General features: G+C 41.4%; 1 protein-coding gene across 5 annotated transcripts; it reads right to left on the bottom strand.

Moving 5' to 3' along the window:
• Window positions 1-18,165: 18,165 nt before the first annotated feature.
• Window positions 18,166-70,785, bottom strand: epb41l2 (erythrocyte membrane protein band 4.1 like 2). Of its 5 annotated transcripts, none has more exons than XM_083934692.1 (24): window positions 70,679-70,785; window positions 53,511-53,737; window positions 53,178-53,363; window positions 51,247-51,498; window positions 46,550-46,654; window positions 46,330-46,372; window positions 42,866-42,941; window positions 40,821-40,917; window positions 40,596-40,720; window positions 40,304-40,391; window positions 38,593-38,745; window positions 38,345-38,442; window positions 37,717-37,889; window positions 36,289-36,362; window positions 32,180-32,230; window positions 31,767-31,799; window positions 28,414-28,584; window positions 26,660-26,728; window positions 25,659-26,288; window positions 24,317-24,445; window positions 23,917-24,015; window positions 23,514-23,594; window positions 22,081-22,195; window positions 18,166-21,741 (listed from the first exon to the last, which is right to left on the bottom strand). In XM_083934692.1, the coding sequence occupies exons 2-23, from the start codon at window positions 53,721-53,723 to the stop codon at window positions 22,091-22,093; spliced, it is 3,051 nt and encodes a 1,016-aa protein (XP_083790818.1). In that variant the 5' UTR covers window positions 53,724-53,737; window positions 70,679-70,785; the 3' UTR covers window positions 18,166-21,741; window positions 22,081-22,090. The 5 variants fall into 5 exon arrangements, with proteins under 5 accessions (XP_083790818.1, XP_083790817.1, XP_083790820.1 ...); XM_083934691.1 differs by lacking the exon at window positions 31,767-31,799 and adding an exon at window positions 30,861-30,920; XM_083934694.1 differs by lacking the exons at window positions 26,660-26,728; window positions 31,767-31,799 and adding an exon at window positions 30,861-30,920.
• Window positions 70,786-72,089: the final 1,304 nt, after the last annotated feature.

The following is a 72,089-nucleotide window of genomic DNA, read 5'->3' as shown; positions in this document are numbered from 1 at the left end:
TTAATTCATAGTTTTGATGCCTTCAGTGTGAATCTACAATGTCAATAGTCATGAAAAGAATGAGAAGGTGTGTCCAAAGTTTTGGTCTGTACTGTAGATATATATATATTTACAGGTATATACTTTATATATCATTAAGAGTCATGAAATGACCGAAATATGTCAACTGCAAAAGATTTGTCATTACTTTTTCTACCCAGATAGCCATCTCTTTATGTCTTTATCACAATATGGGACTTACAGGATTGTTGCATCAGTGTGATGGGATATGTAATGCACTGGATTAGTGAGACATAATATTATGATATATTATCTGTAAATGGTTAAATAAAATCAAATGTCTGATCTTTCTTTCTATCATGATTACAAATGACGGACACTTCTTCACAGATAGATCTTTTCCTCCACAGAACTAATGTGGCACCCTCTTTATTCTCCTTCTACTAAATATTAAAATCCACTGAAAATGTGCAATTTAGCCAATAATTATATTTTATTTAGACTTTTCAGGAGCAACGTGAGTAATTCAATTCAATTCAATTCAATTCAATTCAATTTTATTTATAGTGTCAAATCATAACAAAAGTTATCTCAGGACACTTTACAGAGTAGGTAAAGACCACACTCAATGACTTATTTATGATTTACATAGACCCAACAATTCCTCTGTAGAGTACAGTGGCAACGAAAACCTTCCCTATAACAGGCAGGAACGTCAGACAGACCCAGCTCTGTGGAGGACGGCCATCTGTCTTGACCGGTTGGGGAGGAAGAAAAGGAGAGAGAAAGAAAGAGAGAAAAGACACACAGATGGACAGAGAGAGACAGACAGAGACACTTCCAGAGATGCAAGCAAAGCCTAACAGTAACTATAATATTTATAGTAATGCACCTGTTAACGATAAAGAAACATTAGACAGTAGGTAAACAGTGGAGATACAGTCTGGGATAAATGCCTTCTGTCCTGCTTCACGTCATCAACAGTCACTTTTAATCAATTTCCTGTTTCTCACATCAGCTCATTGTTGATCCATTTAAAACCCTGGCTTGTCTGTATTTCCACTCAGGGTAATATTGTTTCACATTTTCCATCTGGAATATTATTAATGTTTATCTCAACCACAACTGTAATTAATCAAAGGGATTACAGCAGCAGATCTGTGACCAGGAAGTGCGGATTAAAGGATGAAACCTGCATTATGAAATTTCTAACTTCATCACAGCTGCGGCTGGATGACGAGGACCCTCGCTGTGTGCATGTTTGTGTTTGTAACATGATAGAGGATGCTACTGGCCACTCTTATGTAACAGCCCCGCCGGCCCTGATGCTCAATCGTCTCCATGGCAACACAATTAGCTGTTGCAAAGCCCCCCCTCCGTGTCGGCCGCTCTCAATCTGCTTTATTATTCCCCGTCCTCATCTTTGTTTCTCCCTGTGTCGTCCGTCTCTCTTAATTTTAATATAATATAAATGGGAACTCTCTCCCTCTTTTGTTCAGTACAATTACTGTACTGGGGAAAATACAGGCCCGCTGTTTCCGGTCACATACAAAGCGGGGAACATACACAACCTGGGGGACATAGGTATGTTCGGTATGTACGTTTGAACATAGGTATGTTCTCTACACTACATTAGCCATATCAATGTAAAATCTGATAACATGCCAGTGTTGTGTTTCTGCTGCCCCAAAAGTCAGTTATTTCAGGTTTAATATTACTCGGTGTTAGGTTCATTGATGACTCTAAAATCACCCGTAGGTGTGAATGGTTGTCTGTCTCTGTTCGTCTCCATGTGCCCTGCGATAGACTGACGTCCTGTCCAGGGTGTACCCCGCCTCACGCCCAATGTCAGCTGGGATCAGCTCCAGCCCCCCTCGACCCCGACAGGGACAAGCGGTTGAAGATGTGTGAATGAATGAATGAATATTACTCATGCACGTTTGCTTTGTAGATGTAGTTATGTACATAGATTTTAGTTATGTACATATTTATAAAACAGTTCAACCCATCGTTCTCTATTGTGAAAAGCTGTAGCTCCTCCGACACTGTTAGTCGCTTTCACATAGAATAGAAAAGAATACAATAACAGTTAAACTTTCCAGAATAACACAATCAGAAGCACCTTATGTTTCACTTATAATCTGTCTGCTGCACCTTAGATTATCATATGTTTATATGCAGTGCAGTTAGTCCGCTTATTTATATATTTTATGTTTTAGGTATCTTTTATATTGTATTTCAGTATTACTGTTTTGATGTGTCTGTGTGTGACGCTGCAGTTACGCTGCAATTTCCCAGCTTGGGGTCAATGAAGTATTTCTGTTGTCTTCTATTCTCTTCTATTGTTCACCTCCAGTCTTATTTCCTGACTTCCAACTGCTGTCTCTCTCCTCCCCCCTCCTCCCCCATGTCTCTTTCCCTCAGGTCTCTTTCATCACATCACATCTCTCTCTCTCTCTCTCTCTCTCTCTCTCCCACCCACTCACCGGGTCTCTCTTCCTCTAAGGTTCCCCATCCTCTTAATCTCTTTTTGAACAACACTTTAGGTAAATTAGTTATTTTGCTGTTTCTGCCCCCTCTCTTCTCTCTCTCCCACCCATGTGTGTCTGTCAATCCCTTTCTCAAGCTCCCTGACTGACAATGTGATACATTTAATTAACGGGAGATAAAACGCCAAATATTTCTCGGCCTGTTTTCCATTCTCTCTTTCTTCACTTCCAGCACTTTTCCCTCTCCCTCTGTCTCACACTTCCACCCACCATCCTTTCCCGTTGTCTGTCTTGCTCTCAGCAGCTCTGATGTCTCTGAACACACTTCATCATTCTTCTTTTACATTTTCCTATCATGGACAGATTAATGTGTGAGAGATTTCCTCATTTTCTTCCTTCTCCTAATTTGCATTCCCCCTTTCCCTCAACCTTAGACCTGTCAATCTAATATCTTATAACTGAAAGCTAATAACCATTCAATTGAATTTGTCATTACCTCACTGTCTTTTGTCCCCAGCTTTACGCTCAAGCATCAGGACGTCTGTCAGAGAGAGAAAGCGCATCAGAGCAGTAAATAACACTATGTGCTCTAATGTACGTGGCTGGTAGGAAAAAACACTCAACGAGAATCCTCTGAACTTTCCTTAGTTATGCTTAACAGCAACCGCCAAGATGAGGGCAAACTGTTTATACAGTACAGTGTGAAAAGTGAGAGTTCAGGAAAGAGAGCCAATGAAGACTCAGTGCTCAACCCAGTCGTGAGGATAATGATGTGAATTCAAACAAAAACTGTTAACTTATGGTTTAGACATAAAAGCGACACGGTTGGTTTTTATAAAAAAAAGAGCGTAGTTTAGGTTCAAGTAAGTACAAATGTCATGTAATTAAGTTTAACTTTCACGTGAGATGGGACATGAATGAGGCGCAAACGGGTGAAAGTCCAGGGTGCGTTTCTTTCTCTGAACGTTTTATTTTAACGTCTATAATTTTACATTGAAGTCAATTGTTAGCCCTGTATTTCACATAAAAAGGGACCCAAAAACGTTAAATATCAACGTTTTGTGGTGTGCACAAACTACTTTCGGGAATGACTACACCCCCATCTGCTATGTCCCCGTGCTTAAAGTGAAATTGCAGGGTCTTTTTTGGCAAATATACAATTGTTTTCACCCAACAACGATTAACGGAGGTATTCCAGACAGTCGCTAGCAGTCGAATATGGCTAAAACACTGATTAGATCAGGGCAGCAAGGTGAACGCATTAAAACAGCTTTTTTTTAACCACTAATACTGCACAAAATAACACCAAACCTCTGCAGTAGCATGATAAGAGTCCTCTGGGTACTAAACTCCGGGTTCACTAACTATGTCGCTGGTACTTGGTTTTATGTGTAAGGACTCTTATCATGCTGCTGCAGAGGTTTGGTGTTATCTTGAGCCGTATTAGTGGTTAAAAAAAGTCTGTTTTAATGCCTTCACTGTACTTTCCCGAGTTAATCAGTGTTAGCCACATTCGGCTGTTAGCGTCTCTCCGGGATTTCTCCGTTAATAGTTAAAAACTGTCTCTACAGCTTATTTGATGAGTGTTTTTGCCGAAAAAGACCCTGGGATGATTTTACGCAGGAATTTGACTTTAAAAAGAGCCTGTGGTCAGTTTGCAGCACTTAAAACTCTTTCTGTCGAAATTTAACAAGTTTAGGGTGAAAGAGACTTTTGATCAATGCCAGAATACAAAAAGAGCAAAGCTACAGCAGTCTAATACAAACAAGTCAAATAATGAATGACGTTGGATGTCTTTAGATTACTTAAGTGAAGTGAAAAACTTCATTTTGAACACTTAGTGTAAACATGTATTTAGTTGTGAGAACACTGGCAAAAATGACACAATAATGTCTCTTTTTTCTCATTCATGGTAGAGACCAACAGATGGTATATATCATCATGTTGAAGTGCTGAAATGAACATGGCTTTCTTTCATGAAGTGTGATGATGCCAGAGGATAGACTTCCGCGTAAAGTACTATACGGAGAGCTCTCTGCCGGTCTGCAGGGGGTCAGCCTTATAAAGACCACCTGAAAACATCTCTCAAGAAATGCAGTCTCCAACCCCTGGCCCTTGAGACCCTCGCCACTGACCATCACAAATGGTGAACCTCTTGTGAAGAAGGCATCAGGATCTATACATCAGATCTAGAACGCAAAGCAGATGTAAAGCGCGCTCGACGCCATCAGCAACCAGCTCAAGCTGCAAACTTCCCCTGTGACATTTGCAACCGTCCTGCATCGGACTTCGTAGCCATCAAAGAACCCATCACCTTTTCTACGCATGAAGTGACGTCTTTGTCGGACTCGACGGACAACTTCAAGCAAGCAGTGATGGCTTGACAACAAGAAAACAAGACTCAATACCAGACATTAAGTAAAATCTCTGAGGCAGAAGCAATTCGAGGCTCTTTAGTTTTTACTTTTTACTAAAACTCTGTTCACTTCCTTAAAAAATGTAATCAGTCTGCACCGAGGTCCCACACGGAGACAACAGGAACTGTGACCAATCAGAGTGGAGACACTTGATAGTGAAGACGGCATGGAGTGATCAATATGGATAAAAATCCTCTAACACAGTATATTAAATTTCATATTACAATAGATACAGTACATATTCTGGTTTAGTATATTTTTGTAGGTCTTTGATCTGGATAAACCAGCATACTAAAAACCTAAGAAATCAAGGCACGTCGTTAAATTGATGCAAAAACCATCAAAATTGATTAGCAACGTTGCTAACTAAACATAAGTACATTATGGCAAAATCTCTGATTGGTTGACCCTTATATATCGTCATAGAATATATCGTCACCCTACAGAGCAAGCTAAAGTGTAATTTGCTATATTCCCTCTGATGTAAGAGAAAATGCATGAATACAATTACTTAGGATGTACTGTATAACGTCAGATTTGGCAATACGACAATCAATCACATGTTAAACCCTGAACTATGAATTCATTCCTAAGCTGAAGGCTTCTACAAACACACACACAGAGAGAGAGAGAGAGAGAGAGAGAGAGAGAGAGAGAGAGAGAGAGAGAGAGAGAGAGAGAGAGAGAGAGAGAGAGAGAGAGAGAGAGAGAGAGAGAGAGAGAGAGAGAGAGAGAGAGAGAGAATCTACTTTAAACCCCTGTCGCATTTACTGACAGCTGCTATAATGTAGGCATTTGGAGTCACTCAGATTGGTGACCTCCCCCCCCCTCCCGCTCTCCTTTGTGTGTGTGTGCATCAATACCCATCAATATCTCAGTGAATGCACAATCCCACAGAGTGTCTGCGAATGTAGGTAAATGTCACACGTCTTACATAATGCCGGAAGCACCAAATCTCATTAACACGGCACCGGTAACTATGGCAATGAGCATCATCGGCGACCTCCGATGCAACTTATGCTAAAAAGGCCAAGAGGTTGCTATGACAACTGGACGGAAAACAAGAGAGGGAGAAAGTTGGAGCTGGTTTCTTGAAAGACACGCACACACACACGCGCGCATGCACACGCACTAACACGGTAGACATTACTTATAATAAAAAATAACAATGAACGTGTAACATGACTAATATTACACTGAACAATGAGCGTGTAGGATGAATGTTGTCTCCTGACAGTATTTATACCAGATATATTTCTTCTAGTCCTGCTGTTATCAGTATGTCCCTTTGGCATGAGCAGTATGGCCAAAATCTTCTATCCCAATGTAGGTAATTTCACATCTACATAACGCTATATTCTGTATATCAAGATTTTTGGTGTTTAAATAAATAGTCTTTCTGAAATAACCACATGGTAAAGCCTATTTTTTTGTATGGGCTTCTCTTACGTGAATTAAACACTTGACAAAACGAAAAGTGCTGAGTGTTTTCTTCTACTTTAGTGCAAAATGAACATAGCAGTTTCAACTGCAATCATTGAGCTATACACTGACTGTTACACTGTTTACATGCATTAACACAAACAGTGTGATACAGAAACAAAACTGCAATCTTCAAATGATATTCCCTCAAAATATTTTACATCATATTTTCTGAAAAATTGAAGTTTGTGCTAAGACCATGTAATTGTGTGTCATGATATGGTCCCATTTAAAAGACCACCCAGCCCAAATACCCCTAACACTATTGATTTTTGTTGCTTATGCCACTAATGTTACATGTGAGGAGCTCTTTTCAGGAAATAGTAATAGTTTTCAGGAAAATTACATTTTTTACCTAGACCCACACATTTGGTTAATATTCAATGTATCTTGTCAAAATGGTTTTTATGGCTCAGTCTGAACATGTTGAACGGACGGACAAAACAAAAAACTCTCCCGCTTCAGAGCGCCGCCATGTTGGATCGCATAGAACGCTCACTGAATTCTGATTGGTCGAGAGGACGTATCGCATTTAGGCTAAAAATAGGTTTGGCGCTGGTCGCGGTTTGGAAAGGAACTGCATCTTGAGACCATTTTAAACAAGGAAATATAGAGATTTGGCGTTAAACACTGATAAAGCAGTGAAAAGGTTCTGGATACAGCAAAGTGGCACAAACTCATTTTTAAAAAAATTTGGCTTTTATCTCGTTTTGGAAAAGAGCTCTTCATGTATTTATGTATTTCCTCACAATAGGAAACAATGCATAATGTCTGATCTGTCAATAATGAAAGCAATACAAATTTGAAATATACGTATATATATTAACATCATTTTTCTACTTCCAGTCCCTTCCTATCATCAACACTCTCTGCTCCAGGTCCACCCCGAGCACGTACACGCACACACACACACACACACACACACACACACAGCTTGGTAGAGCATATTCACATGAATGTTGGAAAGGAGTAGCGTCTGCACATTTTGTTCTGCTGTGAAAGAGCCTGTTCCTTCCTGTCATCACTTCCTGGAAAAACCACTCTCTTTTGATTTGCCGTCTCTTTCTCCTTGGTACATCACTTCATCTTCGTGTTTTTTACTAAGTGTAAATGCACTGCAACGTGTGACTCGACCGGCGTTTTTGAACGGATGTATCACAGAGCATCCAGGAGCCTGTGTATTCCCCTGTGGCCGGTCTGTGCCTGAACATCTGACATCAGCCTCCTGACGACTGACAAGACAAAGTAGTGAGAGGAGTGTCTCCCCTCATCTTTCAAGAATGGACTGCGATACACTGTAGCAAGGTTATTATTTGGTATAACCGGACATATCATTAATTGCAATACCTACCCAATGAAACCAGCAACACTTAACTTGACCTGCGTGAATCCAAATACACATGATTCATACACACAACTGCAGAGAAATAAAACAAATCTACACCGCTGCAGAGGACATAAACACAAACGTGGCCCCGGAGAGGCTCCTCTTATGAAAAGAGATTAAATTAAGTTAGGAGATTTAAGTGAATTAGGATAAGTGAATTTAGAAAATGGATGGTTCAATGTTAATTAACTGATTGAGTCTCAAATTAAAATACTACATACTGTACATGGGGAGAAGAAGAGAGGTAATTTGAAGTGAATGATCATAAGAGTGTAATTAAAATGAGACTCCTTTGCCTTCTACTGCATGCATTATGTATTCATACAGGTACGGTATATATGAAGAATTACACTTCTGTTCTGACAGATATAATGGATCGATTAATAAAGGCCAGCAACTGGTGATTAGTCATTACTGATTAATCTGCATTTATTTCATCAAAAACAGTAAAAATGCCTATTTCCTCTTATGTTGTAGGTGACATTTTGAAATGGTTTGTTTTGTACGATCGACCGTCTAAAAAGAAAAATATTCTAACGATTAATCAGTTAACAAAATAGTTGCCGGTTTCTTTTCTGTTGGTGGACTAATCAACAACTCATTCATTCATTCATCTTCAACCGCTTGTCCCTGTCCGGGTCGCGGGGGGGCTAGAGCCGATCCCAGCTGTCATCTGGCGTGAGGCGGGGTCCACCCTGGACAGGACGCCAGTCTAGCACAGGGCACATAGAGACAAACAGAGACAGACAACCATTCACACGTACGGGCAATTTTAGAGTCATCAATTAACCGAACACCTGCACGTCTTTGGACTGTGGGAGGAAACCGGAGAACCCGGAGAAAACCCACGCAGACACGGGGAGAACATGCAAACTCCACACAGAAGGGCCCCAGCCGGGAGGCAACAGTGCTCACCCCCACACCACCGAACTTGTTTCAGCTAAAAAAAGTTAAATAGATGGAAACAGACACTAAGACAAAGACACAAACTGTTCCGCTACCGTCTTATGATAAATAAATATTTGACTCATAAAAGGAATAGTAAACTATTTATTGAAACAACAGCCAGGGGCATGAAAACATTACTAAAATGACTGGACATGGAACCTATTTGCACTTTAAAGATGAACAAAGCGTTCCCAGCAGGGTTTTGTTGCACTCTGCAAGTAAATACTGTAGTAATTAAAGGTGACTGGAGTCTGCGAGGGGGATAATGTAACATTTCTACACAAACAAACACATGCAAATTTTTCCTGTTCATATGCAGAGTCCAAAAAACGTGACTGTGATTTCCATCTCCCAAAGGACTTGCAAAACTTATTATCTGCTTTTATTTTTTCTCTTTATTAGATGAGGAAAAGTACAAAGTTTTGAGTCCAAATTGGCTCTTCGTCAAGTACAGATAGTGCAGAGGGAATCGATCAAAGTGGGAAGTCCTCTGTGCCGAATCAAAAGCAAGTTTGGCTTAAAAACTCTAACGTACTAAAGAACACATTTTGGAGAGAGGCGATAAGAGTGCTAAGTGTAAGTCCTGCGGCAGACAGAAATGCCATATTTCTCACACAATTAAACAGCATTCTTAAAACAGATTTTGTTTCATGTGATAATGTGCATTTGAGGTTTGGGAAGATTCATATCGCAAACAAAAATGTATCAAACACAAACGAACAAACATCTAAAGTAAGCCCGGGTCAGAAACGCCTATGAACCCCGTCTTGTGACAGATTTGTTATGTGCAACAATCTGCATCCACAGTAAACAAAGACAAAGGAAACGCCTGTTTACGCAAAACAAAGGAGATTTATTTCTGTTTCCTATCAATTAAACAGACTTGGTACCATGAGAAAGTGTTGAGGTGGTTTCATCTCGCTGTGCAATCAATGAAACGCAGGATCTGTTCCCACAGTACTTACGTACGTACACAGACAACCACCCACCCACGCATCAGACCTCACACACACACACACACACACACACACACACACACACACACACACACACACACACACACACACACACACACACACACACACACACACACACACACACACACACACACACACACACACACACACACACACACACACACACACACACACACACACACACACACACACACACACACACACACACACACACACACACACACACACACACACCTTTTCAAAGTGGATGCTGCTTTGTAACCATCTCAGCAGACGCATAGAAAGATGAGGGAGAATTTCAGATTCGGAGCGTTTTCAACAAAAAACACGAGCACCACCTGACAAAAAGAAAATACAGGAGGCTGACATCAAAGTATGATGGGATAAAAACCTGAGGGAACTCCCAAAGTGTTGAGAGGAAGGCTGCATAGAGATGTTACCCTTCTGTTGGCAGCCTGTTCATTCGTTCTCTCGTTCTTGGCTATGATCTCTTTTGCACGTAACACAGAAAATAAATTAACAGAATACATTGCAAAGCAAATCAACGTGGCAGAACGGTCAAAGCGGCGGCCATTTTTCTGTGTATTTTTGCCAAGCGTCAGATTACCTTCCACATAAACTTGCGGCAAGTCGCGGTGGTGAGGTTTTGCAGTAACAATGGTCAAATGAGCAGTGTACGGTATATGTTAGGGACGCCAGTCGCTACATGAGTCACATATAACAACTTATGCTTCAACCACACACTACTGTCACCGTGCAGGAGACACATCGCTATCACCAGATGAGTGACGACTTTCCTCCGCTCATTTCCTGTGACGAAAACTCCACGGGCTGTGTACTCGTTGCGGGATTCTAGCAGCAGAGCGCGTCCGTTATATCCAATTGAAGGAGCTATGTAGGCAACAGAATTTGGCGCGACCGCGTGGGCCCGTGCAGCTCGGCTCTAGTTTTACGTGGCTCATCTATTTATGTTTAAAAACGATTAAGATACACACCTTATTTTACCAGAGGGCAACTTGATGCAGCACAGCTTCCAAACCCTGCATAACCAACTTCATTAAAACTCAGTGGCATACAGTGAAGCTGGCATTAACCACGCGCTAATGACAGGGTCTGTGTAGCAGGTACGAAAAGACCCGCTGCGCCCGCCACGCCTGCGTAAGCTGCGCGTACATTCTCCGTGTATTTTGGCTGTAACACCAAGACAAGCTCTGCCCTGCCTCTCTTTCCCTATCCTAAAATATTTCTCCTCCACTGACACATGCCTGATGCAACATCTTTCTATCGATTCGTTTTGTTCTGCAAAAACATGTCCATTGGAAATAATTGATACAGGTCCTTTTTTACAGCTTTACATTTTCTGCAATTCTTACCAAAACGCATGAGTGCTTTGGCAGCAGCTAACGAGAGAGAGGGAGCAGACTGACTGAGGGGCTTGTTAGCCTGACAGAACAAAACACCGGTGTTGCACAGCCTCCCCAAAATAAGCCTATTTTTATATTTGGTTGCATGCAAGCATATCTAAAATTCATCCCGAGCACCAGGGAAACAGTCTAATCTGATGTGGAGGAAACCTTTAGCCAGAGTTACGGCAGCTCCGAGGAGATTTTCACTTCCTTTTTCCACACGAGCCACTTAAATGTTTCATCAGTCCCGTGTAATAAATCATTTGAATGAATTTGATGTTTAATACATTTGAGACAAAAAGAAGTTTGTCTCTTTGGCGTGTTTCTTATTCTTGTCTTCTTCTTTCTTTACTTGGTCACACACTATTGATCAAATGAAACGTGCCATTTTGGAAAATAAAGTCAAACTCAATAAATGAAACAAAAATAAAATCCTGTCAAACCAAAACATGAAAACACCAGCAAAACTTCAAAGGTGCCTTTCTGTTTTTCTCTCACAAGGCTCCACAAACTGATCAATAAGCAAGCGGACACATGCGCACGCACACACACACACACACACACACACACACACACACACACACACACACGAATACTGATTTGTAGCCAATTATTTCTTTGAACATAAAGCAGACAGACAGACAGACAGAGAGACAGAGAGACAGAGAGACAGACACACAGACACACAGACACACAGACACACAGACACAGACACAGACACACACACACACACACACACACACACACACACACACACACACACACACACACACACACACACACACACACACACACACACACACACACACACACACACACACACACACACACACACACACACACACACACACACACACACACACACAAATATGAGTGAATTCTCCAGAAATTGCTCAATCTTGGCCCAGTCAATCAGAAAACGAGCACTCAGGCACATAAACGCACAAAAAGACAGACACACACATACACTTCTTCTCCAAAAATAAGCCCATTATCTCCTGATCAATCAGAGGAACAACAACGCTGATCAATTCTATCGACGTCGATGGCAGCATCACTCATCAACCAGCACTTCTCACCAGGCGGAGTCAAATAATGCTTGTGATTGTATCACCTAAAGCCTGCTGCCTCCTCCCTACCGGTGTGTTTAAATGAGCCTCTCCATGACAAGAGTAGTGATGTGGAGATGTGAGTGAGCGGGTGTCAGGCTTCACCAAGGGCAGGGTGACTCGCTGCCTTTCCAGGTGACAACAAAGACGTGTTGGCTGTGAATATAAAACAACAGTCTCCTGATGTTCGGTTTAATGCCAGCTTGTTAAGATGTGGTCAAATAAAACTGCAGGTGAAAAACATCTGGTTAGGCTAGTAATGAGTCAGGACTCTTAACGTTTTGATCTTACGGTAGCATTTATGTGGTTTGCCTTTAAGCTTGACAGCTGGGTAAAAAAGTAACCTACATTTGGAAACGTATTCATCTTTTCAGATGTTCTTTGTTGTTTATTTATAACTACCTACACCCACAACTAAAGTATCTTTTTTTTCAGATACGCTCACGTCTGGGTTTAAGCTTTAATATCAAACTGACTGTTGTTTCTCCATTTTTGTTGTCACAGAAAATGTTGTGAAAAAATGTGTTTGTGTGCGTGTGTCTGTGTCAGTGGGTAGTGTGTGTTTTATGACACAGTGAGATCAAAGGTCTAAGGTTCACCGATCCAAACATTACTCAAGGCCCTAATGCACACACACACAGGGCAGATTTCCCATATTTTTAAATGATTTAGAACACACACACACACACAGGGGCAGACATTACTTATAAAAAATAAAAATGAATGTGTAACATGACTAATATCACACACACACACACACACACACACACACACACACACACACACACACACACACACACACACACACACACACACACACACACACACACACACACACACACACACACACACACACACACACACACACACACACACACACACACACACACACACACACACACACACACACACACACACACACACACACACACACACACACACACACACACACACACACACACACACAGTAAAGCTAATCTTCTTAGCAATCACAAGGTTTGACTGTTGGAACAGAACAAAGTTCACTTCATCAACAACAACAGAGGTGATATTTCTACCAATGAGGGAGGAAAGGGAGACAATCACAGCTTTTACCTTTTGGACTGAAACCACCAAGAATTGTTCTGTGGATTACCTCACTACCTTCAGCAGTGAAACCTGAAGTGACACATCAACTTCATTTTAAAATGTCTCTTTAAAGTTTTGTGATGTTACTATGTTACTATGCTTTAGCTCACTGATAATTCTTAATTTCCAGCTACTTCAATTCAAACTTGCCTTTGGGTGGAACCTGAAAACGGTAAGTAGATGTTTTTAAATTTACTATCTGACAAAAACTGTGCCTTTGATAAAAAAAAAAAAAGAGTGTGTCTCCGGTGAGTTTTGAAACCAAACTTGGGGCGTGCCAGGCACCATTTACTGTAGGTAAAACACGGGGTCATCCCTCTGTTCCCCGGTCGCATAAGCCTCTGCAGATTTAATTCAGCATCTTTTTAGGGCTAGAGGTTACGGGAAGGGTTAGGGTGAGGGGCAGAGTTAGGGGGTAGTGTTAGGGTCTACATAGGCCTATTTTCCTGGGATTTCAGCACTGACTGGGGGGAAAAAATAGCACATCAGGGGAACATAGGAACCTTTCTGTGAAAAGCGGGGAACATAGGACCTTTTTTTAAAATAAGGGTCCTATGTTCCCCGCTCTGAATGTTTCCCAGTCACATACAAAGCAGGGAACACAGGTACGCTTCTGTAAAACACTACCTATATATATACGTGCCCTATACAACACCATTACATATAATCTAAACTATCCCTTAAAAGGATTTACTCCCACCCCACTGACCTTTTTCAACTGCAATATCCGAAACAGGTTTATTTCACTTTGAATTACAGTCATTTGTATGCTATTACAAAAACTGTTAAGAAAAGTCTAAGAAACTTTGACTTTAAAAAAAATATTTGTAGCCAGGTATTACTCTTGTTGCCTCGATGTCTCCTGACCTTCACATCACTCAGTGAATGCTCACTGAAGGTATCATATCATCACGTTAACCCTGACTGCCTCTCTTCTCCATCCATGCAGAAGCAACATGGAGGTGCTGAGTGGCCCCTGGGCGGATTTGACTCTGCTCCTTCGACAGACCATCATGCACACGGATGGAGCGACAGGCAGCTTTCTACCTCTCTGGCTGTTTGGCCTGCTGCTGTTCCTGTCTGTCTGTCTGCTGCTGCTGCAACTGATCATGTACCTCAGCTGGAAACTCAGACAGGGTAGGCATGTCTTTAACTTTACTAGTGATAGGCCGATACATCAAATGGCCGATATTTGCGTTTTTCAGGTGTGCCAGCATCAGGCGATGCAGGCTTCTGCGTTTGCCGATTGTTTTTCCGCAGCATTATTTAAAGACTGGCGTCCACAGGCAGCTCCGTGTTGCTGGAGACGCCATTTTTAAGTTAATTCTGTCATTTTTACGATGTAAATTGAGGGAGAAAAAGTAGTATCGGCTCAAGAAAATCGGCAGTATCGGCTCAAGAAAATCGGCAGTCCGTATCGGCAGAAAAGAAAAGTAAGCATCGGCCCTAAAAAATCCATATCGGTCAATCCCTAAACTTTACACATCTAGCCCATGTCCAGTGTTTTAACATATCAGGCAGATAAACAGTTAACAAAAGTGTAGACGCCCTGACACTAAACTACATTATAAATAATGAAAAACATTCAAAGAAGGAGAAAAAAATGGTAGAAAATGACATTTTTAGGGTGAAACTAAATTTGACTTTGAAGAAACTGATCACTGAGATGATTCGTTATTCTGGCCTGGTCTTTGGTGTGTGTGTGTGTGTGTGTGTGTGAGTGTGTGAGTGATACAGTTTGGTTTAAAGGGGTTTACTGCAGGTTTCAGTGTCCTCAAAGCATGAAAACATCGCAGAAATGACTTTTCTTTTATCTGTGTGTGTGTGTGTGTGTGTGTGTGTGTGTGTGTGTGTGTGTGTGTGTCCATAAGCGTTGTTTTGATGGTGAACCCGGGCCCTTCGTGCTTCGCTCCTAACACAAACACACTCAGACACATCAAGCAAAGATTAGGGGTCCACTTTCATCATCTGAATGAATACTGGATATATGAAAGTGAAGATTATAGGCTTTTTTCTTTAGATTAGCCCACATTTGGGATTAAAAACAGACTGTAGCCATATAAATGCCAGTTCAACATTTGTCTAGATCAGCCAGATAATAGCCGAAAGGGTGTGTTAATGGTGACTATGATATATATATATATATTGTTTTGACGAGGTCATCATTTTAAAATCAAAATTTAACATTATTGTTTTGTGACCAGTTTTTAAAGATGAACTTCTTCTCAGTTTTTAACAGATTTGGGAGAAAACCTTTCTAAAGTTGCAACTTTAGAAAGGTTTCAGGTGGGTAACTACGACACTTTTAATATAAACTCACTCAGTAATGTGGTGGTCCTCATTTCTGCCTTTTCCCGGTTGATTTCCGTGAAGATGAACCCAACCTTAACCAAACCACAGCTAGCTAACGTTAGCTAATGTTAGCTAACTTCACTGACAGCTTGTTAAACATTAAAAGCCGTTCTTTCACGTTTTTAATATAAGAGGCCTTTTCCAATTGGGCTATAAACTAACAATTCATTGTTTTATATTTGTATTTTTTAAATAGGAACCATTTCTATTCAGTTTCTTTTAATTAACGTTACATACCTAATGCTACATTTAAAAGAAGCTATAGGGAATGTGTCATCAGTCGGATCTGGACGGATCTGTTCTGCCATAGTTTCCGGTCTTTTCGTGTTGCTTTTGCTTGCAAGTAGATTTAATTTACACACTACTAAGGATCTACAAGTGAAGTTTAATACGTGTACATTAACATTTACATGTCAAATTAGTAAAATAAAGTGACGTAGATGAGAGAAAGCAGGAAGAACGTTAGGACCACACTCAGTCTGAGCGGCTCAGATCGTGGTTTACATTCAAAATGGAAATTAAAAAGACTTTACAGTGTATTTTGGAGCTGTTAAAGCATGTCATTTTACTGTGAAGGACTGAAGTATAGTCCTGGATGTTTTGACAGCGTTGATGTTAATGTGGTCGACCAGCAGCTCCCAGTGTTTACGGTGAGGAGATCAGGGTGTCCGACCGGGGCCGAGAGGAGCAAACGGCTAATTCACCGGTGCTAGCATCCTTTTGACCACTTTTGTAAACACAAGGATAAATTAGGCCGTTAAAACGATATATAGTTACAAAGATAAGAAGTTAGACTTTAATTTAACACCATTAAATTAACTCCAAACAATACAACCTTATATATATTCGTAGATTAAACAGAAAGTTTGATAGAATTTAGCCAAAAATTGTCCGACTGCTGACAGTTCCACACTTCACAACCTGCCGTCACCCCGGTAACCGTGGGCCAATGCTTACTGCGCATGCGCAAACCATTACTCTCCTTACCATTAATAACTGCTTTCAGCTGCTATTAATACCTTATCATTTTAAGCTGCCCTGCAGACCTAAAAGGTCCCGGTTTATATGCTCTGGAGATGGCCACCTAATTCATTAGCTAATTAGTCATTTATTAAGACTTTGAATTAATCTGTAAACGTGTAATATCCCACAGAAATCAGCTGAGACATACTGAATTAGTCCATGTTGTTTGTGTGACCAAGTCTAGATTAGGGGTAAAAAGAAATGACTGGCAACAAGTGTATTTGTACAGACCAGAGATCTCCAACAGCCTATGTCTGAAAATATACATTAACATGAATGCAACATATTTTTTTAGCAAAGATGCATTTGTTATAAAATACAGAACTAAATGTACACCACTTTGATGATAGTTTGACTGGTTTATAGGCACTTAGGTAGCCACTAAGGTAGACCTGCACAGATACAGTTAAGCTGAAGGATTCAATGTGCCTTCAAAATGTATGGTTAACATTAACATATGATGTAGAAATATATGAATATGTTCATAATGATCATTGTAATATCTTAGCAGTGTATGCACCATAAAAAGCTGTGTGTAAGTAAGGGAGAATACCTCTTTGATAAACACTCTTTAAAGGTCACACCAGTACAGTGAAATAAGCTCCACGTTTTAAATAGATACATGGAGTCACACTGCATTCGTCTCCGTTAAGAAAACTCCCCTTTACTACTTTACGCCACCTTAGTTAAGCCCAATTTAATATGCAACTCAATTGAAAACATTTGTAGTAGGGGGTCCCTGCTTCGTCTCTTTCAGCTGAGGGGTCCTTGGTATAGACTATTATCCATGTACTTTGCATTGTGTGAGCCATTCCATGTTTCAAACATTGTTTTTGTTTTCTATCATCCACAGCTGAGGCTGATCTGTCGGGGTTTGAGCTTGACAGAAGCGCCATCCACAGGCAGAGGTACAGAAGCACACACCAGAGGAGGAGTGCTGGGTCGCAGTCTCACACCTGACAGGAAACGCTCTTTATCAGCGGACTGGACACTAAAACACCGGCTGAAATGAGCCCTTTATGAACATTTCACACAGTCCTGAGTCAACATGAGTATCTACGGAGCAACGTCACCACCAGCCGTGAAGGACTCAGGCATGATGAAGATAAATGTTGAAGCCTATACAGAAAATCGTCATAGAAGAAATAAAAAAAAAATACTTGTCTGGTGTCTTTAAAATCCTCAGGGAAATCTGGAAGTGATCAAGACAAGTCTAAAACCTTCTCTGATATCAATATGCTGCTGAAAGATATTTGAGAGCTGTATTTATGTATTTTACTCTTATCTAAGCTTGGGACAAAGTGTGACAAACTACTGTATCTGTCATCTGTACACTAGACGGCCTGAGCCGAGGTTTTAAGGTTTTTATCGATAAATGAATGGAGCTTGGACCAACAGATTTCAGAGTATAACAATCCTTTATTTAAACAGTGTTACACAGGGGAGGAGTAGCTGTGCGTGGGGAGACACAAGACAATTAAGCTGCTAGATAGAAAAACCCTACGGTGATCATTGGTTGGCTAAAGAGGCAGCGATGAGGCAGCTGTGGTTGGCTTTCCAAAATGTGTTTCTTTACAAAGTTTTTGTTTTGAGTTTCCACTAGTTAAAATACAAAAATGGTGCGGATATCTGTGGTACAAAGCCTGAGCTGTAACTGTAAAGACTGTGGTCCAATTATCAGCCGGAGATGTTATTAGTTAGATCTTATCTAATGGCAGTGTATTGTTGGTTCTCCTTAATGTTACCACGTTGAGATCAGTTTAGAGATCAGCTGGCGTTGAATCATCAGTTGCTTGGAGTTTACATCAGCAAGTTGCCATGGTAACCACTGAATATTTGTATGTCTGTGCTGTTTTTTTTTTATGTTAATAAAAGTTACTGACGGCAAAACATTCATTAGTGATAGTATTTTTTGATTTAATAACATTTTGGAAAACCTCACAGCCCCCCCAAAGCTCCTGTGATTGGTTAAAACAGAGCCCAGACCCCTGAAAAGAGGGGGCTAAAAGCACGAAAACAAAAACTGTGGCAGAGAATTTGATTTGTAGCGGTGTTCCTTCAATGTTGAAAACACTGACGATATCAAAAATGTCCAAGAGGGCGCACAATAGACCTAACCGTTCAAGAACTAGATGAGTTTCACAAAGAAAAGACAACAGACTGAGAACATCTACAGATATAGTTGTTGCGATGTAACCGATGCTTTTTAAAAGTTTGTTTTTTGGAAGAGCGAAAAAGCTTCCTAAGCTGCCTAGAGTTGCACGGTTTGTTTGTTTGTTTGACATGTTTTTCTGCTGCTTTGTCACTTTGCAAGAGGGTTAGAGGTTAAAGCTTCCCCCTCATCTGGAATGTGGTTTAACTGCATAGTAGAGGTCCGACCAGTGTTTCCCAACAGAAAGCCAAGACGGTCATTACCACTCCATCGCCTGGACCTCGGCCCAGAAAGAAAGCCTTAAACTGGGGTTTAATTAAGATACTATTTCAACAATGTGAGTTAATATTTCTTCATTATAAAAAAGGATTAAAAGACTCCAATTCAAAATGCCTCTATGTCCAGTCTGACTGGAGGGTGAAGACACATCTAGGCAGGTGCAGGTGGAATGTTTCCATATTAATCTGTGGCACTTCTTTGCTTACAATCAGTTCAATTTCAGGAGAATGGGATTTTGTTTTGTTTTTTAACGCAGCTTACACTGAAAATCTGTGGCGACTAAATGCGTCAGACCGCGCGCCGCGTTCTAACCCACCGGGTGTCGCCGATATTTACACAAAAGTCACATTTTTGTGGAACATTTGGGTAAAAGGACACTGACAAAAATGAATAAAACATCACAATATTCCATTTAGGGGTTTCAAGAGCACTTCAAACCCTCACAAACACTTCCCTTTAAGCTGCATTTTACCGCTATGTTGTAACCGTTTCCGTGTGTTCGCAGTGTACTTGCAGATTTAGAGTGTTGTGTTTTTGTGTGGTAGAATACAATTAAATGTGATTTTTAAAACAGGCCCAAAACACATTTAAAAAAGAAAAAAAATCACCTTAATGCTGGAGAATATTTGGTCGTGGTGAAACAGTTACAACACAGGCGGCATCGGGTCGAAGATAATCTTATCTAGACGTACTGTGGGAGCTGAGACCATCTGTTATCTACACACTCTCAAACCAATCAACACGGTAGCCTTCTATCTAGACTCGCTCAAGATACTCTGGCAAGATAAAAAATGTGTGAAGACATGCCGAGTCCCGGATCTCATTATATCTAGCAGGGTTTGTTTATCATCATCTAGTGTGGTGTGTGGAGAAGAAGCTGGGAGTGAAATTAAGTGCTGAGCTATGACAACAAACAGGCTCTGATGCAGAGTTAGCAAACGGGTAGAAATCCCATTATTCTTAATTTGGGACAGAAGAGTTTTTTCAAGTTGTTCCAACTGTTTGTCCTCATTTTGGTACCTGTTGTGTATTAAGCAGTATCCTAAGAATATCCTAACAGCTTTAACTAGCTTCAAGATGCAAAAATAACACGAGTGAAACTTTCCAGAGAGTAAGGCCGACACGCATCCGGTTCTTTTTCACTCCCAAGTTGTCAGTTGGCACCGCACAGCGCCAACTCTATCTCCCAATTATCCTTCGGTTTACTGGTCCTCTCTCCCAATCGAAAAGTCAGTTCACTGCTCCCGTCGCTTCCCTGTGGCCCGATAGGAATGGCTAGTGTCGTACAGTGGAGAGCGTTTAGCTAATGAAAGAGCTGCGTTCCTGCTCCCTGTCTCACAACTTTCATTTTTACTGTACAGAAAGTTGCTTACACCAGCTGTAAAGTGAGCTAATTTTCAGTCCATTTAGTAAAAATGAATTCTAAAAATACAGTAAAACCCACAAATGTGTCACAGTGAATGAATTGCCCCCGCATCATTTGGCTTTTTGAGCTTAATTAATGTCAAAACCCACAGACCCAATTAAGATTCCTCCCATTCCCGCCTACTGTAAATGTAAATATCCTCTCTTCTCAGAGTTCAGTGTAAAGTGAACTGAAAATGAACTCACTGAGCTGCTAGTCAACACACAAGGAATGTGGAAGAATATTAACTACACTTACAGAAAAAAAAAAGGACACAATCGTAAAAATTCAAAAACCGGGTCGATTGGTTTTTACTGCAATATGTTTAAGTTACAGCTCCCTGTTTTCTCTATATGTTAGAAGTCAAATGTGACAATGTGACACAGCTGATTCTACCCTTCAGCTGACTGTGAATGTGTTTTAATGAGCGGTTACACTTTTCTGTTTTCCTGCACTCCTACTTGCTACGTAACCATTTTAAATTACTGTGTTATAATAGTTTACTCTGCATTTACACCGTAATGAAGTGAGGGAGGGAGCTGTAATTTAACAAAGAACTTTCTTTCTGGGTTTTTTTCTAAAGGAATGCACCAATACCACTGATACGGTACAAAAAGTACAAACGTCAGCATCAAATGATTTAATTTTTGACAAAAATTAAGATAAAAAAGGATTTTTCTACTTGATTAGCCAGCATCTTTTTCATCTATGAAAAGAGCTACATTTGCTTTGACTTTTGAGTAAGTGAACTAGTTATAAAAGGTCACCGTTATTGGTGAAAATGCATGTCATCAGGATTGGTCATGGGTGCATCCCTGTAGCTTTAAGTTTTCAATACGTGACAGACACACTACCTCTCTTTTTGTAAAACAGTTAAAAGGAAAAAAAAAGCACTATTAAAAAATAAAAACACGCTACAAATGTTAGGCTAACATAGTGGTTCTTTTTCGTTCCCTCGGAAAGAGTGAGGATGTTATTTTTTTTTCTTTTTCTTGGTTTTGGAGTGAGGGACTCAGATGCACCGCAGACATGTAGTAATAAAGACCGAGTGGGAAGAGATTGGCGACTTCTCTCCATTTGTCTACCCTTTCTTCCTCTTCTCTCCGCTCAGTCAAGGTTGGTTGTCGTGGGGTGGTGGAGATGGTTCGACGTCAACAGAGAAAACAGTCACGCTGGGCTCTTCAGCTCTGGGAAAATAGAGGGGAAGGCGGTCAGCCTGGGCGGCGTGGTGACGGGCACTCAACATTAGTTTCCCTACTCAGAATATTTCCTTTGTACTCCCCACCGACCTCCATCAGTCACTGCCTACCTTCCTAAATTCAATATTGCTTTCTCTCTCTCTTTAACGTGTGACGATGGCTGATGGTTTTAGCAGATTCATGTGTGGGAGTTGTTGCTCCATCTCACTGCTTTTCAGTTCTTGTCTTTAACAAATACACCGCAACCCCACTGTTATATAAAGTCCTCCAATATCGCTTTCACAATGAATAATAATAATAATAATGGGTTACTATTATTATTATTACCTGAGTTCAGTCAATCCTCCTCCTCAGCCAGTTCAGTTTCTTTATGAACCACCACTCTGGTAACAGACATGTCAGGATGTTGCTCTTTGGCCTCCTTAATGGCCTGGGCCAGTGCCTGTAGTACCGAGGGGCAACCACACAGTGGCAGCACCGAGCACAGCGGGCAGTGGAGGAGGTGGAGGGAGGGAGGAGAGGAGAGGAGGGGGGGAAATGATGGAGTTAAATAAAAAATAAAATAAGAAGCATAAAGAAAATGACAAGAATGCTGGATTTACTGTCAATGCGACTTGTGCTTTTTTACTTCTGGATGTAAACTGGATGAAGTAAAATGGCTTCAGTCACATAGAGTGGAAAGAGAATTATTCAAAAATGAATCCCATTTCCAACTCTGAATAATGTAAATCCAGCAAATCAAACAAGACAGGCAACGTAAACAAACCAGTGCACCAGGGATCATGCATAAAAGGTCCAGACCTGAGCAAAATATTTCTTTGTCAAACATTTGAGATATTTTGAGGGAGCTGCATGCGTCTTGACACCAAATATCATCTTGGGTGAAATTGGGCGGTATTATCATTTTTCAAATATTGGAAATGATTTTACATTTATTTTAAAAGGTCTTCAAACAAACTTATTTAAACCTTTGAGTCTGTATGTATATGGACAATGAGACATACTGTTTAGAGAGTGTTCATACCCATATTGGGTGAACAGTGAAAGAATTGTAGCCTATTTTATATCTACTCTAAGTGATAATGGTTGTAAAACAGGCCTAACCCTAACCCAGAATGGTCTGATTACGTTTGGTTCCCTACAATTGGGGGACAAATGGACTAACAGTTGGCCCATATTTGGGGATCTCATCCTCAAACTAAAGCTGAAAGTCTGCACTTTAAGCTCACGGTTATTTGATCATTTCAAATCGAATATGCTTATGTTCAGAGCAAACGCTTTGAAAAAATGTCCGTGTCATTGCCCAAATACACTTTTACTGCAGTGCACTAACTCAGAGGTGATCTTCTCAGTGTAGCTTTAGCACGCAGTATTCATCACACCCGGGACGATACTAAAAAATAAAAAATGGTCTTTTGGAAATCTGGCAATCAAAGACAGAGACATGAAATTTAACCAACCAAGACGAGCAAATGAAATCAGACAAGGCGCAGCAAAAACAAAAAGGTTAAGACAACATTTTCTAGATGCATGGATGAATGAGTGAAGAGGCTGATGCACCAGGTCTCAGTGGAATCTGATTGGGACTAAAGCCATGGTAATGGGCAAACAAAAAGTAAAAGGTGCTTAAATGTTCTTCTGTAAAATGATACTTTGGAAAGCCTCAACACGAGTTTTGGTCAGAATAAAGCGACCCATCAACCAAGTTACTGAACTACCAAACAAGGCGTAGGGAAGTGCTGTGCGACTGGGGAACTGACCTGGTCGTGGTCGATGTCACAGTCCCCGGTTATGACGATGCGTTTCTCGATCCTCGTCTCTGATAGGCCGCCCTTTAACGTCTACAACGAAATATACAACTATGCTTTAATGCCTTGTTGTAACAACAAAACTATCAAGTCACCCCAGGGTGCTGGTGGGATACAGCTTAGTGGCTAGCATTGTCATGACAACATGTCAAAAATGATAAGACAGAAACATCATGAAACATGAAAAAAGTAAAAACACTATAGAAGGGCTGGGTACCATGATACCGCATGCACAGGTGCCTTGGTAACCTACTGTAATGTGTATGGTAGTTATATAAAATAACATTGTTAGGGGGTGATTTGTTGTCATAATGCATTGGGGCACAAGAAGGAATGTGTGTGTGTGTGTGTGTACCTTGGTAATGTGTGTGGTTGTAGTAGTACACAGAGATTCAGAGGTGATTGTCTGAGCAGTCATCAACACCCCAGGCTCGCCATCGCCATTACCATCCAACTGAGGAGACAAAGAGATATCAATAGCTGTACACGTTAGCATCAGAATATCCCCGTTGGATGTTTGATTTTTCAAAATTAAGATCCTCTAACGAATGATATCCTGAGAAAGAAGGAATGAAACAACGTCGACATGCACTGGTTCTAGAAAGGACTCTTTTTGGGACATGCTTTCAAACAAAACATCAATGAGACTTAAAATAATGATAAAATGTAAATGTTCAACACAAACACAATATAAATGCTCACACACACTAAAGGACAAAATCAACAAAAGCTCCCTGTGTTTCCCAAGTGTGCACCTGTGCGGCTTCGTATGTGATGGTCTTGGTTTCCGTATGTACGATGGGCACTTCTTTTGTAGCTATCTCAGTTTTCTGGGCCGCAAACGTGTCTGATATAGTCACCATTTCTGTCTTTACCACAGGTGGCTAGGGAGGGAGGAGAGAGAGAAGTGTGGGGGGGTGGGGGTGGGGAGGTTAATACAAAGAGGGTTAATACGTTAAACCTGAGACAGTTAAGGAAACATAAAGACACATATTGTATCTATGCACTAGCTTTGTAAATTCACTTCCAAGTAAATCAAATGATATCATTTTAAACTATCAGAACAAATGTGAGCGTAATAGTGTGCTTAATTATCATCCAAAGTGGTAAACATAGAAGTAGATAAACAAAACATAATATACTAATAAATACAGCAAAACACATGCAAATAAATAATGACAAGCTTCCAAACTCATGCAACACCACGAAACGCAGAACACCACAACGAATACTTATAGCAATGCACAAGCTACAACAGCAGAGCGTCTACAAAAACATCTTTGGTGTCAGCGTGCGGATGAAAAGTACGACACGGCACAAGCATGCATAAAACATGAACGCATAAATCAAACAATGCTCAAAATGACCGTCAAACAAGACGGCCATTGATATGTAAACGGCATGCAGAGAGGACGTTCAGATGAGCGGGTGGCATTTCCCAAGTGGTTGGCAATGATGATTTCCACAATACCGTTACCATGGTGACATGACATGCCAATTAAAACTCTTAAGACAAAGAGAAGCATCACTGCCAAACACGTGGAGGACATACAAACACACAAACACACACACAAGCACACACCCCAAAGGTGAAATACAGCACGCACCTAAAAGCATCATGCATTTCCCACTTAGGCTCAATTTAACATTAACATATGATGCAGTGCAGAGTGGGAGGCCGCAGCAACACACCACACTATGCGGGCCAGGAGTGAACTAGGCATGTTGATAACAGTATGATGATGATGGATAACACAGAAATTTAAATAGATGAATATGGTGAAAGTCAATATAAAGAGTGTATGTGTATTTTGCAGTGGAGGGTAACTTGACACCAACACCAACACATGATGAATGGATTATAAATGACTCCTTGCTCAATTTTTAACTGTACTTCTTTTATTTTTAGCCTTAAAGGAGTTTCCATGGGACACACATGAGTGTGAGGATGTACATGGGGCTTAAATATTCACGCAAGCGGGAAGGAAACCGGCACTTTGGTAAGCAGGAAGGAGAAAGAAATAGGCGTTTCTAAAGTTGGTAGGAAGGATCAAAGCCATGGGGGAAGCTCCGCAGTCGGCCCAGTGAAGACTTTACCTCAGAGCAACAAATAACCTGTGGCCGGGGTCCTGCTTCGACCAGAGAGGCTTCTCCGTTCATTTTAGGTTCTTCCTCTTCTTCTGCGTGGGTGATGGTTCCGTCCACGCTCTCCTCGGGCAGGGCGTGACCATTAGGAGCTTCGTCAGGTGTCGATAATGTATCATCGGTGCTTTCCTTCTCCCTCCCGGCTTCTTTCTCCTCCTCTGCATTCTTCTTCTCTTCCTCTGCGATCTCTTGCCTTGACTCCTCTGCTTCACGACTAGTGGACTCTACGTGTTGGCTGACTTCTGCAGGAAGGGAAGGAGTGTCTGGAGCCGCAACGCCCTGCTCCGCCATCTTCTCCTCCTGCTCTTCTTCCTCCTCTGGTATTTGTGTGTGGCAGATGGATACAGAGACATTTGGATGGTACTCCGCTTCTTCTTCGCTCTCGCTCTCAGATGAAATGCTCTCCTGCTTTGTTGCTTTTGCTTCCTCTACTACCACAACTACTTCCTCTTCCATTGTCACTTCCTGCTCTCTTGTTTCCTGCTCTGCAGGTGGGCTGATTGTAACTGCGACAAGTCCAGGTTTGGGCGCTATGGAAACCTCTTGGACGACAACTGTCTCTTCAATTTCAACTTCGGTTGTCTATACACACACGCACATACACATGCACACATGTACACGTAGTGCACAGACACACGCAATGAGGTGCACACACATACAAACGCATGGGGACAGAGAAAAGCATAACATGATCATTGAACAGAGATTAAAAAAAAAATCAATACACAACAAAACTCAGGAATAAAAAAAGATGTTCAACTGTGGACAAAGAAGCACAAAGATGTGAGCGGAACAATTAGGGAAGACAGAATGAATAGTCGAAGAATGAACGGCTTCAGTAGGAGCATGAAACTTCAAGCTCCCAGTGGAGAATGGAGGTGTGAAGGAAACGACGGATGAAAAGCGTCATGAATGGAAAGCTGGATTGATTAATCGAATAAAGTTAAGTCCACCTTTGCAGGCTCTTTGGTATCAGAGATCGTGTTATCAGCAGCAGCTGCTTCCGTTTGGGGCACACTCTCCTGCGTGACAGACAAGGCACCATGACAATCATCAATCACACTCCAGCAGTGACATCATCATTGTTAGCACTTACGTCATCTTATACGCCATATTATTGTGATGCTTGTTATGACAGCACAGGGAAAAGGGTTAAATATATAACTTGGATTCTCCATCTTTCATGCACAATCAAGTTAATTTCCAAACAGTATCAAGTTCATTGCAGCAGGCAGGAAAAGAGACGGGATGAAAGAGTTTAAAGAGAAAATTGAAAAGATCTATTGAGGATGGATTCAAAAGAGAATAAGCCATCAACGGACACATAAGCGTATGTTAAAAGATTAAGAAAAAAGAAACACGGCACTGAAGTCAGCAGGTTCTTTAAGATGTTTAAGACCACAGAATTATGGTAAACCATAATGTATTTAGTTCAGTCTTTAAAATGGCTCGTGTATCATTTTAATTGGTCCCATATCTTTCATACTTTTACAGTATTTATATAGCTACTTGACCTTTTTTATAATTAAAAAAAAGACATGGAAATCTTACTTTTTACAATTTGAGACCTTTAAAATTGTTAAAAACAAAACTCAAAAACACATTATGGCTTTCCTTGGTCTTTTTTTAAGCATAATGAAAAGTGCTGCTTCGATACCTGCCATCATTATTTCCGTTTTTTGGGTTTTTTTAAAACATATTTTTACATTTACCAACACAAAACAGACAAAGACGTCCTAACAGCAACATCATTAACAGCTGTTTTAGAGTAGATTTAACATGCTCATTATTCAGGATGAATGGCCCCCCGCACTGAACTACCACCATTCACCCAGCATCCACAGCAGGCATTATGGACAGCTCTCGTCTGGTAAGCGTCTCTAATAAACTGAGACATTACAGGATGTCTGACTTTACTTTCACTGACTGAACTGAAAGTAAACAGACTCCTAAAATGTTCAGTAGCAGCACCTCAGTGGCAGAGTGTGTAGCAGTTGGAGAAATAAGAAGCCCATGCAGAGCAGCGGTACTGCACACTGCAGTGGAAGTAGTAGATGTGGTTTTATCGGCATCTAGAGTTGGTTTGGGAACACTGCAGGCGGATGGGGCTGAACAAAAGCCAGAGTGTCTACTGAAAAGTACAGAGGCTATCTCCTCTTCGAGGCTCTACAGCAACACACAAAGACACAGGAAGAGAAAAAATGGGCAGACAGAGAGAAAAGAAATGCTGAAACACAGCATTAACACAAGCCATAAAAACACACAGAGGAAAATACAGTATAGCACAAGTTAATGACAGAGCAGCCATGCTTTACACCTCTTATACTGATTATTTGAACCAGAACAGAATGACACACATTTGTTTAGGAGATCAGAAACCAGCAGAATATCAAAAACTAAACCAAACAGAATAAAAACATTTTCACCGCGGGAAAATGTATGTGATGTTAAGTGTGATGCATGTCCAGTTGAAAACCCCATGAAGTCCATCAGGTGATGAGCGAGCTTTAAACAACAGGTCAGGGAAACATCACCATGGCAGAAGCAGCGAATGAAAATGCCCACTGTTGTTTCTTTGCAACAAATTGTGTGCAACAGTGTTGAAGCACTGCAATAATGTGCAAAGAGGGCATTTCACCTGAACAATTTTTAGAAGTAAAATACCTCATCCTTCTTTTCTGACACAGAAACAACCGGACAGACGTACCACTTGCTGTTGCTGTTGAATACGTATCGCTGTAGCGGGAGAGGAGGTGAGACGTTTCTCCCACTGGTTGGGCTGAGGAGGAGAGGGAGGTGGCGCCTCCATAAAGGAGCGTTTTAGCTCGCTAATGCTAGCTTGGTGTTTCAGAACGTCTTCTTGGGTCTTATCATGGTCCTAATGAGGGAGTGGAGGGGAAGGGAAGAAAAGGGGAGGGCGGGGTAAGGAGAGTAAATGAGATAAGTATGGATGAATGAGGGATGATGGGTGGTAGGGTAAAGAGTGGCGGGATAAAAATGTAGGATATGGGGCAGAGATGGGAAGGGTAGGTACACAGGATTGATGAAGGGTGAGTGTGAAGGAGAGGAAAGAAAAGAAAAACAAAGAGGAGAAAGAAGAAATGAATGATAGTGACGATAAATAAGGCAGGGGTAAAAAAAAAAAGGTTAAAAGGAAAGGTGGCAGGATAGAGAGAAAGAAAAATGTAATGGGGGAAGGAAAAAGGAAAAGAGGAGGGAGGGAGAGAAAGAGAGAGGGAAAAAATAGAGGGAAGGAGGGAGAATGAGGATGGGAAAATTGGGTTCAACACAGGAACATTAGTCTGTCAATCAGGAGGAAGACAAGATGGACGCCATGCCTCACTGGAGCCTCATTTAAGGGGTCTCAAATCTTAATTTTGTCTTGTATCATCTGTATTCTGTGTTCAGATGTGTGTGTGTGTGTGTGTGTGTGTGTGTGTGTGTGTGTGTGTGTGTGTGTGTGTGTGTGTGTGTGTGAGAGAGAGAGTATTTATAAGCAGGCTGCAGTGAAACAGGGTCCCTCCATCCAGTTGAGGAGTTTTTTTCCTTAAAATGAGGCCAGGAACAGCTGTGCAGACGGCAGAACATGGAGCTGATAGTGGTGATCAGACTAACCTGCTCTCTATCTCCCTCCTTCACTGAGGACTATTTCTTATTTGTCTATAGCATTTTCAGTTTGGAGCACATATAAATGAGAATTTCCCTTTTGAAATGTTTGTATGCTATAAAGAAAACACCAGTTGTTTTGTCTTCCAACCTCTCTACATACAATGTAGACTACATGTACCGAGTGGCATTGCATCACTATCAGTCCCACGCTGCATTAAAAGACATGTTGTTGTTTTAGTACGTTATCAAACCAGGCATCATTCAACGCTGGCAGCCAATCACCAGAAAACAGGAGGAAAGCTCCTTGTGTGGGTTAGGGCGGCAGGATTAGTTTGGTTAGACGCAGCCGCCTGGCAATAATCAATCTCTATAATCAATCAAGGTATGGAACAAGATTTTTTTTTTAAAAAAGGTCACAATACAGCATTCAACATGCACAGAGCATGCATAAAAGTCACGCTCACACACCGCCGACCCCATTCACAAAGCAGCCATTGTGAACACAGCATGGGAAATTCCCTGGAGGAGCAAGTCCCGACTGTACTGTTGTGTAGCGAGATACGCATCATAAATATTTTGCATTTCATAGATTCAACGGTTAAAACATTTAAGTTCCCAGTTGGTACACTCATGTTGGTGCACGTCAGTACAGGGAGTTTTCAGGGAACACTGGTTAACATCCCTGATCTGATCGACTCGAGCAGTCGCTGTGGTTGTCTTTCCTTGGGTTGCTGCTGATCTAACAAGTGTAGCAGACCTTCTCATTCATATGTTTACTAGACGCAGAAGTGACACCGGTATTGTTGGCAATATGTGATCGTGGACACACCAACTAACACAGAGGTGGTTTTGAGTATTTAGCCAGGTGTTTATATGTCCGTCTGTCTGTCTGTAGGCCAGATTTTGTCAACACATGAGCGTCACAACTATGCACGATACAGTGACGAACCGTTACAGTTGTGTAGATAAAAAAATTATGGCCAGGTTAAACAACGGGTGTGGTCCGAGCAATGGTGCCAGAAGTGGGAGCCTAGAAAGTAGAGAAGGGGACAAATCCCCATCACTCTTCACCCTTGGCCCAATTTGGCGTTGTGGCTGGTGGGACCTTTAAGAACTTGTAAAGTCATACATTATCATTATCACTCATTGTACCCTTGTTTCTGGCCATCCGACAAATGAACGACAAATTTTAATATATTCTATATATCTTTTATATAATTTTCCACGTTCTCAGTCATGTTTCCCATGTGTTCAAAATGGCTGCCATGTAGTAAAGGTCAATAAGCACTGAAACAATTTAATACCAAAAGATTTTCAGTCATACTATAAAAAAAGGGAAATAGCTGGCATTGAGTGCAAACTTGATATACGAACACCCACACTCATGAAAACACACGCTGGCATGCAACAGAGCCTGAGAGTGCGAGAGGGCAGCAGTCTTGTACAGTACAGTACAGTACAGAGGAAGTTGTAGTTCTGATGGCGTCAGAGTACACAGAAACATGTAGTTCTTATATTCAGCCATCAGACGATGCCAGTACCAACCTCCAACATTAAATTACTGTGCCTCACATAAATATTGTCCCCATGCACTCTCATTGGACTCTGGAAGGCAGACATACAGTGAAAAATAAATGCAGAAAAATTATTTTAAAAAATGTATAGAAATAAAGAAGACTAAAATAATAAAATGAATGTACTTTGTTTTGACTAAAAATAAAAATAAATCTGGAACAAAATAATAACAGAAATAAATGAGAAATCCTAAAATAAATTGTAAAAATAATAATTAAAATGCGGCCATGTGGTGACAAGGCCAGCATGTCTCAAACTGATGAATGCTGGAAGATGGGTACAAGATCAAATGAACAACATTTTGATAGTTTTCATTGAATGTAATGATGCTAGCATTCGTACCCATGTAAACACATACAAAATCCAAAGCAACACCAACAAACGTGTACACAAACCAACAAACCCCAATGTGCTTTCAGCGAAACCCAAAACTAATGAACCACACACGTGAACCAGAAACCAAACTCAAACTGTGAGACCGTAAGCCACAGCAGAACAACCGAAAAGTGAGGGTTTTGGGTGAAAGTGCCCGTTCAGTTTTTACACTCATTTTCAGACCCAATCTGAAACCAAAGTGTATTAATAGAAACATCATCATCAGTCGTCAATGCAGTCTTGCAAAGTGATCCCAATCGGCACTGTACATCCTGAGAGTCAGGCTAGGGTCAATGTAAATATTCAGTTTTTTTGTTTGTACAAATTCCAGATTGGGTCTGTATTAGCTGAGAATTTAAAAACTGACTCTGTATCACGTTGGGGCAGCTTCACCCTAAAAGAGACGTGAACCAAACCAACGAACCAAACCAGCGCGTGCCGAGCACAATGATTGACAGACCAAATAAAACAATCAAACAACCAATAATTATGTGTGAGAACCTGGGAAGGGGTGAGCTCACTGGCTCCAAGTGACTGTTGATGAGGTAAAGTGAGGGAGAGAGTAGGGACAGGTTAGGTTTACTGCATGTGTGCTCCACTACACCATAAAACCACCTTTACATGAGCTCTTGGCAAAGTCATATCTGTTATCATGCTGCATTCAGGCGCTCCCCGGATGGTCTCATTTCCCAAATTGGGAAGTCGTTCTTCCGACTTCGGCTAATTACTAACATTTACTTTCAGCTGCTATGTTTCCGCGTATTATGACGCAAATTTGTCGTGTATGTTGCTGTTCCAATTTGCGTGAACTCAATTTCCTGATTATTCCAACACCACATGAATGCAGCATTTTTCCTTAATTATTCTTCGGAAGAATTTGCAAAGCATGCTGGGTAAAGACAGACCCTACAGACCTGGGTGGGCGAGGCTTCCGCATCACCAGGGCTTAAGTCCACCTCCATAACCTTCAATGTCGTTGTCATGGCGATGGCAGTCATGACAAAATGAGGAAGGTGTGGGGGTACGAAGAAAGAAAAATGTGAAATGGATGATGGGAAACGCTGGTTTCTTCCCCCCAGCAACCACAGGGAGCACTACTGGTGATGTAAACTTTGCACCACCGGAGCAGTAACATGAAGGAGTCTGAGGTGGTCAATAAAGGGAGGCAACGGGTGCTACTGACTGCTCTTGTCCAAAATACATTAAGATTCAGACACAGTCTCTGTCAAAGTATAATATCTCTCATGTGTGACACATACAGTTACATTTTTCCTAAACAGCTTTTTATGTACAGCTGACAAATGACGAGAATACTGTGTTCAGATCAGGTCCAAGTCAGATCCACTGTACTACAGATCTACAACAAGAGTACAATGCTACTATTGTGCACAACTATAGTTCTCCTGTAGGTTTTAAGGACACATATGCTACCTTATATTCATAAAGGACGATCATGGAACTATTCTGTGTGCTAAGTAGACTCAAAGTGACTCTGGCAGTGAGCAGAATATGCCAGCATTCTTTCCAACCTGTCTTTTGAGGACAAATCTTTCATCTGCATCCACAGCTTCATTCCACCAGGAAAATGCCAACAAGCCCACCACAAAAACGCTGTTATACTTTACTTAAAACAAAGAGCACGACAGACAGGGGCAGAGGAGGGAGTCCTGAACTTCAGGCATCACATTAAGTGTAACACTGTTTACTCTTAACATTCATTAGCAATAATATCCAAACCCATAAGCTTTCAGTGCTACATGGTTGAGGAGGTCACTGTATCTATATGTATTTACAGTTATAACATCTAATATACAACTAATCTTACAGTGTGTGTGTGTGTGTGTTAACCACACATGCAAAATACATCAAATTAAAGTTAGTTTCTTGCTAAAGTGCTCATTCATCTTGCATATTACCAATTTATACCATTATGTTACTTCATTTGATGAGTGTGACATTAATCTTCTGAGTGTCAAACGCAGAGGGCATTCCTTTTTGAGCCTGAAAACTTATAATGACTCATTTTTGAAACACATTAAGTGGTTGAAACAACCTTCAAAAGGTGTTCAGTGCACGATTCAATGATTTTTCTACCCTGCAACCCTCTCCTTCCCTTACACTCTCTGTACAGTATTTAAATCACTTAATATACCTAATTATTATAGAATTAGAATAATTTTCTCTATATTAACAATATCTATATTTCAACATTGTTTATCCTCTATAAATTCTCTGAGTCTTCGTATTTTGTTTAACCTAACTTATTCTAATCTTTGCTCTTTATTATAAACAATACGGTGGGGCTGACAGGGTGCAGGGAAGGATGGTCAGCAAAAAGGAAATATAAGGAGGCAGAAGTGGTGACCGAGCTGAACGTACAAACGCATTCAAACATAGAGGAGATGAAAATGTGAGGGGAGTGGTAGAGGGTTTACTGGGCGTAATATGGTTTATTTATGCAGCGGGATCGCACATCTCCTGCGTCCAGGTGGCACTCATATGGTGCCTGGTGCGTGGAGGTGTGTGTGTCGGTGTGAGAGGAGAGCTTAACTGATCCTCAGACTGATCATTCGCCGTTTCGGTGACGAACATTGGCAAAATTGACTTTCGTTGACTGGAGACCACGTTCTCTAGGTAACACAGGGTCAGGCCGAGGGGTGTGGCTAAAATCAGGGCTAAGACCAAGGACTGGCTTGCTGTCAGCATCACAGCCAATAAGAAGGTTACAAGCAGGCAGGGCAGGAACAGAGGGGAGGGATTTAGGAGGTAGCGATGTATGTTTGGCGTTAGGTTAGAGAAAGAGAGGGAGGAGAGAGAGGAGTCAGATTGATGAGAAAAGAAATAAGAGGGCAGAGAAGAGAGAGAGGGGAAGGAGGAAAAGGACGAGAGAATTGGAGGAGGAGAAAGAGAAGAAATCAAGGGCAAATGTAGTTGTCTTGGGTGCCAAAGAACAGCAGGAACCAAACTAACAACTTTAGTACGCAGATAGCTTGTAATAAATGCCACAAAACTAGCAAATTTTGATGCCAAACTGTTAAGAATTTGACGTAATGTGGGTTTAACGATATTTTTGGTGGCACTGACTGCCTCTGCAGGCTTGCTGGACATGGAAGTAAAAAAGCGCAGTTTCTTTGTTAATCCTGACAACAGCTTTGTGGGCAGACACCTGTTTCCATTCTTTCCCCAAATGGAGAGAAAGCACAGGATGAAAGACACATATTTAACCACACCCCTCAGAGAGAACCGGCTCCACCAATTTGGTAATCCAGCCGTGGCTCTGGTTTCAGCCTGGCAGCCCTCCTCAACTCCAAAATCCCCAGAACTGCATGTTTGGGAGCTTGTGACCGGGGACGAGGCCGGAGAGTTTTGCGCGAGATTTTCAAGATCAGCCATTTGCTGGTCGCAGAAAAGAGAGAAGGCGTTTGAGGGAAGGGCCCACAGTGTGTGCGAGGCGGTCGCGTCGTCGACGAGGTCGTCGTCTTCAGAAATGTCCGACAGGCCGCGGTCGAACTCGGAGATGGTGTCGAGGGAAGGGGGGAGGGAGGAAAGTGAGGATGATGAGGAGAAGGAGAGAGGAAACATGAAGATTGACTGATGGAGGTGGATTGCAGGAAGGAAAACACACACACATACACACACACCCGCATGCAAGGAGAGCAGAAGAAGGACCCAACAACAGAGTAGTGGGAAAAGAAAGGAGAGACCCGTGCACACACATCCACAAAGTGCAGGAGCAAGCATTGAAGAAGTAAAATAAGTAAAAAGTAAAACCAAAACGGCCGACGCAATGTTTATTAAAAATATCATTTCATTTTTTTTCATGAAATGATGACAAAAATGACAGCAAGCAAGAGGAAAGGGATAAAAGGGATAAAAGCAAAAAAATGAGTGTGTGAATGAAAAAAGAGAAAGGGAAAGAGACATAACATTAGTCAGTGAACAACACACCAAAAATAGGTTAAAAGTGAACATAGCAGGGTTGAGCACAGTGCAAAGTGTAGTGCACAAACAGTGTCAACGGGGTGCCACCATTGGACGAGGCTAAGAGACAAGAGGTCAGTTCCACAGTGCTGGGGTGTGAGCAAAGGGAGAGAGGAGAAAAGGGAGAGCCGGGAGAGGGGCAGAGGAGGAACACGAGGCATGCATAACATACAGTAATACTCTATATATAGTGGGTAAGTGGGCACAGCCTCATCAGTGGACATTTAGATCCCCGCTAAGGTACAGGACAGAAGCCAGAAGATGTAGAGCTACTGGGGTGTCAAATCGTGTACACCTGCCTGGCGGTCTGTAACAGCTGCTCTAAAGTTAAGTTAAAATTCAAAAGGAATAACGAAAATCAGATTCATCCAGTAAATGAAGACATGAAACTTTATCAGTCTTGTTGGTCTGTGTACCTTCTTTCACTCACACACACATTAATAGCTTAAGGAGCCAAAATTAAGCATCTTATAATCCTGTGAAAACAGAAGGGGAATTAGCATAGACTCTTATGGCATAGGTGATTTTAAGTCACAGTAGTAATGTGCATGCGGTCAGCTATTCACTTCAAGTCACTTCTCCTTCAAACCTTTGCCTATACTGTCTTTGAGCACCAGCTTTATGAGGCTTTGGCATGGCTATAACATCAATCTTTGTTTACCATTTCCAAACACAAATTTAAGCTACAAAGTTTGCCCTCACGCTTACAAAAAGCCCCACAGCAATACCGCTGCATGCTTCCTCACATGTATACAACATATTATGATGTTAGTATACCAACACAGGAAAAATGCACGTTGTTATAATGGTATCATTTCACATGAATGAAAAACTAAGCTAAGGGGTGCTTGTACACTAGGATGAGCCAAAAAGTCTTGGTACCTCTCTCTCTTTGATACACAAACACATAAACAGTTCCTGTGGACAACTCCCAGCAATAACATAATGACAGCGACAAAGAAACTAAAAGACTTTCTGTCAAAAACTAATATCTATTATAAATCTTTCATTATTTTGATGAAAACATCATACACACACTCACCTTAGAGTCAGAGTGGAGCTCCAGGTGGGGCTCACGTCCGTTCTCAGATGCTTCAGTTATGCTGATCACTGGTGCTACAGAATGAGAAAAGAAAGGTTCAGCTTCTCGAGAATTTAGCACACAACAAAAGCTGTCTGATTGAACTGGTTCTTCCACTGGCATTTACTGTTTTTACAGGACTTTTGCACCTTTTCCAAAATCAAATCAAGCACATTTCAAGCATTTCCAGGTGCACTATCAAGCTTTTCCAGCACCTTATAGCTTTAAAAAGGGCATTTTTATATTCAGTACATAAAGTACGCTGATGATTGCATTTTTTCAACACATTAAATTAGATGTTGTTCTTCATATGTTTCAAAATGTGTCACCAATTTGTAAGAAGACTTGGTATCTTCTATAACATAACCTTCAAGCCGGTACAATGACTTTATTCAAGATCCAAGTGCCTCCTAAACACCACATGAAAATGAAAATGCATAACCAGTAGGAACCCTGCATATACTTGTTCGGTTCAAACACGAAGGTCAGATTGTAGATAATCTTGCATCTATTATTGTCGGTTCAACTTTTTGAAATTTTGCTTTGGCCTGGTGGTAAAGTAGAAGTTTAGAAAACAAAAAACTAAAACAATTGTGTATAAAGACTTCATTTCAAACTGCACTGACTAAATACAGATGTTGACCTGCAGTGGAATAATGTGTCCAGCAGGGGGCAATGTGAGATAGTGGAATAACAGGACACATGTGAAAACAGCAGTGCACAGCTGCATGAAGTGGAGATCTGAAAGTCGAAGCCAGAAAACAGAGAAATGGTGTGTACCGTTTCCCCAAACAATAAAACATGTATTTAATGTGACAATGCCTCATTTAAAATAGGAATTAGCAACAACCCTATGCAGGAATTAAGAAGACATTAGTCCAAATATAAGTATTAAATATGATCACTGCTCAGCTATCTCTTTCTCTGCTATGATTTGACCCACAGTGTGACCTGAATCAACATGCTGCATTTCTTTCATTGTGGGTGCCTCTTTCTTTTCAGATACACAAAACATTCTTTCTTTCCATCGCTTTCTGTCTCCTTCTGTCTCTCACTGTGTGACAGGAAACATATGCTGCAGCTATTTCCTGTATCTGGTCAGACACTAGCATTTTACATCCAAACGTACACACACAAACCCTCCATCTAATACCCCCACTTCCATCAGCACGTCATTCCTTCCACTCCTCCTTCCTCCTGTCTGTCCATTTATCAAATATTGTTTACAGTGAAGCTGCAATGCCATCTTTCTATGTCCCTTTTGTGTGTGTGTTGTGTGTTGTGTGTTGTGTGTGTGTGTGTGTGTGTGTGTGTGTGTGTGTGTGTGTGTGTGTGTGTGTGTGTGTGTGTGTGTGTGTGTGTGTGTGTGTGTGTGTGTGTGTGTGTTACCTCCATCCAGACTGCGGCTGATACGTTTGGATGAGGTGCGTTCAAAGTTGGGTGCAGGTCGGTCTATGAGGGAGCTGGCCACGCGGGTCTGGGCCTGGGTTCGCCCGCTGTAACGGAACTTGGAGCCCAGAGTCAAGAAGCGGGCCTTGGTGGGGGGTTCTGGTGCGTTTAACCTGTAGACGAGAAAGAGTGAGGGAGAGAAAGGTGGGGAATGGGAAAGAAGAGCATTTTACTTTACAGTACATTTTAACAGTCACAACTATATGTGCATGTGCAAGAGAGACAAACATGTCCATTCCAGGCAGCTCACCTCTCAACAGGATATTAAAGCTTACAAACACACACACACACGCACGCACGCACGCACGCACGCACGCACGCACGCACGCACGCACAAAACTACAAACATAACAATGATGAGAACCTTGTTCCTCTTTTGTGTGCATATTAGTGTGTATGTAATGCCCCGGGCATCAGACTGGTTAAACAACCACAAGATACACTCTCTCTCCCTTGACATTGAGTGTTATCTAAAAAGTTGTTTCGATTACCCTAAACTCCAGTCTGGAAATCTCTGAAATCCATGTGCAGACACAGGAAGTGTTTGCTCCTTAGTGTGTATTTCTACCTGAAGAAACTGTGATTCTCCACACAGACTTTCCACAGCCTTTTGGCAGATCGATGATTCTGGAGTTTGAATCCCACCGTGCTCTCGAACTGCTCCGTCTATTAAAGAAACAGGAATGATGATATATTAGCCACCACAGAAGAAACTACCTCAAACTAGATACAGTACGTTACGAGTACTCAGTTGTGTTAACACTACAGTAAATCACAATTTTTATAGCCTGTGTGTGTATGTGTCCTGGTAAATACCTCTCCTGGTCTGATCTTAATGTAGAAGTTGTTCCTCTTGTATGAAATCTTGAGTATTTTGGGCCAAGCAAAACGGTTTATCCGGAGTCGGTCTTTGTAAACCAGGAGCCCGTTGGCACACACACCTAGCATGATGTCCACGCCCTCAGAGTCCTGTAACAGTCAAGATTCAAATGCATAAAAACACATTTTATTATGAATACATGTATTGAACTCTGTGAAACATCCGTATATGCTGCCTGTTTGTCTAAATCAGATCATACAGTACATCAATTGATTCCTAAAGTAGTCTGCTCAATGCCCACACATACGCAAACATGGTTAGCTGACAGACTAACTCACTGACTATGCTTTTAAGTCCAAGGCTATCTGGTAATGGTAAGGAAACTATTGATTACAGTAGTAAATTTACACAGGAAAAATCTGTTGGACTAATGGCGGATGCACTATGTTGATAATGGACAGTTTGACTGGAACACAGGCATGTTCATGTCACATGGTCTTGACATGCTCTGCTGCTCATTGATCTGTGCCCCTAGTAGAGATACATTTTAGCACTTTGGCTCGGACACACCTACTAAATGGATGTAACGCTTTGTGGTTTCTGTGAGCACACAATGAATCCTCGGCAACTGCATCATGAGGTGTTTGATGCAAAGAGAACTTGTGACTGATAAAATCCAGAAATGCTTAAACTTCAGTGTGAGGTGTTGCACCAGCATGCACAGAACCAGGAACCTGAAACTGAAGCAGCTCAACAGAATTTACCCATCTTTATGTTTTTTATGTACACCTGTGCCTTTCTTACTGCATGTCAAAATGTCTTCCACGACAAAGATCTATTACACTAACACATCCTGCTATCAAACACTGTTGTGTCCCAACATGGTGAGGAAATGTGGCCTAATGTTTGCAGGTAAAAAGAAAAAGATCCAACAGCAAAAACCAACATCGCATAGAACCGTATTTTTGGGTGAAATATTTTATATCGTTTCAAATTGTGATCCAAATTTTATCTGAGAAAGTGTTGTATGATTTGGATTTTATAGTAGACATAAAGCATTTGAGAGGGTTACTCTCTGAGGGCCTTGGGGGCATGAAACTTGACCAGTAAATTAATGGCACAGGACAGAAATAGATCAGCCCCTTGAATTCCCACAACTTTGGTATGTCAGAAGAAGAAAAAAAAGAAGCGGTTTGCAACATAAGAAATGCTCTCTCTGCTGCTCTGGTCTCCCCCCCCGCCCAGTTCTCTGTTCTGTGTTGCAAACAAGTGGAGCATGCCCTTAAAGTGGACTCGTCTTTCTCTCTTTCAAAGATCTGTCCCTGTCCCTATCTCACATCCTTTCTCTTTCTCTCTCTCTCTAATGCATATTTCCCCAATTTTTTTCTTCCCCTCTTGCACAAAGACACAAAAATACTCAGACACACATGGAAACATGCACACACTGTGCTGATGACCTGCTATCCCAGGGAGAGAGAGACTGGCTGTTCCCATGGCAATGGCCTCTCTGAGTGTTTGTACAGCTGACACACACACGCACGCACACACACACACACACGCACACACACACACACACACGCACGCACACACACAATGAGGCAAACACGCAAACACATCGACACACACTTTCACATCAAAGAGACTGTGCTAATCCCCTGATGTCAACAATGAAGAGGAGAGGAGATTTTGATTATGATTTATTCATACCTTAGCATGGTGCAGGTCCACCCCGTACATGGACAGTTTCTTGGCATTTTCTAGAAACTGGGTGTCGGCCTGTGCTGGTGTCATTCCCCTAAACAGCCAGAAAAGGTAAATTACTACAAACACCCTCAGTTTACTGACAGCATTTTGGCATAAATTCATGTTTGAATTATATAGTACATGAAAAAGGTCCAGTCATGGTCCCTTTACTGCATAGGGTTACAAACATAAGTAAGCACATTTACAGCTTTTAATCACAATAAAAAAAAGACTGCAAGGCCCTGTTCTCTCTGACCTGTGAGACTTGTGGAGTTCAAGAATCTTCTCCTCCATCTCTTTGTTCTGGTTGGGCGCAAAGGTCAGCTGACCGACGCTGTCCAGAGGCCGAGGCTGGTCGGGTTCATAGTCACCCATTTCTGCCTGTAAACCAAAAGGAGACAGTCAATTCATGAACGCTGAACAGAGACACAGAGTAGAAAAAGACGCTTGTGGAAACTGCACATTCGCAGACATGCAGTACCTGCAGTGTGTATGACCCCAGCAGAGCGTGAGTGACGAAAGAGCAAGGGAGTCGACCAGAAGCAACATCTTCACGGAGCTGCAGACACAGCAGGTACCTGCGGGAGAGAAAGGGGAAACAGGTTGGGTTTTAGTTGAAACCAAGTCTACTCACTTACAACAAAAACAAAAACATGTTGTTAGCCTTTCTTTGAGAGAAACTGGTTCCATTGTTCATGATAATAATGAAAAAAGTAGATCCAAGCAGTCAAATTGCCTCCTGTGAGTCCTGAGCGCGTGGTCAGCTGGTGCGGATTAAATGTCTTTGTTGGTGCTGTGTTTGTTGAAGGATTTTCTTAGTGTGTGGTTTGTCACCATGACATACCCAAACCCAGTTGCATCATGCGTTTGCCTTTGGTGAACTGTCCGGTGGTTGTGTGGATTTAGGAAGGTGTAAGCCGTCTCCTGCTGTTAACCTTTGTGGAAGAATTCATTATGTGAATGGAGCTTCTGTGTAAATGACTAATTCAGACACCCCAGGGAGCTGGTAAATGTATCACCATGACTGCTGAAAAATGTCATTCAAAGTCACTTTGGCGGGACTTGCTGACATGGAGGCTTAAACCTCAGTCATCCAGCTTTTCTCCAATTGTCAAATATATTTCCGCAAACCGGTATGGAATTGTATTAAATCTGTTAAAACCTAACAAAAGATGAATTGGCAAGAAGTACACATTGTTGGAGGAGAAATGGCACTTACTATAGCCACACAATGCAGATCATTTGTTGGTACTTGTCTGGCTGAGTGTATGCGTATTAGTGAGTGTCAGTGTCCTCGATTAGCCTTTAGTTACAACCATCACAGAAGTTGTTCGCCCCATTAGACATACACTCCAACCTAAATGCTAAGTGCTTGGAGCATGCCCATTTGTGTGTGTTCATGCATATGTACAACAATAAATGAACTAGCAATGTGCACAATGCCAACTTGTGTATTTTTTTTTAACTATTGCTTAGTATTGTAGGCTGTAGACATGCAAATCGTTAAGTGAAATGTTTAAAGCGCCACCAAGCTATATATTTATATTAAAAATAGGTTAAATATTGGGTTTATTGTGAAGTGGGTCACTTATATTAACAACCTACAGAGACTTATAGCCCAATTCTGCAGTCCATCACACTTCTACAGAGCCTTTTAGCATCTTTAAGCTCATCGTTTGGTTTAAGAGACTGCATGTTTAATGGTTCAGGTGACTCTCACAGCTCTCATCAACCCGTTCCACCAATCTTCTACCTCCAGTGCTGTAAAATGAGCAAGTGCCAAAAACTACAGTTCCTTGAATGGTCACTTGAAGCTGGCTCCAAAGGCGAGTCAATCCCCATAAAGCCCTGTGTTAAAATCCCAACTTTACAGCAGAAATAAGCATGTTTACAGCCGGCTCTTTAAAGCAAATTTCCCCATTCTTGACAACTGTACGGGGGTTGGATTTTCATACAACACACATTAGGCAGCTTTGAGTGACAGGTGAGTATTGTCACAGATGGCTAGCATAAATTGCAGGCTTCATTCGTCCTGCCTCACTCTATCCCTTTGCCCATTTTTGTATTCCCCAGAAGTCAGGGACAGCGATGGCTTGAACCACTGGGAGTCACCTCCCTTTGAGCTTCATTTTGGCTCTTCAGAGACCTATGGGTGATGTCTCGGAGACCATCCATATGTTACACAGCCTGCGGTTTCGAGCAGCAGTTATCAGCTGATAAACTGACACTCCCTGGTGGTGAATTTAGTGAGGCAATTTGCAGCTAAAGAGTTAAGGAGGACCAAAAAAGAGCTGTAAGACAGAGTGAATATTGGATTTATTTTCATCAGATGGACAGAAAATATACCTCCAAATAAATGTTACTGTGTGTTTGCTGAATGTGTAAATAGTAAACTTAAAAAGGTGATCAAATATGTCAGTTTGTTTTCCACTGCTCCAATTTGCCATAAAAAGACACTGAGGCAGGTTTATGTAAACATTGGTACATCTCTTACGCATGTGTGCGTGCGTGCGTGAGTGAGTGTACCTGGTAATGTCTTCAGTGAGCAGTGATGGGTCAGGAGGGTAGAACTTGACGTTGAATGCAAACTGCCAGTTGTTGCCTGGAGAAAGAGATTAATATTATATAAGATGTACAGCACAATAAAATGACATATACAGTATATAAATAACACTAAGTATAATAAGAAAAAAGAAGAAGAAGCATTATGATCAGGGTTGATTTTTTTTCAGTGCATACATTTCCATCCATCCCTCTGCCCATTTGATTGTACTAAGCATGGTAGATCACACACACATTTACACACACACACAAATACAGCAGCAGATCTGGGATTGCATTACATAACCTCATTCTGGCTTCATCAAATACCAAACTGTAATCTTCCAAATCAGAAACCTCAATATCTACTTGATGTCATAATATGGTTTTTTTTTAGATTCACAATCAATCTTCATTTGGCTCAAATTTCCTATTCTCATTCCCGCAGGAGGCCATGCTGCCCTCCCTGCCACCCACTGCATCACTTGGCTCCACCCAACAACACACGTATGTGTGTGTGTTGCACGCACACACACACGTGAACACGCGCCCAATATAAAATGGAGATCACGTCGTCTGGAAAATTCCATCCGGCAGAAGTGCACATCAAATTCGAGACCATTTCTTCCTCCAAGGTCACACACAAGTCCACACGTGTCCACTCAGCACATACATAAACACACACACGCAGACACACACATGCAGACACAGAGCCTTCACAGCTGCCTCCCAGAGGAGCAGGAAGGATGGTGGACGCTGTGAAATGACATGAGGAAACTCCACAGTGACCCTCTGTCATTGCTAAAGATGGAAAAGATGCGACATGCGAGGTGAAAAAACATTTTCCATTTCACGCTGATATGGAGTTTTATTCACATTCTTGCCACACATTTTATTGCTTAACATAGAGAAAAGAAGAGCTTCAGTGCAGTCCGGCTCCCTGGCCCGTCTGTGAGTATGGATGTGTGTTGGCGTATGAGATGCGTCTGGGAGAGAGATTGAGTTTGTATGTCTTGTTGGCAGCACTAAGTGCTTTAGGAGTCTCTCGTGACCATTTCACTTTTCTATACGACCACGTGCCACCCATCAATCTGCTAACCTGACTCCGGCAGATGGATTGATTCGCATAATTCGCATTTGCTCGGCATATCCATCTGGGAACTCTTGGTTGGAGATCTTTTGGGAAGAGGCGGAAATACTGGTTGCTCATTAAATAAACCATCACCCTATGTTGGTGATAGACAGGCCAAATCAACCAATCAGATGAACGAAGCGTATGACGTACTAAAAGAGTGTAGAGGCAAAGTAAACAACGTGTCGGTTAAGGATATTTGTCGTTTGTGTAATGTGAATCTAAAGATAAAAAGGCACAATTTGAAGTACCCGGTATATATTCCAACAGAAGGATCCAAGAGAAAAAAGCGTTAGTGAGCGGCTTGCTTGATAGCCGCGCTCATCTCATCCGCGGAAGCCACCGTTGTTTACACTGAACAGTCGCTTCTTGTTATGTCAATATGAGCCGCTTCAAAACCAACGCTTATTGGTTCGGCCTCTTGGGCAATTTTCTCTGACTGATCTGCGAGTAAAATACAATGGAGCTCAAAAGATCATGATGGTCTCGCAAGGCTCTCAATCTGCCCCATGACGCATAGAATATACACACATACTGATAAACATAGAACATCACCCTCACCTCTCCAAGTCTACTACTCTCTTCCTATCTCATCCACTTTAGCATGGACAGGTGCTATTTGCTCATCATAGAAACTAAACTGGCTGCAAATGCACCATGACAGTGCACTATAAAGGTTAGTTTGATTGTGGAGAGAACATGTGTGCTGCTGTTAAACATTAACAACAGCCACACGCACTGGACAGATCTACTGCCTGGACTAAATCCAGACCCTTCAGCCTTTCTGTTTGGCTTCGAGGGAAAATCAGCCGGACCTTTGAGAGCCGAGACAAAAATCTTGTTCTCATTATCCGTCACAGTGACATCTAAGAAGCGGCTCACTTGCATGGATAAACACATAACTGAGGTGTTTTTTGTGTTCTATTTGTCTCAGTCCAGTTCTGATAACCATTACTGATACTGCAAAGTTTTTCCTCTGATGAGCGGCTTTGGAAGAAGCACATGCAGCAGCTTTCATCTTTCCAAAATGGTTCAAAAGACCCATAAAAAAAACAACTTTCAGTAACAAATGTTTGGCTCCCAGCCTGGTAGTGACGTAGAGTGGTGCCGCTTGGGTGTACACTCATGGTGGTTTAGAGTTGAATGGTGTCAAACCTGTCATTTGTGTGGTGCTGTGTCTGTACACACACAGGCATAAATGTCCAACTCACATGATACAGCTTCTCTCTCACTATAAACATTCTCACACACACGCGCACATACTCAAATGAATACATACAGCCAGTTGCATACCACTCACCCATGAACCACAGGCGCACACACACAGCGACACAGCCACAAAAACTCAGGCATGCATGTTCACCAGACACAGTGTGGCACTTACACATACACATGGAACCACACGCAGTCTGCACACACCCAACTACTTCACATATGCTAATTCTAAAATAACACTTTATGAGCCAAAATGATATGTTCTCACTAAGCCTTTCTCCAAACAGTGCAACTTGAAGTTTTAGACTGTGTATTAAAGCCTGTTTTGACTTTTGACTGTTAGAAGAAAAGATGCCAGAAAGCAAAAGTAAAAATAAATAAAGTTTTTCTTGAGCTAGAGTTATTGTCATATTCTTAATTATATAGAACACCAACAAATAATAAAAGTAACTTCTGGTTAAATGACAAATTGGGAGCAAAAGCCTGTTTGTCATTGTGCCCTGTGCAAATGAATGTCGTCACAAATAGAGGACAATTCCTTAATCGCGTGCATGAAGATAAAACAACGCTTTAACTATGCTTGGTTACTCCGCACACTTGATACCTTTCAACAAAAGACAAGATGCCACACCCTGCCCTACATTTATAAATGAACAAAAGTTAATAAAGACATTGATAAATAATGAAGCAGACTGATCACACTTTGGTAACCTCTGTGGCAAAACTGCTGTTGTTTGGTTTCAAATGTCTCCGGCATTGTTTGACTTAATTGTGATGCTGTTTGTTTTTTTCTTTAACATAGGGATACTTGAACCCTTTCATTAATTCAATGTTCATATTTAATTCATGCCCTTTTGGCTGAGAAGTTGGGGCTCCTATTATGTGAAACATCTTGTTGTGACAAGGATGGATGGATGGACAGGCGAATAGAGGGATGGATCCACGGGTGTACAGATTAATGGATGGATAGCCGGATGAATGTGCACATGGATGGATGGATGTTGAGATTGATCGACGGGTGTACAGATTAATGGACCAATGTCTGTATGGATGGGTGGAAACTTCAAAGCAGCGAGAGTGCAATTTGAAAAATAACACTTACTGCGTATCTGTCTCTTGATTTCCTTCGTGGGATCCAACCAACACTGGAGGGAGTGAGCAAAGGCAGTGAGACACAGAGCAGGAAGAAAGTTAACCCCTATTATGAAACAGTATCATAGGACACTATACAGACATCCATGTCTGGAGTTTCTGTAATGTGTATATTACTGACTCTTTTGGCATGCAGTAAATTGTGTGTATGTGTGGGTGTGAATGCGTACCATCTGTTCATGGCTGTCTGTGTATGACAGTCCAAAGTAGTCTTTCTCCATTAGGTTAAGGTGCTCACACACCTTAAAGAACAGGTACTGGCCCTTGGCACGTTTCTGCGGCGGGAGAAAGATTCACAAAGATTAGAATTTGTACATTACTGATGAAAACAATATTAAAGGTACTAAATAAAGTTTCCGTAAAATTTCAATTGTCTTTTTAAATCTTGAGAAATATGTTACCCTATGAATGAATGAATGAATGAATGAATGAATGAATGCTTTATTTATACCCTATGTAAAGTTTTAATTTTTCTTTATAGTTAAGACACTTCCTGTCCTCTATCAATGCATCTCTGTTTCGTCTGTTTTATTACATTTGTCCCATTATTCTCTTTCTCCATCTCTCCATCTGTCTCTGGGCAACACATTCCTTCATAGAGCCAATGGGGGCCTTAGTCATAAAATCCTCCACACTCAACTATGACAATGACATTTAGCACACATCCATGCATGTATGCACGAGCGTACGTGCACACAAACACACAGCAGCACCAATAGACAGACAGAAGGACAGACAGAGAGGGTGGGAAAGGGGTGAAAAGATGAGAAATAATGACATAATGTTCATTTCTTTTCAGTTAGACAGCCCAGCCTCCGTCTAACACTATGCAGACACACACACACACACACTGGCATTTCACAGACAGAGTTACAGACAGAGCAGGGAGCGTGGTGAAAGTGGAAGGAAAGAGGATGAAAGAGTGCATTTTTCTTCTTGTCCTGGGACAGCAGAAAGCATCTGCGGTATTTTCCGATACTTGGTCAAACACATGCGCCTCATACACGCACTCACAGTGTAGCATTCTGAACGCCCAAAGAATGTGAGTATGACCTTTCAGGGTTTCTGCGTCTGTGCCAGTGTGCCTCCAAGCAAGGCACTACCCAAGAATAATAATTTGCCACAAATCGGAGTATGTCTGTCACACAGAGACATCATGATGTGAGCATTGTTTTCAATGCAGCGTGTTTACCATATCAGAACATAACGCCAACTGTTGATCTTCTGTGGACTAAAAAACGTTACCATTTTACAGCTTGTATCCCTGGCAACAGAAATGACTGTAAAAGAATGACCTTAAATCACTTTGTTGCCAAGTACCAAACTGTTGGAATGCAAGATTCATTTGAATAGAGGAATACAATTATAATCATCAAGAAGAATGAAACAATATAATGATCACATAAGACCTAGAGAGATTGTCTTTACTTCATTTAGGGTTTGTACAGCTTTTCAAGCACCAAACATTTCCAAACTCTCAAAGCCTTTATCATCACGTCTACATTTCTATAAATGCAATTGTGAAAAATATAATTTAGAGAATTGCTTTACAGCAGCCTGGCATGTTCCTAAAGTGATATCAAATCATCCACCTTTTCTCTAGTAGCTGATGAGCAGGTACAAAAGCTAGCTAGTTACCTTCAACGTGCATGCACGGCACGTACAATGTCACTAAGGTCAGAAGCAAACACATTCTGAGAGCAGATGGTTTCCCCTATGATGCCACAAAGCGAAACGGAAAAACGCCCCATTTTCATTTCTGTGTCAGTAAATCTAGTTCTGGTCTGCGTCTGGTTTAAGACGCCAGGGACGACAAACAAATACAACAACGCAATCATTTTATTTCAAATAATAAAAGATTTCTATCATCTGAAATAGTCTTTACATGACTGATTATTGAGATGAAACACCAGATTTGAGTTAAAAGAATTTTTTAAGGAGCATATTCAAATTCAAGCATATTCCTTACAGTTGAAATTAAAGTCACACTCCAGACACATTTTTAAATATGTAAAAACTACTCTGTAATTACTTATATTTTGTTCAACATATTTTTCCCACATAGAAAGTAAAACCAGATGGAAGCATATCTGCTGTCCAACTAGGCCTAGTTTTAATATCCTGAGCGTGGCATCATTCAGACAAAGACTAGATAAGGAATCTGTTGTGCACGAAAATCGTTGGTTAGCAGATGTTTCAGAATGGTAAGGGTAGTTAGAATCTTTTATTTCTTTATGTTGTTCGTTGGGTTGTAACTGGCAGTGACTGACACACTTAACATGAGTGTTTCCACTTTCTGTACTGACAATCCGCTCTGCGCTTGAGTTTTCAGGTTTCTTTGCTGGCTTTTGCATATTAGACAGCAATTGGTTTATGATTTATGAAGTACCAACTACATACTAGCTTGCCCGGCTTGCCCCAGATTTCTCTTTTGTGACAAACTTTGCACAGATACAGGTCAGAACAGTCGTGGTAGGACATTTTACAGGAGATACGCATAAGAAAAACACGTTTTTGAGTGGAGGGGGACTTTAAGCATGGCTTGTTTTTCTGTGTAAACATTTAAAGCAATAAAACGCGCTGCTCTATGCATCAAAACCAAAACAACTCTGCCTAATATGCACTACACACTACTTGACTCATGTCTGAAACGGTACTTAAACCGTGTGACACTGAAATCCTGCTGAAACCAATACTAATGGAATTCTTAGAAACAGCATTAAGACCATGTGACACTAAGACTCTCCTTTGAAACCCACCGAGAGGCAGAAAATGTCTGGACAAGATTTCCATTCAAGGCAATAGAACTAATAAAATACTCATTAAGTTATTACACTGGATTGAATAATTTTGATGTCATTGGTTATTAAATAGGACAGACGGATGGCAGATGAATAGACACTGAAAGATGAGAGTATAAACTAGTGTGTGTGTGTGTGTGTGATTGTGCGTGTTGGAGGCCTGCTGGGCAAAAACAGAAAATTTAATCTCTGGAATGCATTGTGCATCTCTCCCTCTCGCAACCTAACTATGCCAGAGTGTGTGGAGGGTGGGATAGATTGATGTGCTTGTGTGTGTGTGTGTGTGTGTGTGTGTGTTTGTGTTTGTGTGTGTGTGTGTGCATGTGTGTGCGCGTGCACTTCAGGACAATAGCAGTTAGTCGCAGTATCAGCGTTTTCTGTTGTGAGACAAAGCAGCTACTGTTCAAACTATGGTAGACACTCACAGGCACGCTGTAGGGCGTTGGCATACTGTAGATTAGGGAAAAGGGGGTTCTCGCAGTGGTAAAGTTGCCAGTTGAAATTCCCAAACCAAATAGGAAACATCTAGACACTGCAAAATGCTCACTATTCTGTTGAGTTACCCTTGAACCAGGCACTTAACAGCTCGAGTGGACCTGGACGGCGGCTATTCTGGGCAGCTTCCCACTGAATGTGAGTGAGTGTGGGAATGTGAGGAGGGGTATTGCTAAAAAACCATGCTGCTTGGGAAATACAAGTTTTTAACCAGAAGCTGTGGTAATAATGAGGAAAAACAGCAGACAAACATTTCTGGTAGATTTAATGGCTAATAAAAAATGATTTGTGACACCAGCATGTGGAGTTGTATCCGTATGAGTATATTTAAGAGTGTGTTGGGGGGTCTGGGCCACGTGCTTGTTAGGGAGTAACAGATGCAGCAAACTAATCTGGTGGGACCCCCATAATCTGCCGAGGTTTCTGTTTGAGTGTGTGTGTGTGTATGTGTGTGTGTGTGTGTGTTCTGGTCACCAGACACAAGCCCCTGTAGCGTGCTCTGCTTTGCTCTGCATTTATCCCCTAAACCACGCCCCAAACAATGCGAGTGGATGCTTCTGCCATAACTGCACTTTGAGTCAGAAAGTTAAAAACCCTCATCACACACACACACACCGGATCTGATCCTATTAGCAATTACATCATTGACACATTGACACGTGTGACCAGCAACAGAACATAAGACAGACATGTGTGTCAGCCCTCTCTCTCAGTAGTTAGTTTCAAAAAGCCAGCAACATGTTGATTTTATCAACATCAGTGTTCCCCCTACCATTATATGAAGGTGGTGCCCTGCCCCCCAAACGCCAGCCCCCTGTTGAAGGTCAAGCTTATTTTATTTTCTATATAGCGCTAGGTCACAACAGAAGTCATTCAAGGATACCTTTCCTATAGAACAGGTCTATAACTAACTAACCCCCGCCAAAAAAGCTGAACACCTAGGGCAGGGGTAGGCAATTCCGGTCCGAGAGAGCCACTGTCCTGCATGTTTTAGGTTTCTCTCTGCTCCAACACACCTGATTCTAATGATTTGCCTGTTATCAAGCAGCTGATGCTCGTCACAGTTTGATTATTGTTAGACTCAGGTGTTTTAGGGTAGGGAGAAACCTAAAACATGCAGGACAGTGGCTCTCTAGAACCAGAATTACCTACCCCTGCCCTAGGGGAAACACAGATATGCATGTCAGTGTGTAATCGTCACTAATACGCTGAAGTGGCCACATCAAATACAGAAATGTTGATAGTTAGAGGGACTATTTTATCTTGCACCATAACACTTTCTGCAGGAAAACATTAAAGTGAAGAACTACAAACATTCTTGCTGTAATCCGCCACAACACATTTGTCTGATCCCATGATGATGATGATGATAAACAGACGTCGAGGAAATGGTAATGGTAAGGCTGCTCTAACAGCACCATGACAGAACATCGTCACCGACCTGCATTTACAAACTGAGGGTATTCCCATAGAATTCATTGTTTACCCTCCCCACCTTCTGTTCCCCCTTCACACCCATGTCCATATTCAACATTGTTTGTGTGCCTGTCTGAGCTTTGTTGAAGTCTTACCTCCACCTCGCAGGTGAAGTCGCTCCCGTCCAGGAGGGTCACGCGACACACCACCATCTTCATCTTGTTCTTCCTCACCAGACGAAGAGGAGACTGGAAAATGGAGGTCTGACTTTCTTCTCCTCCTCCTCCACCACCCTCTTCTTCACCGTCCACCTCCCTTTTCTGCTCCTGTTTCTGCTCCTCTTCTCCCTCCTTGGTTTCTTCTGGACTTTTCTCAGCACTCTCTTCCACCTTCTCCTCCTTGGCAGGCTGACGGAGTTTGCGAGAAAAAAAATATTAGACAAAATTATGTCAAATCAGAGTTACACACAGGGTTCCCCACGTCTTACAATCTTTAAAAAAAAAGTCGGAAGGAAATCAAATAAAATCCGACTGTTTGTCCAAACTAAGCAAGAGGAAGGAATGTGTCCTCTCTATCACTCTCCTGTAATTCCCCTTCTAGTCTGAATTTGCTTTTAGAAACTGCAGGCGTTTCTTTTGGCCTGATTACTGAAATGTTGATGTCACTGGGTGGGCCTGGATGGCTTAATGTGATCACTGGATAGAACAGTTTATGTGTGTGCATGTGTATGAGGGAGAATAGCGTTGTGTGCGTGTGTGTGTGTCTCTGTGTGTCCCTCTCTCTCTCTCTGACGAGCAGCAGTTTTAAACAGTCGGCGTGTGCTGCTGTGAATTGTCAGTGTATCCTTATGCCGTTTGAACATTGTGGAAGATGGTACCTGACAACACCTGGGTTTCTTGTTTAATGTCAAAATGAGTTACTGATGTCTGTGTGTCCACAACATTACGTGACTGACTGACAAGAGAGGATATTTGTTTATGCTAAATAATGTTCATCAGCACACTGTAAGCGCGTGGTAGTTTCATCTCTGTGATTATGAACTGCCTTGCAGCATGTTGATGTAAACACATGCCGATGAATAAGGCAAATGATGATGCCATAATAAACACAATCAAACGTCTCTCTTTACATTTCCCAGTCAAATCTGAACGGTCCAGCCATTCAAAGCCTTCAGTCTGGTGATAGGTGATCCAAGCTAGTAGTATACTTTCTTACTATGTATGTATGTGTGTGTATATATATATATATATATATATATTTATTTATTTATCTTTCAATTTTAGTAAGTAACAAGAATGAAATGACCAGGAGGTGATTAAATCCAACATCACCTACAATTGAAGATTGGCACAGAATAATGGAAATGATTCAAAATGGAAAAGCTGACCTATTGTCTGAGAAACCAAAAGGTTAAATTTGATCAAATTTGGGAAAAGTGGATTGAAATTATAACCCCGACTCGAGCAGACTTTGCATGATCCCTCTGAAGTTTCTTTTTTCCTTTTTGTCACCTTCTTATCCCTGATGGTAATAAAAAAAAAGCAAGTTCCCTCATTTTAATGTATATAGTTGTCTTTTTAAGATTGTGAACATGTTGATGCAGAAAGTATGTGGGTTGAAGAGAGAGTTTAATGTGTGTGAATGGGCTAAATCTTTCATATCCAGTGGAATATAGAAGGACATGTTCTCAGGAAAGTAACAATGGATGCTCACGAAGGACCAGGATGACTGTCCTTTATCACACAAACTGTGTCCTTCGTTTACTCCTGTTGCTCGCCTGTATGCATAAATGGTTGCATAAACAGGTAAAGGACTACGGAAAATACTAGTTTTCTATTTTTGTGCTGTTGATTCTGACGGAAGATGCCTTTTCCAAACAAAATTAAAAATAAATAAATACATTTAAGAAAAAAAGAATGAAATTAAGTTAAGTTTCTCCCGCTCTACCTGTCATTTAATAACTTATATTTTAGGAGAATAAATAGAGAGATCATTTGTGAACTTGCATGCAGATTAAGGGGAGACCCCCTGTTTACTTTTAGCGTGCGTGCTGATGGAGAGAAATTACGCAACGAATGGCCGATACCTCAGTGTCTGCGCTGGCGGTGGAATGAGTTTCTGCTTCTTTTTCCTTCACTTCCTCCGACTTTACTGCCTCCTTCTCTTCCACTTCCTCTGCGTGACCGTTCACTTCTGGGACAGGCCCGTCTTCTTCCTGTGTCACCTGGCTAACGGCTTCCTCCGTGGGTGGCACCTCCTTGGTTGGGGAGGTCTTCACGGGTCAGGACAAAAAAAAAAAAGACATTAAAACCCAACCAGAATATTCAGTTATGATGAAAACATAAAACAATTACTGCTTATTAATTCAAGCAAGGTTTTGCAACCAGCCATGACAATAGGTCTATAATACAAATATTACCTGGCTCTGAGATTTCTGCTTCTTAAGCCATGTTGGCAGGTATCGGCCTATTCCTTTTCCTTCTTTCCCCTCTTTCTCCTTCTCCTTCTCCTCTCCCTCAGCGTTGGTTACTTCCTGGGTTTCTTCCGGGGCTTTCTCCGATTGGTCCGGCTGAGCGGCCGACTCTTCCGCTTTCTCCTTCACCTCTGTCTCAGAGCCCACTTCTGTTGTCATGGTGACGCGTCAACCTGCAGAGCGAGGGAAGGAGAGCGATGGGAGAGCGTTAGATTCAAAGTACGGCAAAGTGACTCAATTATTCAAGATGAATATTTTAATCATGAATATGATAAATTGATTATTGAGTTTATTTCACTGGATCTTAAAAGATATTCCATGTAAAAAAAAAGGGACATAAAATCATATTCTGTGGTGTTCACTAGTCATGCCTTGAATAATGATGTAATTTTGTTTCACAGAGAGCTGGAGAAAAAACAGACGACCCCACTGAATTTGGCACAAATCTAAATCTTTCATGGCACGCAACTTAAATTTTGGTCTGGAGTATCTTTTATAAATGAGCCACGCGGTCCCATGTTTTTTCTTTGAGAGCGATCAGTGTTTCCCTTCACACTGGGAGTAAGACGGCACGGTAGAGAAAGAAAAATATCTCTGGAAATATAAAGTCATTGGTATTTTAGTCGTGTCCAGTAGGGAATACAACACATATACATTAAGGTTATACAAGTTATCTGACTCTGGCCCATGAGCTCATGGCTGTTTGAAACATTAGCTCTTGCATCGGAGCCGTCCAAGTCTCTTTTACACAAGAACACAAAAGGTTGGGATGTCATTATGTCACACAATGAGTTTCATCTGGGTCAACAGCTGGTTACAAGGAGTTACACAAGCAAGTAGTGAAAGATGGGGAAATTTTTAATTCTTAATATGTGACTCATTGGTTTTACCCCGCAGCTGTGATCAACACACACACAGACACACACAGACACACACAGACACACACACACACACACACACACACACAGACACACACGCACACACTCACTCTTCAACCCAAATATCTTTGGCAGCGCTGTCCACACACCCATAGTTATTAAGGATGACACTAATTTGTTGATAACATTAGATGACCGTGACATTGGTCTTGAGGGGAAGTTGAGGTCAGAATGTCCAAACCTTGGGTGTCCACCTATATATACACAAACACACACAGTCTGTTTTGGTCTGTGTGTTTCTACACAAGCGGTTTAATGCTGAGGTTTGAGCATGATTCATACACTTTTAAATCATTGTCATCCACTGTCTTTTCCCTTGTTCTGAATCTTTCTCAGCCTGTCTTTCTCACACCACGTCTTTCTGGCCCTCTCCCTCTAATTCTATTATTCATTACGTCGACTGCGTTTTACTTTCTGGCCATCTTACCAGTTCTCTGACTCTCTTTTATGCCCTGCCACCTTCAATAAGAGAGGACACACACACACAATTAGTTCCACAGTGCAGCAGTGGTGTGTAGAGAGGGGGGCGGGAGTAAAAATAGAACAGGTCTCCTTATGCATGATCGGCTAATAAGGCAGGGAGGGGAGGAGGGGAGAGGGAGAGGTGAGTGTGTGTAGGTGTGTGCGAATGTCAGTGAGGCACTATAGCACTGGCTGTGCTTGTGCTGGCAGATGAGGAGGAAAGGTACAACTACAACAGACTTATATTTTATCAAGAGGGAATCCCAGTGACGTAACCCAACAACCAGCACTCAGCTCAAAGCCTCTTGGTTCCCATTAAAGACTTTAATCTTTAAATCATGTCACAAACACAATTTTTCGCCGGTGCGGCTGCAGGGATTGAAAATATCTGTCTGTCGGTAAAATAATCATTTGGGTTCAGATTAAAATATCTAAACGGCTATAGGATTGGATTACCATGAAATTTGTTAAAGTCATTTATGACCCCCCAGAATGATGATCTAATGAGCTATACATTTTTGTACATAGATTCACAGTTCACAGAGGATAAATCTTAAATCTGAATCTTAGCAAATGCTTATGTTGGACCTGAGATACTGTCTCCCACCTACTTCCCACTCAAATAACCACCCGTGGGACTCACAACATGGAAAACCTATCAACCTCTGTGCAATACGTAGGTAGAAAGTGCAGCTTTTTTTGCCTTTATAGTCATTCCCCAGCTGCAATGACGGTGTGAGTCAGTGCGTTTACATGCGGTTTAAAAATACGATTCGAATTGGGTTAAGGGCATACCCAGGTTTCTCAAACACCAATAACCCAGGTAAAATCAGGGTTCTCATACCCCGGTTAACAGAACTAGATAACTCAACTCCTTTAGAAACCTGAGTTCTCTGGCATTTAAACGCTTTACCAAGATTATTATCGGGTTTCTTGTCTGTACATGCTCCCCACTCCGCAGTGGTGGCTTTTGACCCGTAAACAGAATAAACCAGGAAGCAACGGGGCCGAAAACAACAACAATAGAACGTTACCTTTAAACCGAGGTATCACATCCAAGAAGACCTGTTTCGGTCGTAATTCTGTCCAAAAGTCGTCCGTTTGTGATTTTGACAAAGTTGAACAAAAATAAAGCTGTATTTCGACCAGCTGTATGTTGGCGGATCATTCCCTTAACCGGGGTATGGCCATTTTTGGGTTACTGATGTGCATGTAAACGCACTTAGTGTAGGAGAGTGCAGATGTGGAAGACCCAGAAACGCTGACAAATCAGAGCAGACTGGGCTTTTCAGCAGGGGTGTTTAAAGAGAAAGGCGCTTAAATGGCGCACTTAAGACAGAGGGAGTATACAGGTATAGACAGACAGGAGGTATGAGGAAAAATAATGTGGGTTTTTTTACTTTATAGCATGTAGACATGTTCAAGTAGACACCTAAAGTATGAAACGTGTAGCTGTGTACAGAGCAGGCACGATGATGACACTGTTACACAGGGTTTTAAATACGCAAGAATCTGTCAAATGTTTGAAGAGTGCAGGCTGCCATCTGTGCAGGGGATCCAAATACATTTGAAATCAACTTGAGCCTTTTTATGTTCCTGCGCATGAGACGATGAATTTGAGTCATGCCCGATCTGCTCTGTTCTCCCAACCCTTAAGTAGAGTCATCAAAATAGTCCTGTTACTACTTACTTACTGCAGTTCTCGCTCCCCTCACACACAGTGTTTTCTCAATGGACTAGCTAGCAGTGTATCTATGTGTGCGTTTGTGTGACTTGGCATCAGAGTGCGGCTTTTTGCAAGATGTTCGTCACGGCCTCTAATGCCTGCTTTAAACCAGCCCCTCTCTCTCTTTACACCAGGAACCTTGTTCTACTTCTCTCTCAACTTTCTAACTCACCCTCTCCTCCTCTCTCTCTGTGTCTCCTTCCATCTTCTACTCTCGGCACGGGGTGCCAGCCTCTTTCTCTTTTTCACACTAAATCTCTGCACTCATCTCTCTCTCTCACCCCTTTCTTCCGGGCCCCCTTTCAATGCCCTCCAATCGTCCTCTTGCATTCTACCCTTAAACCCCTCCTCTGCCTCTCTTCTTCCCACAGTCCATATGAACAATAGCAGTAGCATTATTTCAGCTTCTCTACATTATAAATACACATATGATAATGAAAAAGTATGCATAGCATCTAAGGAAAGTCAGTGTTAGGGGGCTGGAAGACATCTCACTACAGCATTCATTATAAACACAAACTTACACACAGCTAGTCCAGTTTGAAGGTTTTTCTGTTTGTGAACATGCTTTTTTTATGATTCAGCAACACTGATCTTTCTCTCCATCCGTTTCTCTCATTTAGCATATCTAAACTAATTTCTACATCTTATCATTATCTATAAGCTTACATATTTGCAGGATACTTGCTCTTTAAATCATTTATTTTAGTTTTAGTTAGTATTCTTTGATCTTATGATTTGCTATAATAAGATTATAATGTTTTACTGACACAAATTCCACCTGCTGCAAGTATTCGACAAACAGCTGTTGCACATGACTGTCACAGCACAGATGAAAAATTAACTTAGGCTGGGATTGACAATGACAATGATTGGACCCTTTAATCTTTACCTCAGCAAACAGCTCCCTCAGGCTTTATTGCTGTATTACACAAGACACTAACTTGAGTGAACTGATGGACACGACTAATTGCCTTACCTACCGTTCCTTTTTTCTCTTTTTTCCCTTCAACTCCGTTCCTTTTGTCTCTTCTCTTTCTTCTTTTTCACCTCCCGTGTCCCTTCTATTTGTTCTCACTTTCCTTTCCTCTCTCTTTTTGCCTATCTCTGCCTTTCCCTCACTCTGCACGTCTTAGCAAATCCCTGTCCTACAAACTGTCATTGCCATTTTCTCTCTTCCATCCTCTCTCGTCTCTCCCTCGGAGCTCTGCGTCTGCTTCCCTCTGGACTATCGCTCAAGAGAAACAAGGGCAGAAAACGAGAGGGTGGGGTGGGGGAGGTGAAGAGAAGAGTGTGTGAAACAGAAGAGGTGCAGAGCAACGGCAAAGAGAGTGCTGCAGAGATGAGAGAGGTGAAATATGGATGGACGCAGGAGTAAGGCATGAGAGAGAGACCACACCTGCTGTGCCACATTACTAATGCATGTAGTAGCATGGACAATCCACAATCCCTCTGGAAATATCTACAACACTAAGGCCTAGTCCACACGAACACAGGTTTTTTTGAAAGCAAACTTTTATGGCCCCCGGTTAAAAACAAAATTCCCATCCACATCACCGGTGTGATAAAAAAATATCCACATGAAACCGCAAAATCCGCCTCCGACAGCTGGTCACGTCTAGAGTGCTCAAAAAGTCTCCATGGTTACAACTCACTGTTTACCGTCGCACAGTGCGACGTCAAAAAATGTCGACAAGAAATTGCGATTTTCCTCAGTTTTCCTGTTCACACATAACTGCTGAAACCGGACTTCACCCTGGACCCCGGTTACAAAAAACTCTGGTTTCGGGAGCCCGCAACTGTGGTTAAGTGTGGATGAAACGCTGAACCGTGCAGAGAAACACACGGTTTCAAAGATACCCCCGTTATTGTGGACTGCCCCTAAGCCATCAGCTCATTAGACTGCAATATTTTGTAATTTTATTTGTCTAAGGTAAGAAACCGTTACTAAATAAATAAGTGATTAAAGGGATACTTTAACCATTTTAATACAGGTCTGTGTCATGGAAACGTGGGCGCTGTGTTCAGGTAAATGGTGTTTGCATTGGAGATCAATGCCCACAGTAGCATGACAGACCTGAATTAAAATCAACAAAATATCTCTTTAAACAGAGACCTTGCAGATAATAACACCAGGGAAGATACTCCGCCCACCAGACTTTTCTATTTTGGCTAAAAATCCCAGTTTTGAGCAGAGCTGACTTTTATATAAACTTTTTCATGTCATTGTCCTCATGTCTACATTTAGACTGTTTTTACCCCTCACAAACACCATATAGCACAAATACAAACTCTAAAGTCCTCCCACTTGCAACTTTATTGCCGTCGCTCTGGGTTTTAGGGGTTGTTGTCATAGCAACAACAACTTCTGACCTGGCCTGTGGCTGAGAGATAAAAATTTTATGGAGGGCCAGACACAGGAGTGAGTGCAAGAGTCAGGAATTAGAGAGAAAGCACAGTGTTAACTTACTGGACTAAATATTTTTACATTTGTGTATCTTTGTTGTTTTTTTGTTACAGATCAGATTAAGCACATATGACAACTCAGTCCAATAAAATAAAAACATACATACCTGCCCCACACTAAAGGTGCAGAACAGAGACGGAGAGAGGGGAGCAACTGGTTTCCACGGCAACGACATTCATGGACTACAACATTAAATCCCCATGGAGACAAGAGATTACCACAGCAAAAATACAGATTAGTGGGCAAGCGTAGAAGTGACAATAGAGATTATGACCGTGCCTAAACCCATTTCAAACGGCATCAGATTTACAGCAGATATTACGTGCTGGACCGACAGGAACTGAAGCTACTTTCCCCTCCCTTCTCTCATCCTAACCTATGAATGCAATAATACGGGTATCCATACACTCTATGTCATTAGTGGCAGCTAACCTGCTCCATGTTGTGTCGAGCTAGTTCCTGGGCATTGTGAATTTCAAGATACACAACCATGTTTGTGATACACAACCAAGCGTCTTAGTGTCTAATAATGGATTGTCCATCAGGGCAACTAAAGGGAGGGGGCAACTATAACCATTACATCCTTCCAACCCAATTCACCGAGTACCAAAGGGGGCAACTGATAAACTAATCACAAAGTCAAAGGGAAAAGAGCAAAAACTTTTGGCCAGATGCCATTTACAACCAAAAAGCCATTCTTTCAACAAGTCACAAAAAAGCCAAAAGCCAAAATATCCCAAAAAATGAATAGTTGAGCTAACAGCATGATAAGAACTACCTAAAATGACAGAAACCATCTTTGGGGAAAACAAATGAATGTGTTTTTTTTTTTATTTAGCTCATCATAGCCCATTTCCTAATATCAGGGGGGGGATCGAGATGTTTTGGATTCACTTTTGGAGAGCTATCAAACCGTCCATCTTTAAATAAAGTCAATGAACTAGATGCAAAGCAACCAAGCTGCATTGCCTGCTGCAAGTATGGACATTAATTGTGTTTTGTCACTGCTGTGTGTTAACGGTTAGTGTTTTAATTGTGCTAAAAATGTTTCTGACAGCTGGTGTACACTGAGAGCAAAGGGTTACAATACACTACGCATTAGAAGTCAATTGGCCTAAATTCAGCGGAGACCAATTAATTAAAAATCCAATCGAGCAGATCGCACTGGGACATCCCGCATGCTGAACACTGACTATCGAGCTAACAGCTTTTCAAACTATTCCTCCACGCTCCAACATCGGACAGTTACTGAGCCCCAGTGTGGTTTTGGAATAACCACACGGCGCATACTCGGGATAGTGCGGAGTCCTAATCTGTGCTGTTCTCTTGTACGATCTGTCCATCTGTCACGCAATGACACATGCATGCAGACACACACACACACGCCCAACACACGTGTAAACACAGAATGACTGATAATAAACACCCCAGTTATGGGTTTGTGTTGATAAATCACACGCAGATACACACACGCATGTGCACATTCACACACACAGTCTGCTGGTGTGAAAACATTTGAACATGCCCGTCCCTTTGCACTGCACTCTGACCCTCAAACTGAGGATTACACAAAGGATAATCCCTGTGTATGTCTGTGTGTCTGTCCGCCTGTCTATCCATTCATCCCTTCATCTTCCCCTCTGTCTCTGTCTCCCACCTGATATCAACACGTCATCACCGCCCTTAAAGAACTGCACTGTCACAAACGCTCCGTGGTGTCTCTTTTCTTATCTTAAATGAATGGTCACCTCATAATGGTATGTTCAAATAACCAATACTATGTCATTACTTTTGTTACCGTATTATTACTGTCAGCTCATAACTGCTATTGTCTGCTGCAAAACTATACGGCAGTAAAGCCATTGAGTTTTACTCTTCAACCCCAGTCCAGGATGCTTTATTCAGTTTTACGCTACGAGGACTAACATTCATCACTTTACAAAACTGGTTAGTCCTCATTTAACTGTATTAGCATGTCCTTCAATGATAATGTATGGATGATGTGTCTTATTGTTACACCGTAGTACAATATGACTTAGCATTTTTGCCACGGACAATATTCCATCAACTTCATTTTGCATTATTGGAAAGAAATATGAAATACATGTGTGGAAATATTGGATGGAAAAAGAAATGTATTAGCAACTTACATTAAATAAAATCAAAATGTTTTTTATGAACCCTATCTCCGTGTTACGTGTGTGTGTGTGAGAGAGAATAATGAGTTAGCTCATAACGACTATTGTTAGCAGCTAAACTCCCCTATTCAACGATTAAAGCAGTCAGGCGCAAGTGCCCTGTCTGTGTGTGTGTGTGTGTGTGTGTGTGCGTGTGCGTGTGCGAGAGAGAGAGAGAGACAGAGCGGGAGAGCTAGAGAGAGAGAGAGAGAGAGAGAGAGAGAGAGAGAGAGAGAGAGAGAGAGAGAGAGAGAGAGAGAGAGAGAGAGAGAGAGAGAGAGAGAGAGAGAGAGAGAGAGAGAGAGAGAGAGAGAGAGAGAGAGAGAGAGAGAGAGAGAGAGAGAGAGAGAGAAACTCGTCGTGAAAAACACGGATGGATAAATAAAAACGGTGGAAACACAAAGCTTGGCATGGTCTCACCCCGATAGCAGTGGTGGGTGTGGTGTTACTATGGTAACACACATCCCATAGAGGGTGGTAACAACAGGTGCCTTGGCAAAACAAATGACTCCATGGGCATCTAGGCTCATTATTACAGCTGCCTGGTGAGGCAAGTTGATACACATGAAGTGAAAAACATCCTCTGGCTCAAAGACTGAGAGCTTTCAAAGCTGTTAGCAATCACTCAAAACATGGTCTTTTTTTTTTTAATATTGTGAGAGCAAACTGGATTCTTGTCTCCACACAATCATCACCATTATCCAGCCTATCACCAACACGGACCAATTAAATAAGGAGTGGCGCTACATCTGAGGGCTAGGCGATAAATCACATTTATATTCAATTACAATTATGAAAACAAGATAATGGAGATGAAAAGATTAGTGTGCCAAATATCACAATGATGCTCTTGTTGTTGAACGTTTTGTGTTGCAGCCCCTTTCCATTACAGCAGTCATTTTCAGTGCGTTACTGACTGGAATATGTTGAATGCAAGTTTAGGGGGTTTTTAGTAGGTTATGGCACTGTGCACTACGGCATATTAGATTTTGAGTATTTTTGTTATATATTGAATATGTGTTTGGTAGTTTTCAATTGGTTGATGTCATTTCTACATCATTTATCTAAATTTATATCTCTATATTACATTATTTATATTCTATTTATGCCTATGTATCTGTTTTTCAGTTGAATCACATTGAAGGTTAAAGAAAAGGTTTTTTAAAGTTGAATAAATGCATTTTCCAAAGTGAATGCGTAATCATGTTAAATAATGGTGATCTCAACATTGACCAAAATAAGCATAAGTGTTATGATACGAGCAGACCTACTTAATCCAACAGTTCAGGCCACATATTAAATCATCTCATAATACGTTGAGATACATCAGGATTGGTTTCATTCAGTTCTGCAGTTGACTGATAGATCATTGCATCTTACATTTTCTTCACAGAGGCAAAGCTACGGAAAAAGAAAACCCTTTTCTACGTTTTTGCGTGCTGAATAAAGTAGCGTCAACCTTTAATAGGCTGTGCATCAAAAGCTGCATCGGTAAACATGATGCAGAATGTAGCGAGCCTGGTCAGTAACACTTGTTCTGCAATAATGCAATAGTGAGAATGCAAAGCAGTCTGACACCGACACACCGAACTCACAGCTGCCTTCATTTTCCAACTACTAACCTTATCCCCCCTAAACTAAAATTAGACATTTCCCTTGTGAACGCTGTAAGATGTCCTCATTTTTTAGAACACCATCCTGTTTTCTCAATTACTGTGAGGACACACATCATTATGTGAAATATGTTGTAGCAACCAGTTCTTCATATCAGGTCAACGACATGACCAGACAGATTATTTAGGTGCCTAGTATCAGTTCATCCCAGACCGGTGACCTTTGACCCCTAAACAGGAAGTGTGGCAAAGGGGCAACTTCAAATTCTTCTCCTCTGTTTCACTCGGTTTATCTCCATTTTTATCTTCAATTCTCTTTTTTAGCCACACGTACATCTCAGTATCTCTGTCTCTCTCATTAGGAACCTGTCAACATAAAAACAGGAAGTGACAGAGCGCAAAACATCCGTACAATCGTGTTTTCTCTCTCTACATTCGTGGATAAGAAAAACACATCTTTTTGAGTGTTTCCCACACACAGGCTACATCGTGGCAAACAGAAATCCAAAGTCCCACCCCCTCCCCTACTTAACTACTGTACGTTCTGTCATTTAATATGTATTCTTGTAGTTTGACCTGTGGGAAACACTGTCTATCGGACCTGCTGTGTGCCCCTCTCCAACACAAACACAGTTCACTGGGTTCTTTACGCCCTTTCCAAGAGGTTTTCCAAATTTCAGAGCTTCTCAAAGACATCTAATGAGAACGAGTTAGCTTGTCTGCCCCCCCTCTCACCCCAGACACTCCTCTCACTTCCGTTTCCTCCCCTCATCCCTTCCTCTTTATCACTCTGCCCTGGTAACCCACCTACTCTGTGTTCGTCACTTCTTCTCCTCTCAAGTCTTTTCCCTGGCTTTTGTGACTGCCCGAATGAATGAAAGACTGAATGAATAGTAGGACTGGGTAATATGGCCAAAATCTATAAAGTAAATTGATCCATCAGTTATCAGTCAGGGAATGGCTGACTTTATAATGGCCGACAATGATAAACTATTTGCTATTTTGATTTTTTTTTTATTTATGTTTTATAGACAAAATGACTGATCGAAATAACTTGAAGATCATTAATTCATTCATCTTCAACCGCTTGTCCCTGTCGGGGTGGCGGGGGGCTGGAGCCGATTCCAGCTGACATCGGGCGTGAGGCGGGGTACACCCCGGACAGGACGCCCGGCACATAGAGACGCACAGAGACAGACAACCATTCACACCTACGGGCAATTTTAGAGTCAGCAATTAACCGAACACGTGTATGTCTTTGGACTGTGGGAGGAAACCGGAGAACCTGGCGAAAACCCACGCAGACACGGGGACAACATGCAAACTCCACACAGAATGGCCCCAGACAGGATGCGAACCTGGAACCTTCTCGCTGTGAGGCGACAGTGCTAACCACTACACATTGTTAGTATTTTAGAAAGAAGAGTGTAGAGTATAGAATATCTCCTCATTTATTTTGACGTTAATGAATCCCATTTCTGGTGTCCGCTGTCCTCTTATGTATAAGCTTTCTGACTATCTCATCTTCATATTCTGAACTTGTGTCAAAGACATGTCACCACACAAAAAGAAGTTGACATCAGATATCAGTATCTATAGCCCAATATTAAACATTTTTGTTTTGATATAAACCGCAGTGCCAACATGTCCTCCTGTTGCTCCCTCAGATGTGGCCTTTAAACGATAAAGGCCGTGCCCGTCCTGCCATGCTCTGTTCGGCCGCTCTGTGAGAATGTGACCCTATGCTGATTAATCTGTTTTTAACTGTTCGGCCCTCTGCCAAAGCCAAAGGCCCACGCTCTCTCTCTCTCTGTTTTTTATTCTATTGCTCTTTTTTGAGCAGGACACTTGTTGGCAAAGGCAGTTTGCCCTTTCTTTATCCCTCTCTGATGTAAAATGTCACCCTTCAACACAAGGATCTTTTTATTCTCCTCTAATAGATGCTCTTGTTTAACAAAACAATATGACTACTAATCTTCATAAACATACTCTATATCAAATTTATTCTATTTTACTCTATTAGCTTGCTGATTCAACAACCAAGGGCTCATATTTTAAAAAGTGAGATATCCATGTCTTTTTAAATATAAAGCAGGTCGAGGTGCTATATAAATACTGTGAAAAATATCAAAATGCTAAATCCACAGCCCGTATTCAGAAACTTTGCCTTTAAACGAGCCATCAAGACACGGTTGTGTAGCCACAATTATACCGACGGTGCTCAAATGCTGAGACTGCAGATGTGAACGACCTGGAAACTCTGACCAATCGGAGCAGACTGGGCTTTTTCAGGACGGGGGGCTTAAAGACACAGGTGCTAAAACACGTTCCAGTATAAACCCCAAACCTTTAAAATCGATACTTAGCAGTTTTTACCATCTACAATCTCTCACATTTACATTTTTTGGCCTGTGGCCGACCCTCTTAGCGATATAAACTGACTAACCTCGCTCTCCCTTTTTGTCCCCTCCATCACACGTCCACTACATTTCCATCCCCCTTTCACTCTCCCCTCCTCACCCTCCTTCCCTTTCTGTCTCTGTAATAAGCTGAACATTGCATTACAGTTTCCATTCATCTGTGCCTCTCTGATCTTCTCTGCGTGAATACAAGTCCTGTGGTGCCCGCTGGTCGAGTAGCTCTGGAAGCTAGAGGCTAACACCCACCGGCCATGGCTTACTGCTACACTGCAGAGTATGCCCACCTTTGTTGTGAGGAGATGAATGTGTTGTATTGTGATTTGGACAGTATTAGACCATCTTGACAAATTAGAAGATGGAGATAAGATGTGCTAATCCACAGTGCAACAAACTGGAAATCTTATTCAGAAAGAAACACATGGGATAGTTTAAAAAGGGGGCATTTTCTCTGAATCTGCTTATTTTCTAAAAACAGAGTCTATACTTGTCATTTTACTTACTATGTGGGACAGTACGGCTATATGTGTGTGCCTGAGTTGATGTGACGCGTTTTGCTCCTGTTGAACCGACAGGGTCAGGATGAAAACACCCACAAACACACACACACACACACACTCTCAGGGATGTTCCCATAGCCTTTCCGAATGGTTAAGCAATATCTCTCACTCTCTCTGTCACCCTCACTCAGTCTCTCTTTCTCTGCTCGTGTCCAACTCACTTCCTCTCTGAGTATCTGTATTCCCTCCTTTCTCCTTTTGTCACTCCAGCTCTAGGCTCCTATTTTTGTCTCCCTGTGTCCCTTCAAGGTGCCCTTCTATCCCTCACAAGGTGAGAGAGAGAGAGAGAGAAGTACAAATTGGAGCACTGTACGTTAATTTGTAGTGTTTTCCTTAAACTAATGCAGCAGTGACAACATATCAAAAACTGTTAAGTTGTAATAAAATATGAAAGCTTTAAGTATTACCTGTACTGCCACATTGTCACCAAGATTTTACCAAGACCTCTAAAATCAATTTCTAGAGCTCGAATGCAACTTTTGTGACATTGGAAAGAACAAAGTAATTGGAAATACATTCAAACAAATACTTTTATTAATAATTTCCAAAGTTGCCTGACACCAGTGATATCGGGAAGAAAAGAAAAAAGTCACGCACGCATTCTGGCTAATCCAGAGTTAGTTCCAGCTACCTTTAATGAGCAGATTCTCCCACCAGAACAACCAATTAGGGCTTCTCATTAGTGGGTTTGACAGAGTCGCCACTGTTCTACGCATCCTGAGAGTCTGAAAATGAACATGGCACTGATGATTATAGATAAACTGTACACACAGAGAGAGGGGGCCCGACAGGAAAACACACCCCAGAGTGACAGACGTGCCCGATTTCCCTTATAGCTTACCAAACCAAGAGCCCTTGCCGAATCTCAATGCTGTGGGTTTACTGACAGTAAGCGATATGTGTTTCATATTACACCTTTAACATATGCCTAGTCAGAAAAATGAAGAAAAAACAATAAGACAATGAAACAGAAGTCTCTATAAAACTGTGGTGATGGTTTCTCTTGTTAATGCACTGTACGACTGCAGCTGGATGGATGATGACTCTTTTATGTAACTTGATCAACTCCATTAGGTTTCCACTTAGCTCTTCGAGGGGTTTAGATGGTACTGGGATTGCGTAGAAAGATTATAGTCTTAGCTCCATATTCAAGCAAACATCAAGATAGGTTATAATGGAAAACAAAGATCATAGTGTAGATGCATGGAAAACCATCTGTTGTCAAACAGGCTTTATGGTCTGCAGGCATCCTTGTGTATTTTAGAAGTTATTGGAAGAGAAATGTGACTTGGTGATTGCGTTGTGATCATTATTCATGGAAATTAATCCAATTATTATATTGTTACAATGACAAACAATAAAGTAGGGGTGGGCGAAATGATGATATTAGATCGTGATGGATTAGAACGTGTTGACGATCTGCCAAAGCAGATCGATCGTAGTATCGTTTATCCGGCTGTTAAGTGGTGACGTAACGTCCTTTCAAAATCTGATTTCCGGGTCCAGGCCAGTCCGATCCTCACACTTCTACAGATCTGATTTTTTTTTTATTAAAAAAACAACTGTTGTTTTACCACTTTCTTATGGATGAAAAAGGGGGTCTAACTGATGTTAGAGGTGATCGTAATTGTTCACATGTTCGGCTGTTGTGTCTGTTTTGTTTCAACGGAGCGTTTGGACCCGAAAAGGGTGTTGCGTCAGACTGAACAGCCGGATAGGGCCCATTATAATCCACGGCTGTTCTACGGTCTGCACAGACGCATCAGGTTTTTTTAGTGAGAGTAATTCACTATCTGGCCTACTGAGCTACAACAACACATGTAACAAGGGTTTGTAGTAAAATGAGGGGTTCTTGTTTAGATAATACATTATTTCAACTTCATGATCCAACTGCAGCCAGCAGAGGCAACAGGCAGCGTTGGGTAGCTTTTGGTTAAATGTCCATTGTAAACTGATTAAAAAATGTTCAGAAAGGTCATTTAGCCTAAATGATCGGTTACATATTTGTTTTTATTTTAGTGCTGTATTTTTACATAAGGAAATACAAAAAACTAGGGTATGATTTTTTTTTGCCATACCGCCCACCCCTACAATAAAGCATGAATCTGTCATGTTTCCTAGTTTTTCCTGAAGTCACACATCCACCACTTTGTCCGTGAAATTGTCCATGCCCTGATAAGAAAAGACAAGAATGCAGTAGGCACCAGAGCTGAGATGTGTTGATTAAGGTAATGAGTAGTTTGCCACACACACACAAAATATGAAGACACGTAGTTCGAAGAAGTAGATTTAAGGGTGATTGTTAGTAGAATAACCCTAATATTAGTCTGCCTGTGTTGTTCTGTTACAGTAATGCAGCAGCACATATTAAACTCTGAATTGCAAAAGGCACCTATCATATAGTTATTGATAAAGCCATGCATCTTTGTTCAAAATGAGACAAATAGCTGACTGTGGCGCCATGAGGACATTAATTTAGTTGATCACAACTGAATTATGTTGGTGTAACAGATGTGTTTGCCAATTGCCGCTGACTTTTTACACGTCAGCACAATCTCAGCTCAGTCTGCCTGTCAGTTTGTCTGCCGGCCTGCCTATCTGCCTGTGAACCAGCTGAACCCTTACCATCTGTCAACTATGACTTCTAAGACCCTGCCAGGGAAATACACACATGTTAAGTCCTATATGTACACACGAAAAGGAAGTAAGGCACATTTTAACTGAAACCGTGGTGCAATCAAGAGCAGACACGTCCACCACAGCCATTAAATAAAATATAAGTTACTGCAGAAATGTGCCATGCATGGTATGGAGAACATCATCTTCTCGTTACATGGTCAAATTAGAGCTTAAACAACAGCTCAATTGATCATTTGAGCCACTGATCACTTAATACAGGTCAATCATTCTTTCATATCTTTATAAATTGAATACTAAACTGAAATTTACCACATCAGTTTTGGCTCTGATAAGTTCTCCTCAACCTCTAAATTAACTCTGAATTATCAATAAGATCCATAGCAGACTATAATTGCTAATAAAGGGGATGCCACAGTCCCACCTGGGACGAAGCAGACTGTAAGCACCCATCTTTTTGAACGCAGTAACCAAATGGGACTGCATTTCCCAGACATCTTTATGAACTGCTCTCCAAGCTACAAACCTGAAACAAACCCTTTGATAAGGAAACAACGTGTTCTGGTGTTGTCAACGTTACTGCTAGAAGAGGCACTGCATACAAGGGAATGGACACAGGCAAACAGTAGGGTGACCAGATGGCAGCGGTTTCCGGGGACAGTCCCTGTTTTCGGTGACCTGTCCCCGGCTACTACTGTCCCCAGAAATGTACCCGGTTTTCACTGTGACCGAAAGATCCGAAAATGGAATATAGGAAAAAATGAAAAAACGTAAATGTTGACCAAACGACACGTATAGTTGTGCACCCTACTTTTCACAGGCTAAATCCGGTCGAAAGATAAGGAAGCATACTAGATTTAAGTTTTGTAAAAAAAACAGAATATATTATTCAAAAACAAGCCTTGTGATACATGAGAAAGATTAGTCTTTACATTGAACAAGTGGTTTGACATATCCAGGTCAAATATCATAATATATATAGATATATATATATATAAAATTCAAAAACACACCTTGTTATACATTAGGAATATTAATCTTTATGTTGCACAAGTGGTTTGATATCTCCAGGTCAAAAGTCCTAAACATATGTATATATATTATTCAAAAAAAGCCTTAAGATATATGAGGAATATTAATCTTTATATTGCAAAAGTAGTTTGACATCCCTAGGTCAAAAAATAAGGAAGCATAATAGATTTAATATTGGCAAAAAAAATCATAAAAATACATTAATCAAAAACAAGCCATGGGATACATGAGGAATACTAGTCTTTAAGTTGCACAAGTGGCTTGACATAATTCAATAAAAATGGTTTAAATGCATAAAAGCTTTTTTATTCTGAATATCAAATGAATGTTGAATATCAAACTGACTTAATAGTGCTCATGTTTTGGAGGTTTTTAAGCCTCTGAACCAAAAATGTCCCCGGATTCTGTCTCAGAAACCCGGTCACCTTAACGGATAAGCTTAAAATGAACTGTTGTGGTGGTTCTCGACACATTGCTGCCTCCAAACAACCACCTACCGCTCCTTAACTCAGGTGGGAACCGGGAGTCGTCCCGGTTTTTCTCTGCGTAACATTAGCACGACTAGAAGAAGCACCCGCCAACGGTAACCAACCGTTAACGTAACATAGCAACGTAGCGGTGGGGTTCACCTACATCAGGAAATACAGCACGATAACGAGGTCTTTCCATTGAAATATTAACGTTTAAACGTGTAATTTACGCTGGTTCTTACCTAAACTTGGTGTTTTTCACGACACCTCTGACGCTATCGGCGTGAAACGAGACACGGCGGCGTACATGAAAGTAGTTTCGGAGATGATAACCGGGATAATGTGGGGGAAGAGAGGCGCCATGAAGAGCATTAACGTTACATCGAAGGTATGACTGCGGCTCCAGATAACGGATATCGCAACGGTTTTTTACCCATTTACGAAACCTGTTTCTTGTTTGGGTGGTTTTTAAAAGTGCAGGTTGAGAACCTACATATCGGCTGCAACAAAAAAACGACATTAGAAAACGCTAAATACCCGAAACGCGTTGAAGAAGCCGTAGTCGCCCACGTGATTTAACTTAAATGTGGTAAAAAACAAATAAATACACGTTACCTGTTGTTTTTTCAACGATGCGTGTGGGGGAACTTTTCCAAACGTGGCCTCTCGCTCTGTTCTCCTCCCCAAAAATACCGTCCCACTGTCTCAGCCTCCAAAAAAACCTCCACTACCGGTCCACACCGAAAATCTGGCACGGGGGCTCAAAGCAAAGACGTGTCCATCATCCTTAAGACCCGCCCCATACAGTGAAAAACATCTTTTGGCGCTCTCTCATTGGCTCACAGGGGACACTGTATCAGATCCCGAGATGTGATTGGCCGCCCGCGCTGTTCATTCGCTGTTCGATGAAGGTGTGGCAATGCTAGCGTGGCGAGGCAGCTCCCTCTAGAGGGCGAATGGCATCACTGCACTATAGTGATGATGGCGTTCACTGTTTTTATTCTTTCACATTTATTTAAGTCCACATTTAGAAGAGGTATTTGGTGAACTGAAGAGTACCAATAGTTGTTTTTAATCACTTTCCTTGGACTGCATCTTTTCACCTGCGTAATACTGCGAAAATTAGGAACATTGTGTCTCAGAAAGATGCATAAAAACTAGTCCGTGCATTTGTTACTGGACTACTGCAACTCCTTATTCTTATTATTATATCAGGCTGCTCCAATAAGTCTGTTAAGAGCCTCCAGTTGGTCCAAAATGGAAGGATTTTAATTTATGAGCACTAATGAAACATATAAGTATTAAACATTTAGAAATATTGCATATATTGTTCCTGTTATTCCTATATTTTATTCTTCCCTGTGTTTACATTGTTCATATTTTTCTATATTTATCTAGAATTGATTGTTTCTTATTGATGCTTCTTTAATGTTTGCTATCAACTTTGCTGCTGTAATAAGGAAATTTCCCCTTTGTGGGACTAATGAAGGAATATCTTATTGTATTAAACCGTTAATTTAATTAAACTGGTGTTTTAAAATTCACATTTAAATGATTTGATGAAGATGGACACATTAGTTGATATTTCTGATTGTGTTGATTAAGTATCCCACACTTAGTTATTCTTTCTCTTCACACACACACACACACACACACACACACACACACACACACACACACACACACACACACACACACGTACAAAGAGGACACACTGGTCATTGCATAACATAAGGCTTGGTTTCTGCCACTGCCACTGCCACTGCCACACACACACACACACATCTCTTACATACTGTATATACCCACACCCAGATTAGAGAAGCTCAAGTAATTGGCTTATAGCGTAAGGCAGCGTTGAGATTTGACATCTACAAAAGAGGAGCCGTTAACAACCACATAAGACCAACATGGAAGTAAAGTGGAATTATATAAACAACTGCAGGTGAATTACTGATAAAAAACTAACTCATTCAAATCTTTGGCGACAGTCAACAGAGAAGCACATTTTGATTGTGAGCAGAGT

The sequence above is a fragment of the Echiichthys vipera genome, assembly GCF_963691815.1.
Source record: "Echiichthys vipera genome assembly, chromosome: 19".
NCBI classification, from domain to species: Eukaryota; Metazoa; Chordata; class Actinopteri; order Perciformes; family Trachinidae; genus Echiichthys; species Echiichthys vipera.
The sequence above is the reverse complement of the archived record's forward strand: the minus strand, read 5'-3'. Positions and strand labels throughout refer to the sequence as shown.

Coding starts and splice junctions, on each gene's coding strand:
- epb41l2 (XM_083934691.1), bottom strand. CDS start 53,723: ATGACAACAGAAGTGGGCTCTGAGACAGAGGTGAAGGAGAAAGCGGAA. Junction 53,364..53,510: donor AGCAGAAATCTCAGAGCCAG/GTAATATTTGTA, acceptor TGACCCGTGAAG/ACCTCCCCAACCAAGGAGGT. Junction 24,446..25,658: donor AGGTTATTTGTTGCTCTGAG/GTAAAGTCTTCA, acceptor CTCCCTCCCTAG/CCACCTGTGGTAAAGACAGA.